General features: G+C 35.7%; 1 pseudogene; it reads right to left on the minus strand.

Moving 5' to 3' along the window:
- Window positions 1–19,982: 19,982 nt before the first annotated feature.
- Window positions 19,983–59,412, minus strand: LOC101552274 (glutaredoxin-3-like; annotated as a pseudogene).
- Window positions 59,413–72,089: the final 12,677 nt, after the last annotated feature.

The following is a 72,089-nucleotide window of genomic DNA, read 5'->3' on the forward strand; positions in this document are numbered from 1 at the left end:
CTCCAACCCTCCCCAATCCCATCTCCCCCCACCCCACCCTGCCACTGTGGCAGGGTATTCCCTTCTGTTCTCTCTCTCTCTAATTAGCTGATATGGTTTGCAATAAAGGAGTTGAGTGGCCACTATGCTCAGTCTCTAGCCCACATTCAGCCCGCAACACCCTTTCCCCGCATGGCCTTCAACCACATTATAGTTGGTTATCCCTTCTCTGTTTTTGACCCAGCAATACCACTGCGGGGAATATATCCCAGAGAGGCAAAAAAAGTATAGTCGAAACGACATCTGCACTTATATGTTCATCGCAGCACTGTTTACAATAGCCAGAATCTGGAAAAAACCTGAATGCCCTAGAATCGATGACTGGTTGAAGAAACTTTGGTACATCTATACAATGGAATACTATGCAGCTGTTAGAAAAAAGGAGATCATGAATTTTGCATATAAGTGGATCGGCATGGAAAGTTTCATGCTGAGTGAAATGAGTCAGAAAGAGAGAGAGACATAGAAAGATTGCACTCATCTGTGGTATATAGAATAACAGAGTGAGAGACTAACACCAACTATTTCCTCAATAGTTTTTATCAAAGGTCATTCAAAAGAATTAAAGAGTAAACATATGCAAAATACATAACAGCTGTTAAATTTATCATTAGAAAACAGAAACAAAAAAATCCTATAAGTAAGAAAAATACAATAAAACAATAAAATAACCAAAGAACCTAAGTAATCACTTCACCAAAGAAAATTCTCCCATGTAAATGGCTAAGGAGAATATAAAAATGAAACAGATGCCTGGACAAGCTGATTGACAGGCAACGGTCTGTAGTGCTTGCTTTGTAAGAAGGGAATACTTTCCTTGGACTCCTGAAAGCAAGGAAGTCAGCTGTAATCCACAGATCCACAACTATCCTAAGTCCTTTTGTTTCTGAGGTTGTTTAAATGAGAAGAGAATGCACATTCTGGAAATCGTTGGAAACACAAGAAGTGAATCTCTGGTTAAGCAAAGACTTTGAAGACCTTAAAGCCTCTGGCTGCCTTGATCATGATCATTTTTTTTTCCATATATGCCTCCAAAAAGCAATATTTTCCTTAGTGTTAGGCTTAGGTTCTGCTGGTTCTTGTTTTTTATATATGTATATAAAAGTAGCACATTGGAACTAGGAGGATTTGTGCTGGGTGAGTTTGTATTTAATATTTTCTGAACCACAGTTGTGACAGATTTTATTTCTTCCATAAAGCAACTCCTACAAAACAGAATGTGAAAGAATTATTGTGCTTTTGCCTAATGCAGTTTCTTAGTGTCAAGTTGCCCTATCCCTGTAGGAACATTGTTACAAAAAGATATTCAGCATCTCCATTGTTAAGAAAACACAGATCATGGGACTATACTTTTGATAGATGTCTTGTCCTTTAGGATAACTATTATTGAAGTTTGTTTTGTTTTGTTGTTTTGTTCTACCCCTGTCAGTACTGAGGGCTTACATCTGATCTCAGGAATCACTCTAGCAGCATCTGGGGAATATATGGAATGTCCGGGGTTGAACCCAGTTGGCAGAATGCAAGGTGACTGATCTACCTGCTGTATTAACAACCTTCCACAACTTTTTAAATGATTTAACAAGCTTTGTTAAGAGTAGAGAAAAAAAAAGTGCACTCATGCTTATGGAAATATGGACATGTGAAACATAATTACTTCAAAAATGGACATGTGAAACATAATTACTTCAAAAATTAAATAGTGTAGCCCGGCAAGCTACCGAGAGTATCTTGCCCGCACTGCAGAGCCTGGCAAGCTACCCGTGGTGTATTCGATATGCCAAAAAAAACCCAGCAACAACAAGTCTCAAAATGAAGACGTTACTGGTGCCCACTCGAGCAAGTTGATGAGCAATGGGATGACAGTGACAGTGACTGATTATTTACTACACAGTAACTTCTGGGCATATACCAAAATATTAAAAGCAGGAACCTTACTATTTCCTTAGATGAATTTGACAGTATCCAAATCAACAACACAAAAAAGGGCAAAAAGTGGGTAGAATGGGCAGATAAAATGTGATATGTACATACAATGAGATGTTATTGATTCTTTAAAATATTATAAATTTGAAGTTCATATTTGGCCTAAATGATAAAGTAACTGCCATGCATATGTAAATATCTGTGCTTAATCTCCAGCACTACATGATCCAAAGTGTTAACACTGAGTTTGATCTCCAAATCAGTTTTAAAATTGGAATTTTGATATTTACTGCAAACATCTATGAATCTTAAAGCTATGGTTAGTAAATTAGGCCAGATATTAAAGGTCCAATATTGTATACTTAAATATATATGAGACACATAGATGGGGAGAATTCTTAGAGACAAAAAGTTGAATAGTACAATAAATATCGAGGAAACAAGTCAGCTTTTTTGCTAAACATTATCATGTTTCAGTTTGAAGTTTCCTGGATTGAGAGTTGCAGCTGCTTCCCCAATCTCCTCTCTTCAACGCTAAGCCCAAGGTATATATGGTAAGACTGATATGAATCATTTATTATTAAAATTCAGATACATTTTTAATATACATAAACAAAATATTAATGACTGATTAAATCTTTGGGGAGGGAGAAGTGAACTAAGTTTTATTGTTGGATGGATGACATCAGAAATTTTTCTGACTAGAAAAGTGAAGGTTGTTTGAAAAGTTTTTATTCACAACATCATGGCAGGAAAAACAAACAAAAAAATAACAACAAAGAATCTGGGACAGATATAGAGACATGGTACAAATTCAAAACAAAGTTTATTGAAGAATTAGAGGGTTTTTTTTAGCAAAAAGAACATATAAGAAAAATATAATGCATAACATTACTTCAAAAACTACTTAAATTTTTAAGTAGTTTAAAGCTATTTAAACTGCTTAAAGTTTATTAAAATAAATACAACACTGGAAAGATCTTTGAGGAAACACAAAGTGAGAAAAAATGTTTCCCCGTGTGCTACTAGTATACACACATGCTAACAGTCCTGGAGTATGATACTGTTCCATGAGTTTGCTGATTGACTACACAATAGCAAAATAATAGAATACACTGAAGAGAATACCCTGGAGCCACTTTGTTCCACAATAAGTTTTCCTCCATTACAAAGGAAGGAAAACAAAATTGTTCTCACTAGTTTCTCTTTGTGTCAGCTCTGATGGAAAGGAGGAATAAAGGAGAAAAGCAAGGGATGTAACCAACCAGAGACTGGCGGCAGTACGAGCTGATTTTGCTCCAGAGAAGAATAAAAAATCAATTATAATAAAAATTAAATTGTTTCATAAAGTACTTCACTTAGAAACTGGAATACGTTGTTGAGAATAGTTTAAGATGTCCTTTTATTACTATGGAGTTGGAGCAATAAATAGTACAGTGGGAAAGGTGCTTATCTTGCTCACAGCAAAAGACAGCCCTGCTTCCATCTTCAAGACCCCATATGATCCCCAAAACCTGCCAGCAATGATCCCTGGGCATTGAACTAGATGTAAAATCCTGAGCATGGCCAGGTATGAATGAAATCATTATCCCCAAAATTAGTTTTATATTTGAAGTATAAAAGTTATCAACCGGAATAAATGACAGGGATTTAACATAGTCATGCTTATGATATGTTCTGATATTTCCTGATAGCTTAAAGTCTCTGAGAGTAATTTATAATTTATTACACAAAAGGACTAATAAAAACAACTTATAGTATATGTTACTTACTTAAGAGCTTCAACCACTTAACCTAAAAAAGGTGATTGGTATAAGACTATTAATAGCTTTTCTCAGAATATTAAAATAGTGTTTCAGAATTTATGTGTTAGATTTTGTTTCATTAGTATTTCACATTAATTATATAATTTGCATTTGGTGGGCAAATGTGCAATGATGATAATGTTGATCATTTGAAAATTTTACATTTGGACAATATATATATTCTCTTTTCTGAGTAGAGAAGCAGCTATATAAGGAAATTCCAGTGTGCTTATATACTTGGCCAGTTATCTAATTCAGATAGAATTGCCAAATGATATTGGATACTTGTATATAGTGTATGTTTATTTGGTGCATGTTATTATAAAATTATCACCATAGCATAATCAGCTCTTCTATTATGTCACATAATAGCCATTTCTTTATTGCGTTGAGATCATTTAAGATTTTGTCATTTAACTATTTGGAAATATGGAGTAAGTATTTTTTTAATATTCTCCATGTGCTATACGTTAGATCTCCAGAAATTATATATCACTTAATTGCATGTTTGTACCTTTAAAATGTTCCCGATGCTGCTATCTTATGTCTTTATTCATTTTTCACTATCTATTTTTTCATCTTGAAATGGAAATATTTGATTTGCTTATTTAAATTTTCGGTAAATCTAAACTCTTAGTATACATAACTATGAGGTATATGAAACATTTTGTTTGTTAACAGGATGAGAATTGCATGTGGCGTGTTTTGATTTGTTTGGGGGGCCAACCTGGTGGTGCTCAGGGCTTACTTCTGCCTCCATGGTGTCAGGATCCCTCCAGCTGGTGCTTGAGGGACCATATGCAGTGCAGAGAATTGAACTCCAGGTGACATCATGCCAGGTGTTTTCCCCACCTGCTTCAGTGCTTTCTCTCCAGCATCATTATGGATATTTTTTAAGTAAAGATTAACAGGATGCATCAAAAACCTGAATAATATCTTAAGACAAAGTCATGCAGGCAATAATTTCTTAGAACTGTTAACTTCTAGGAAGTTGACTGGCTCATAAATTTATTAGCCTGCTGATAATGTCGGAACAGTTTCTGATATTCACTTAGAGAAGAATCTATTTAGAGAAGATGTTTTCTGGGATTTGAACATTATGACTTTCCTAATGCACTCCCACTCGTTCACTCATATATTTCTCAGTACCATTGCATAGATTAAATTAGTGCTATTGTCAAGAGTTCATAATTGAAATGCCATTGCGATGCTGTATTTATATAACTCCCAAAACAATGATCAAAGATTAACTTAAGGTCATGCACATTGCACATTGATTAAAAAGAAAAGTACAATTGCATACTCTCTCTCTCTCTCTCTCTCACACACACACACACACACACACACATAAACATATACATAAATCAAGAAACTAGCAATTAAGTTTAGAAGCTCATAATAAACTACCTTCTTAGTGATGGAGTGTAGATTGCAACTGAATGTGAAATCAAAGGTCATAGTGACAGAAATTAATTTTGCTCTTATCATGAGCATTTAGGGAAGACACTTCACTAATAAGTTCATGGTGTCACAAAAGTTGAAAACACAAAAGACTTATTAAAGCCATCCAGTTCATTTCACAGAAATGAACTATAGAAAACTTGGTTTGTGCAGAATGATGGATGGTTCTTATTCTTAGTCTCCTCTAGTTAAACTATTTTGAGAAGCAGTTTTTATTTCCCCCATTTCATTTCTGTAGGTCCGAAACTAACTTTTATTACACATGCCTCTTTTGTGTGCCCAGAACTCTACTATTGCTATTTAGTTCAAGTTTGGTTACTTTTTGGTTGCTTGAAAAAAAAAATGTGTTACTGATCAAGGTTTTGAGTGCTTTTTCTCACTATCCCCACTTATTTTGAAAAGGTCTGTGCTTACTGTTTGATGACTCTCTTATAGTGCAGTAAATGTTAGGGAACACCATACTGGAAATTTAGCCCTCAGTATTCTTCAATTTAGATAGGTGGGACATGTGACTTACTTTGACCAATGATTTGTGAACAGAAATAGTACAAAATTGTGGGACAAAGAATCAGGATCACAGCCAATCTAATGCAACATATATTCTACCTCATCAACATGAGTAACCAAGTGTTCTAGACAGAGCAATTGCATTTTGTTTCTGGGAAGGAAATTTTGTTCCAGATATTTCTGGAGGGCTTAAGCTTTAAAATGACAGGAAAATCAGTGTAAATTTATTTTGAAACAAAAAAATTGTATTAGGATCACAAATAATGGTACACAGGGCTTACTCATGGCTCTGCACAGAGGGATCACTCAGTGATGGGCTCAAGATATCATAGAAGAAATCAACATGAGACATGGGTCAGTTGGGTTCAGGGCAAACACTTTACCTGCTGCTCAAACTCTCTACTGCTATTTGAAAGGAAGAAATTAGAAAATAAATAAACCACTAAGATTTTGGGTTGCCATTTCTTGGGCTATAATTTAGATAAATTTTAGTTTGATAGAAGGTATCAATTGGATAATTATGGGAATATCATTGTCACTGTACATCATTGTCACTGTCACTGTCATCCCATTGCTCATCCATTTGCTCTAGCGGGCACCAGTAGCATCTCCACTGTGAGACTTGTTGTTACTGTTTTTGGCACATCGAATATGCCACAGGGAGCTTGCCAGGCTCTGTCATGTGGGCGAGATACTCTCAGTAGCTTGCTGGGCTCTCTGAGAGGGCCAGAGGAATCGAACCAGGGTCGGCCGCGTGCAAGGTAATGCCCTACCCAATGCGCTATCATTCCAGCCCAAAGTGTCACTGTCACTGTCATCCTGTTGCTCATCTATTTGCTTGAACAGGCACTAGCAACATCTCCATGTGAGACTTGTTGTTACTGTTTTTGGCATATTGAATACGCTGCCACCAAGTCATCAAACACAAATTTTAGAGAGCTTAAAGAAAGCACAGGGAGGGCAGGGGAGACAGTACATCATAAGACTATTTAAGGCTTCTAATATTCATCTTGCTATTTTACCTTAAGGTTGTATATAGTACTCTGTTTCAAAGATCTTGTGTATTTCTTTAAAAAAAACTTTATTGCATGCATTAAATTGTTCCCTACAGTCCCATTTGTTTTTGCTAGCCCCTATCCTTCCAGGGTTTTATCCAGGTCAACCATTTTATGAACATAACCTGAAAATTCATAGATGAAGGATAAAGAAAATATAATTCACTCATTAATATATATATAAATAAAAAAAACTGTACCTCCTTCCTTCAAGTCCTATGCAGCTTGTGCATGTAAATAAAAGCTTTCCTAAAGCCAGACAACCCTTAGCTCCCCTTCTTTTGTCACCTAGACAAGTGTCTAACTTCCCTGACTTCATTGCTTCTTGAAATTCAAATATTCATAAAAAGATCAGCTCCAGTTTTCCTGTAATACCTGCAGGACTTTAATCTAGAAACATACTCAGGACTGTAACACTATTCCCATTTAGAGATAAGGCAACCTTCATTATCCTCTTGGATAAAAACAATTAACAATTAGACAAAGGCCTCCAGATAGATTTCTCAGTGTTTGAGAGGACGCTTAGGTGCTAAGTCCTGTTACAAAAAATACTTAGAAGACCCAGAAGGTTTCTCTCCACCTATCCAGATATTAAAGATAATGATCTGCTTTCAATTTTCTCTTATTGCCTTTCAATAAATCACCACTATTCAATTGAGGACCCAACTTGACCTTTTTACATAATCAAAGTTTACAAAGATCTATTTTTGTTTGTTTGACTTGATGTGCGTTTGTGAGTGTGTGTGGCAAGAGAGTTTTTACTGAAATGAGAGAGAAAGAAGAGAGTGTGAGTACAAGAAAGGACAGACAGAGATTCTCCAGAGTGGACAACACAAACTTGAGTGAAGCAAGTGAAATACATGTTCTAGGTATAACAAAAGCTACAATCTCATTTATTTATTTATTTATTTATTTATTTATTTATTTATTTATTCATTTATTCATTTTACTTATTAATTTTATAGAGATGGAATTCTATAAATGTATGCTGTAAACAATAACAAATACTTTTGGGGGACCAGCGGGACACATCTGGAGATGATCAATATGGTCAGTTACTATTTTGTTTCTTCTTTTTTTTCTAGGTTTACTCCTGGCTTTGTGCTCTGGGACAGGCCTATCAGGGCTGGGGACTACATAAGATGCTATATATCTAATGCAGGTTGGCAGCTTATAAATCAAAGTCCTATCCACTGTATTATCACTCTGGTCTACAAAACACTTTTTCAAAATTGTTATAACAATTTTCGAGGGGCCAGAGAGATAGTAGTGAGGAAAGTCCTTGCCTTACACACAGAAGAACTTAATTTGATTACTTATACCCCATATGATTCCCAAAGCTAGACCAAGAGTAAACCCTAAGCTCTATCAGATATGGTCCATGAACAATTTTTTTCCCCAATGAATTACTGCAGGGTTAAAAATGTCATGGGAATTCAGGGTCTTATTATGCAGTCAAGATTGATGACAAGGGTCTGGGGATCAAATGGCCAAATTCAGAAATTATTTTATGTATGGAAAAAGGAAAGAAGTCAGGGAATCTCATAGATTATGGCAGAGGTCTCCAGAAAAATGATTGCTCAAGAGGCAGAAACCTTTGTCCTTAATTTTTTAAGAAAGTGGTGAGGGAGGATGGATGGACATTACTTTGTATTCCAAGAATGTGGGTCATTAAAACAATAAGAGGATGCTGAAATCATTGTCTTCTTGTGCCCAATCATCCAGGTCATCCTGTTATCCAGGTTCCCAAGCTGGTTCTAGGTGACTCAGGTATTAGGAACCAGGTACTTAGGCTCTCCTCCCTGACATTCCACTCCAGTGGTTTCCTTTCATTAGGACAGATAACTAATCTTGCCCTGCATGTTACCTGTTTGTTACTATCAATCCACACTGTTTAAAAACTATCTTTGGTCAATTACTATTTTGAGTGTTACATCATGTCAACTCATTTATTCCCTATCAGGCATTAAGTTAAAAACTATTAGAAGCCTCACTTTTTTATGTATGGGAAACAAGAATCAGAAAAGTTAAGAAAATTGGGGTCTAAGAAATTATAGGCCACTTGCCTTACAAAAAAATCCTGGGTTCAATCTCCTGCAACCAGAAACTTCCCTGAGCCCCACCTGGAATAATCCCTGAGCACAGAGCCAACAGTAAGCTCTGAGCACAACTAGGTATATCCCCATTGAAAAATGAGGATGAGGAGGATAATAAGAAAGAGAAGGAAGAGGAGGAGGAGGAAGAGGAGGAGAAGAATAAGGAAGAAGAAGAAGAAGAAGAAGAAGAAGAAGAAGAAGAAGAAGAAGAAGAAGAAGAAGAAGAAGAAGAAGAAGAAGAAGAAGAAGAAGAAGAAGAAGAAGAAGAAGAAGAAGAAGGAGAAGAAGAAGGAGAAGAAGAAGAAGAGAAAGAAGAGAAAGAAGAAGAGGAAGAAGAAGAAGAGAAAGAAGAAGAGGAAGAAGAAGAAGAAGAGGAAGAAGAAGAAGAGGAGGAAGAAGAAGAGAAAGAAGAGGAAGAAGAAGAAGAGGAAGAAGAAGAGAAAGAAGAGGAAGAAGAAGAAGAGAAAGAAGAGGAAGAAGAAGAGAAAGAAGAAGAAGAAGAGGAAGAAGAGGAAGAAGAGAAAGAAGAGGAAGAAGAAGAGGAAGAAGAAGAAGAAGAGGAAGAAGAAGAAGAAGAAGAAGAAGAAGAAGAAGAAGAAGAAGAAGAAGAAGAAGAAGAAGAAGAAGAAGAAGAAGAAGAAGAAGAAGAAGAAGAAGAAGGAGAAGGAGGAGAAGGAGGAGGACGATAAAGAGGAGGAAGAGAAAGAGAAGGAAGAGGGAAGCAAATTTCCTGAAATAACACAGTAGTTGTACATTTATAATCTGATTATTGGTCTGAATTTAGGGCATATTTTTTGCACTATAAAACTCTGCTATTCTGTATATGGGTCTGTGATGTATACAGATTATTTCCTGTGCTCATCTGACTCAAGACATTTAATTGAAATAGGTTGAATGTTAATGGGCCCTTTGAATTAACAGTAATATTGAGAGTGACAAATAAATCAATTATTTTAATAGGTACAGCTTTTCAACAGTAAATTCAATGGAGAGGTCAAAAAGAGAAAATGAATACAGCTAAGTAATAAATCAGTGAAGATGTCTGGAAAGTCATTCAAAAGTATCAAGTGAAGGAAAATGAAGTATAAAAACATGTAATTTTGCATACATCTAAAAGAAGTTTCAGAAAAAATACTGTAAGATATATATATGCACATATATTGAAATTATAACAAGGATTTGCTGAAAAAATATTTCATATCAAAGGATTTAATGACAGACTTAAATTGTACAAATGAGGAAGACTTCACAACTAAAAACAAAGTTGTTAAATTAAATAAATATCAAAGAAAAATTTAAATTTTTAAACTTTCAATGAATGATAACTATAAATAATAAACAACTACATTGATGCACTCAGGAAAACACTGCGTATAAAAGAAGGATGAAGTAATTTGTTTTAAATAACGAGAATATTTCCTCTAAACTAGGATCTTAAATACAGTAAAAGTATAATTTAAATATGAGGACAAAATTAAAATATTAAATATTAAGAGCAACAGTAACTGTAGAAATCTTATCAAAATATATTTTTGAAAAAAATTTTGAATTTAAAAGTCATATGTAGAAAAATGTGTGAGATTATTGTCAGGTAAGGGTAGGGATGTTAATTAAGCAGATAAATAAAACATTCTATTGTATGAATAAGCAATAATCAACAAGTAATACACATATATTAGTAGGGGTTCTTTAGAGAAACAGATATTTCCATATATTGGAATATACATGTATATTCCCAATGTAAATTTATTTTTTACTCACAATTCTGCTTTTTTGGTTCACACCTGGTGATGCACGGGGGTTACTCCTGGATCTGCACTCAGAGCCCCCTGGTGATACTCAGGGGACCATATGGGATGCTAGAAATAGAACCTGGGTCGGCCACGTGCAAGGCAAATGCCCTACCCCCTGTGCTTTTTTTTCCAGCCTGGACAATTCTGAAAGCTTAGAATTTCTGTTCTTATTTGCTAGAGTCCAGTGAAAGTTTAGTGTTGCAGTTCAGTGAAAAGCAGATATAGGTTCTGGACTGAATCTGAATGTCTGAGAACTGCTAGATTTATTCAAGGACAAAAGCTCATACAATCAGACAAAACAACTGAACTCTTTCTCCCTCCACCTTTTTGTTCTGAAGAGATCCTCAAAGAAGGATGTGGAAGAAACCAACACCTGTTAGAAGTGATAACTAAAGTTTACTCATTCAAATGCTTTCATGCAAATACTCTCATTCATAGTAACATCCAAAAGTAAACACAAGTATGCCTTTGGGGCATCCCATAACACAGTCAAATTTACATGTAAAATTAGTTATCCCAATAGGTATATTTCATGATTGGCTCTGAGATAGCAATTCATTATCTGTTTGGATTGAGGTAAGAGATGGGTCTCATGGCTTCAACCATGATGATTTTGCAGCTCTGGAGACTGGAGAATACAAGATTTATGGATTGGCAGATTTGGAGCTGATAAGAAACTTCTTCCTGGTTGCAAACAGCCAATTCCTTCCTAAATGCCCACAAGGGTTGAGAGTTTCCTCTAGTCTCCTCCTTTTCTACTGACATTAAGCACTTTAAGAGGACTTAATCCTCATGATGTGCCTAGACTCTCCTGAAAGGAGTTAAAATCATCACATTAGGGATTAATACATCAAACTTTAACTTTAAGCCAAGTCTTAAATTATGAGTCTATAGCAAGATTACAGAAGCCACAAGGAAGCTGAAATGTGTGCAATTATGAATGTGCTTTTGAAACGAATATTAAAATATATATGTGTATATCTATATCTATATCACTCTATATATCTGTGTATATTATCTGTAAGATAATGAAAGGGAAATAAAAACTGAATGTATTTATATAAATAAGCCAATTTAATGGCTGATCACTACAATAAAATGTAAGTCTCTCAAAATAAGAGAAAATGAAGAATGGTATAAAAGGGAGATAATAGGAATAATGGTGAGAAAAAAATTACTCCAAATGTCTGAAGAATATCTGACAAAAGTACTCAATACAACACATGCATATTTTTCCTCATTTATTTATTTTCATTCATTTCCCCCTCCCACTTTTGATGTTGATGTTGCTGTTATTGTTTCTATTCCCCCCAAGAATCATGCACAGTTGTGTTTTCATACTTGGTGGGTTGCTCAAGAGCAGTTGTATACTTTAGTTGTGGTGCTCACAAACACTGGTTGCACTACTCCAAAGAGTAGCACCAGTTGTCAGGAACAACAAGGCAGTGTCATATAGGATATTGCTCACAAACGGTAATGCGAAGCATCTAATTCTACAGCCTCATTTTTGAAAGGCAGGCCCTATGACCTACGTCTTTAAAATTATTATGTGGATGTGGGTCTGGAGTGATAGCTTAGTGGGTAGGATGTTTGGCTTGCACATGGACAATCCCAGTTCTATTTCCAGCATCCCATATGGACCCCTGAACACTGCTAGGAGTAATTCCTGAGTGCAGAGCCAGGAGTAACCCCTGTGCATCACCGGGTGTGACCCAAAAAGCAAAATATACATATATATGTACATATATACATATATATATATAAATCATGTGGACAGAGCGATAGTATAGAGAGGATGTTTGCCTTGCATGCAGCTGACCACAGTTTAATCTCTGGCATCTCTATGGTCCCCCAAGAACTGCCAGAACTAATTCCTGATTGCAAAGCCAGGACTAATGCCTCAGAATCACCATTGTGACATAAAACAAATTAATAATTAAAATAAATAATTAAAAATTAGACCCCAGGCCAGGCTGATTTTCATCTGGGGCACACAGGAAGGGGCCAGGTGAGCCTACCACCCTTCCAAACAGAGCCATAGCACTCTAAAACCTCCAGTATTTAATCATTGCCATGCTCATGGTCAGGTTTCACAAGCTTGGGATAAGCCTCCTCTATGAATGAATCTGTTGAAAAACTCAGGTTTGCAGGTTTTGTGAATGAAATCTTCTGGCTTTCACAGAGTCAGAGATGGGCGACCTCCTCCCATCCCCCTGTTCGTCCAGGAACCTGGCAGTCACTCCTACAAAATGCCTCTTACGCCATATATTCTCATTAACCTGCCATCATCCAGAGACTCATAAGCAAATCTCAAAAGATATCAACAAGTTGTAGAGATGCCTCCAGACCCCAAAGTCACCATCTAGTTAAAAATTTAACTCCAGCTGTATCACCCTCTTTAAAATTTTAGAATTCCTCAAGCAAATGTGTCTGAGCAACATCTCATACTCTACACCACTGATGTACCAGGAGTAGCACACCACATTGGATGGGAAGTAAAGTAGAAGGCAACCAATCTCAATTAAGAAAATATTAACATACAAGGCATAACTAGTAACAACATGCTAGTATTCTCTTATACAAGGGCTTCATAGCTCCAGGATGAGATACAACATTCTTCACACACTTTCTTTTAAGGAAATATTTTTGATCATTTTTAGTGAATTATTCATAGCAAGCAATACAAAATAAGTTATTTAGAGCCTGCTATTGATCAGGTTTGGGTGGAGGTTGGAGAAATTGGAATTAATGGTGGTGGGAAGGTGTAATGTTGGTGGAATTGGGGTAGGGATATTGAATGTAATAAATCATTGTGAATAACATTTTATCAAAATAAAATTAAATTTAAATATTAAAAAGTGATAATTCAAAGCTTGATATGTATAAAACAAAGTCTGGTAAAGGATACAAAAGTGTTCAAATATGGTATATAGATATATGATATATCTTGCAAATATTAAGCAAGACAATGTAGAGGTAAAAAATTTAGTTAAAAATCCTAGAGTATATTAAAATGTATATTACATAATGAAGAAACACTTACAGAATCATCTGTAGGAAAAAATAAAAACATATAATAAGATTTTATCACCATGAAGATTTTCATCTACTAAATTTCAACATAATAATATCAGTAGAAAAGTGAGAAAACCAATAGGAAAACTTGCATAATAGTAAAAAGTACTTAATAGAAAGTTGTATTTGATTAGAATTTATGCATGTTTCTGATAGGGAGTAGTTACAACAGTTTTCTTTTCAAACATAAAAAATTACTGCTAAGAAATGTTCATCTAAAGTATGATCTTGCAACTATAGACTTACTCAAGATTTATGTGAGATCTTAAAAATACAATGATGGTCATTTACTTTAAAGTTGGTGTGATTAGATGAAATTCTATGTCATCTATGACATAGAATAAAGACTTTAGAATCCAGCCCACCCATGAGTGATTTTCCAATGGTGCTGGAATAATTATATACCAAGGAAAACCAAAATAAGAAAAACAAATGTTGGAATACTGAAAATGGTAAATATGTCTGAAAATACTTTTCCTAAGTGCCTATTAAATGATGTATTTTTACTTAATTTTATTGCAATTTTTAAAAATAACTCCAATTAAAATATAAAATAATATTATGTTTACTTATAGATTGTGATTTTATAAACTTCAATATAACAAATAGTTAAGGTATACTATGTTCCATGTCAAATAATAGGCTATAGTTTTGTCATTAAAATGTCACTTAGGTTCTTCAGTTTTAGAAACTAGTATTGTTTATATGCATGGCAATAAATAGGATTCATATATCTTCCTTATTTTGACTACTTTTCAACTTGACTCCAGTTAACCTTTGCAACTTGTTCAATGAGAAACTCCAGTGAACTGTATCACCATACACAATTAATGGTTGAGTGGTCTATAATAAATGAAAATGCCACCACTGCTTAGCAATTAGCTTATGGATCATATCCAACCACTTAGAATCTCTTCCGTCTGCAACATTTAAACATGCTGGGTTATTTAAATTATACTTAAAGTGAACGGCAATATATTCAATTACTGTTGGGTTCAATGTGAGGAATTGTCACTATTATGATTAACAGTCTTTATGAAAAACAATTAATTTAGTGTCTTGTTGCAGGTCAACTATAAAAGCTAATTCCCTTAAGGAAAGAATTATGTTTATCAGTATATAACCCTTTGATAATGCTTTGATCTAAATCATTAGCACAATCCCTTTAAGGGAAATTTACAGAAGTTAAATGTAAAAATATATCTTCCACATGAACCTAAGGAAAATTAGTCATTTATTTTTCTTGCTGAAAGAACATAACACTGGCTAAAAGGGAAATCAAAGCATTCATTTACACTGAAGACAGATATATTCTCTCATATTTCAAATCTATCTTAGGGAACTCAATTACTTACATCCAAGTAAGGAATGGCAGGTAGACAAAAGCATTCAAGTTCTTTAGAAGAGTTCAGGTACCAATGAGATAGATTTCATTTCAAACTCAGTAGCATAACATACAAATAACTATCTACCTGACCAAGTCTTTGAATGAGAGACAAAGAAGAAATAAGTACCACAAAATCTTTCCTTCAGAAATGTTTTTTATTGGAAATAGAACAAAGCCATTCCTGATGTATTCATAACCCCTAAAGTGATGTGTGAAACACCAGTGTTCATCAAAAATAACATGTCAGTCCTTATTTGTAGTATTTTCTATAGGAGATAAGATTTAATATAATTGGGTCAGGGAGATAGCTCAAAGGGCTGGCGCTTATGCCTTGCATCCATAACACCTGGGATTCTCTTGGTATCACAAGATCTCCTGAGCACTGATAAATATAGCCTCAAGTTAAATCTGGTGCCCCAGAATTGCTTGGAAGGTGAAACATGTTTTTAAATTATTTTGCACTTTTTAAATTTTAGGAATCAAGAAGTCAATGAGTTGGGTGGAAGTATTTTTATGATGATTGTATTTATGATGTACATGTTGTATTTTTTTGAATAAGTAGGCTTTTATACATCTTTTTAATCCTAGTATCTCTATTTAGACAATATCTTCAGTATCTACACCTATTGAATTTATTTACATTTATTTTTAAATTTAAATTTATTTTTCAATTTATTGGTAATTTATTTTCCAAGATTATTTCTAATATTTTTACTTAATCTTCCACAGTGCATCACTATGCTGACAGGTATTTATTTTTCTATTAATCAAATTCTTCATTTGGTTTCATATATCATATTGCAAGTCTCGTGCAACTTGTAAAATAAATAAATATTAAATATTAATAGACCTATTCAATTGAAAGAGAACATGATATATATTAAGTTTAATTACTTATTATTCACATTAAAACATTGTATATAACTACTGATTTTGTTTGGTTGAGAATACACCCCATGATGCTCAGGGGTTACTCTTTGCTTTGTACTTAGACTTTGTACTTAATACCTGCCAATGCTCAGGGGACCATCTGGGGTAAAGCGAGTACAACCAGGTTGACCTAATGCAATGCAAATTCTCTACCTGCTATAGTACCACTAGGCCTAAAACACTGCATACAACTACTGTTAAGAACTGATAAACTTGTTTTATGGAAGCAACTGTTGTATCTAGATATTATTAAAAAGTCTAATCTTGAGACTTTTAGTTTTATATTGGTGAAAGGAGGCATGTTGGACCATTGGATAATAAATTATAAATATTAAAAAATATTGCCTTCTGGGGCCGGAGAGATAGTACAGCGGGTAGGGCGTTTGCCTTGCACGCGGCCGACCCGGGTTCGATCCCCGGCATCTCATATGGTCCCCCAAGCACCGCCAGGAGTAATTCCTGAGTGCAAAGCCAGGAGTAGCTCCTGAGCATCGCTGGGTGTGACCCAAAAAGCAAAAAAAAAAAAAAAATATTGCCTTCTTTCTATATTGAAAGTAGATATGAAATAAAATACCCCAGTATTATTTTGGTCTCTTATAATATAGTATAGGTCAGGAAATATCTTATACTAAGTTTCTAGTAATGGTTAATTTATGAGACATGTATCCACTGTTTAAACAAAATATAATAGAGCTGAAGAAATAATATAAATATAATTTTAGACATTACCTGTTACTGAAATTATACATGGCAACTTAAGGCCAAAACAATAAATAGCATTGCGGAGATGAGTAGAGCATTATATATGGAAAAATATAAATACTACAGTTTGGAATATGGATGTTTCCAATCATAGTTTCACAACAACATGGATTTCTCCCATAGTATCTGAAATCTGAAATTCAGAACAAATATGAATTCCTTAACTTAAAATGGTACAGAATCTTGAACCAATATAAAACATAAACTCAATTTTTAAAAAAGAAAATACTAAAGACTAAATATAAGTACTATGATTTGCTATGTGATGAGCAAATAAGAAAGCTAACTCTCTTCCTAGACTTTAAAGCAAAAGTAAATGACAATTGTAAATAATGAAATCCTACAAAAATGATGCTTCAAATGCAAACTTGTCAGAAAAAATACTCTAGATATATATGCTTTCAAAATGATAAAGCTAAATAGAACATAAACTTAATTCACTAATTAGCTTACAAATTATTTAAGAAACATTGGATTTGCTAGAGTTATTGCAGAAACAAACTTGAAATTTCTATGTGGAGATAATTTCACAACACAGTAGAAGTGACTTAAACTATAAAAAATAATCCTTAAAGAGTTAATGAGTTAAAATTTTTAACTACAACCTATAAAAGGTAATAATTTACTACAAGGAAAATTATCAGTTAAGCAGAAAATGGAAAGAGTGAGGTTAACAGGAATTAGCTTCTCAATTAAAGAGGACATTTGAGCAATACAAAATTAATGTACTTATATTCATGAGATACAAGTGAGATTAGAATATAATTAGTGAAAATATTAGTGTACCAATAGTCTTACAAATTAAAAAAATAGTTCTTGAAATATTAGTTATTAAGGCAAAATCCATCAAAACAACTCAAAATAACATTATGCATGTCTAAAGAAGAATTAAAGAATGTGATAGACCTGTAATAAGGAATTCATCCTAAAAAAGGCAGAGGGACATAAAATATGAATGAAGGCTTAAGAGACATGAATATGTGCAATGAAATTTAGTCTTTGATAAATTAGTATTCAAAATGAAAAACAATTAGTAGATTTGGCAATATTCAAAAGGTTAACAATACAAATTTTTAAATTGAAAATGAAAATCAGTTCAAAGACATAAAATCTCAAACAGAAATGCTTGAAAACAATTTTATCACTAAGAAAATTAAGTACAGAGAAGAAATAAGATGAATTAATTTTAAACAATTGATTTTTTAAAAAAAAATTGGTTTTGGACTATACCTGGCAGTGCTCTGGAATTACCCCTTATGCTATACTCAGAAATCATTCCTGGAGAGTTTAGGGAACCCAATGGGATCCTTGGGATCAAACCTGGGTTGGCCTTGTGCAAGGCAAAAGCCCTACCTGCTGTGCTATCACTCTGATCCACAAAACAGATCTTTCATAAGTTTTTTAAAAAACTGGGAATTTAAGGTATAAAAATAACATTTTTGTGAAAAATTGAGAACAATTTTTAGGACTACCAGAGAAACATAACCAATTAAAGAATGTGTAGACATATAGAACATACATATGTCACATCTACACAAATATATATTATAAACATACATTTTGTGCATAGATACAATTTGTAATAGCTGTGCAGATAGATGGACATATTTGTTAGGTGATCTTATAGATATGCATCATGTTGTTATTATATATGCACGTGTATATTGAGAATAAAACTTTCTCTTACAGGGTGATTGAGTATACCCATTGTTGCTCAGGACTTACTCCTGGATCTCTGCTCAGGAATAATTTTTATGACTTGGCAGATTGATCCTAGGTTAACCTGGGTGCTCAGCAAAGTAAGTGCCTAAAATCTTATATACGTTCGCTGGCCTCAGAGAATGAAACTTTTAGGAATTAGCTCATAATCTAAAAAAAAGAGAGAGAGAGAAATTTTCAAACTGTGTGCAGTTCAATATGTTTGAGACTGAGAGGAAAGATAACTTAGAAGTTTAAGGTCAAAATTTGCCTGTAGGCACATCTCTCTGAGGGAATCACAATATTGTTTCAAGATGCCTTCAACTGATTAGACGAAGTTCATCCCTAATATTACTGCAGTTTTGTCTTATTGCAAGTCTTACTTGTTATATAAAGTTAAAAATTACTTTCAAACAACATATAGATTGGTGTTTGAACAAAAATTGGGTAACAGCTACCTATATATACTGCATGTGATTAAACATCACACTTCTCTTTGATTCTCTGAGACATACAAAGATTTTTTAAAGAATTTTCTTTGCAAAAAAAAAACAAGCTCTAAATTCATGCAAACTGGTTCTGTAATTGATATCCTCATACTAATTAAGATTATTTTTTAATAATCTTAATTATTATTAAGTCACAAAGTTACAGTTCTTCCTCTTACTACAAAAAAAGTTATAGTTATAGTCCTTCCTCTTATAAAAAAAAACTAAAAACGTACTATTTCAAGCTAACTATATGAAAAGGAAAAAACTTCCCCAATGTTCCGTATTTTTCATTTATTTTTCCAGACGAAGTAATATAAATATCTGATTTTCTTTACTCAGTCTGTGAGTTTTGTTTCTGGTTTTAGTTTACTGCTATTATGGAACCAACAGATTTGGGGTAGGTGCCAAGTATTCAGTGAATAATTTAATTCTTCATTTAAAACCTTGCCCTTTGAAAGGGTATCCAGTCAAAATAACTTATAGGATGGCTGGTGTGGGGAAAAGTAAGAAATAAAAGGGAACTGCCAGCCAGGTAACCCTTTTGACCACCCGCCAGGGCCCAAGTGACAGCAGAAAGGCCATGGTTTCTCACTCACTCACATGTGGCTGCAGAACCAAGAAGGCCAGAGGGGCACTGGGGCAGGCCAGGGCCATCGTGGGAGGGCGGTGGTGCTCCAGAGACAGAGTACAGAAGATCGCGCGGCGCAGGACACATGTGGACTTCGAGAGGCAAAGCCGGCAACAGAATAGCGATGAACTAGCATGAAGATAGGATGTAGAACATCAGGGGAGCCAAAGCCATCTTCTTTTTTATTTTTTTTTTCAGCGAGCTGCAGGTGTTTATTGCGTCCTAGAGCGGGTGGGGAGGCGAGACGGGCGGGCAGCAGCCCGGGGCGGGCGGAGCGGACGGCGAGCGGCGCTTCCCTCTCCAGTGCCCGGGCCTGTGCCGGCCCCCGGGCCTCACGCGCCGTCCCCCTTCAGGACGGGCAGCAGCTCTCCGTTCTCCTTCAGCTGCTTCACGATGTCCAGCCCCCCGACGAGCTCCCCCTTGACGTCGAGCTGGGGGTACATGGGCCAGCCCCTCCTCGTCCTCCAGGATGTCGAAGGTCTCCTAGTCGACGCCGGCGCCGTTGGGGATCCCCAGGATCTGTCTGCTGAACCCACACCTCCCTCCTGCTTGTCCCCCTTCACGAAGACCATCGCGGTGGCCTTATTCGTCAGCACCTGGAGCCTCTCCTCCAACTTGGGCACTTTGGGGCAGACGGTATCGAGTTCCGAGACGCTTCCAGCTCCTTGATGCTGTCCAGCCCCCCCGAGACGTAGAGCTGCGGGTAGGTGGGCCAGTTGGAGGAGGCCTTCAGGCCCGGCCGCACTGCCTCGTCCGAGATGCCGAAGCTGCTGAACTGGATGTTGTGCCTGTTGAGTGTCTCCACCATCTGCCAGCTGAGGCCGCGGCGGGGCTCCTGGGGCGTCCCCTTCGCGAACAGCATGCGGGGGGCTGCGTGCGTCAGGTCCTCAGGTCCTCCTGGGGGGGCTGCTCACTGCCCGGCCGGGAGGAGCCGCTGGCCGCGGGCCGCTCCACCTTTTTCGCCAACTCCGGGGCGTGGGCACCATCCAGCTGGTCGATTCTCTGCGAATATCTTAAAAAGCAGGAAGGTGGGGACAGAACTAATCCCGTATTTCTCAGAGACTTCAGGTACAGCTTCAGCCTCCAGCTTCACGAAGGACACCTGGGCGTGCTCCTTGGCCAGCTCGGCGATCACTGCGTTCATCTGGGCGCACTGCGGGGCCCGTGGTGCCCAGAAGTGGACAGCCAGGAGGGACCCCCGCCTCGAGGCTCAGCAGCTCCTCGAAGCGCCCCGCGGTCCCGGCCTCCAGCACGGCCGCCGCCGCCAGCCCCCCAAAGCTATCTTCTTTTTTTTTTTTTTGCTTTTTGGGTCACACCCAGCGATGCACAGGGGTTACTCCTGGCTCTGCACTCAGGAATTACTCCTGGCAGTGCTCAGGGGACCATATGGGATGCCGGGGATCGAACCCGGGTCGGCCGCGTGCAAGGCAGACGCCCTACCCGCTGTGCTATTGCTCCGGCCCCCCAAAGCTATCTTCTTAAAACTGAGAAATATATATAATTTCAAGGACAACCAAAGTTTTGCATGAAAGTCACATAGCGTTCAAGGACCCCGGGACTCAGGAATAAAAGCATATTTGCAGGACAGTCTCACCACAATTGTAAGCAATCATATAATTGAGGTTCTGCTATTTTCAAAATTTGATGTTTATATGTTTAGTTCTCATAAAATCTTATGAGGATGAGGATACTTAGAATAGATTTCCATGTTAAAATTTTGAATATGTAAGTATCAAGAATATATTGAAACAAGAGTCCTACTAATTCTTTAAATTTCAAGAATTGTTTTACCACATCGATAATGTTGCTTTATGTAGCATCAGAGCTCAGAATGATATATCTTTAGTAACCACACAACTATTAATTTTCAAAAAAGAAGAAAGCTAACAAGGAATTATCATAGTCAGAATCAGCTATAATTTGACCAGTTAAAAATTATGTCTTTTTTGGGGGGAGGAGGCTGGAGAAATAGTACAGGGTGTTTGCCTTGCACACAGCCGACCAGGGTTTGATTCTCAGCATCCCATATGGTTTCCTGAGCACCACCAGGGGATAATTCCTGAGTGCAGAGCCAGGAGTAACCCCTGAGCATTGCAGGGTGTGACACAAAAACCCAAAAATAAATAAATAAATAAATAATTATGTCTTTTTCTCACTTTGACAATTTTAATACGTTAAGGATTTGTGTATTTAAGTTTGGTTTCAGAGAACTTTTCTTTCTTGTTTATTTGTGTCTTTTGTTGTTGTTTTCTTTAAATATTTTCCTAATAATTTTTTGTTTTGTTTTGATTTACAAAAGTTTATATCTGATTGACATTAAAGAGCATGTGTGTATTTTTCCCCTGAAGTAAGTGTATATTTAAAAGAATTCTTAAAGAAAAAATGAAAGAAGATATTATCTAAGTGATATAAATTCATAACATTAAGGATAGAAAAATTTTAATATATTATTTCCTATCCTATTTTTACAGATTGTGAGAAAAAATTTTAAAAATTAATGATATGAAGAAGCACCATTTTCTTTTTACCTGTAATGAATATAAATGAATTAAGATGCTTGTGATTTGTAGTGAAAAGATAATTGTCTACAAATATATGTTCATTTATATTGTAATAAAAAGGCAAAACTACTATTCAAAATCTTATAATATGTCTAGATGCTAGATCTTAACTATAATAAAAAGGTAATAGAATTCCTTAGGAACAGGAATGTAATAAGTATATAAAATGTTGCTGTGGTGTTACAGAATCATAGTGGTCATAAAACCATTCTCATAAGTCTGAGCTTTTTATTGCTTAAGAACACAAATATTTGAGGGTTTGGAGAGGTAGTATATTGCAGTGTGACTTTAGAACAAAATAAAGACACATGTTTTTTACTTTTGTTTTTCTTAAAAGAAACTGAATCCAATAAGTCAGAATATTTTGTAAATTATATATCAAATACTAAAAAAATTCTGAAACATATACATGTACAAAAATAGACAAGATTTTTAATTAATTTTAAAGTAGAATGAAATCAGTTTCAGATTCTATTGCTAAAATTATATTCACTTCTATCACTTGTTATCCCATTACTCATAGATTTGCTTGAGCAGGCACCAGTAATGTTTCTATTTGTCCCTGTCACTTGCTAGTGTAACCCAATGGGTCTGCTCGCTCCAGTAACACGAAGACCCTAAAACCGTTTGTTCGGGGTCTTGTCAAAGAAGTCTGAGCATCTCATAGGTGGGCGTCCACGTGCTCTTTTGACATCCTGTGGAATCCAGTGGGGAACAACTCGAGTCCAGCGGTCATCTCCAAATCGCATTACTTGTCCGGCCTATCTGATTTTTGATGCCCTGGCGAACGAGACAGCATCCCTGATTCTTGATCATTGATGGAGGTCGGAACTTCGGATTCCTTCTCTCACTTGAGTGAAAAGTGATATTCCAAACGTAGCTCTTTCAATTCCTCTTTGGGATACCCAAATAGCATTCTTAGCCTGTTTTCGTAGGCCCAGGTCTCTGCGGCCTATGTTAGTGCAGGAAGAACAGTGGATTTGGAAAGATGTGACCAGAGCTGGAAGTTCTTTGTCCTCATAACTACTTCTTCGATGCTCTTGAAGGCATTCTACATTGCTCTCTTCCTCCTGCGAAGCTCAGGCGCCAGGCCATTGGTCATGTTGAGTTCTCGACCTAGGAACACATAACTGCTGCACTTGGAGATGTTCGTTCTATTGAGAGTAAATGGAATGTCAGAAACTAGTCCATTTCTCGTGAACATTGTTTTCATGAGATTCAGCTGTAATCCAACCTTTCCACATTTATAGTCAAAGTCGGCCAGGATTTGTGCCACTTAGCTAATGTTTGTTGTTATTAGAACAATGTCATCAGTGAAGTGGAGGTGGTGTAGTTGCTGACTGTCTATTCACTCCCATTCCTTCCCATTTCAGTAATTGTGACATTCTTGAAGGTGAAACTCTTCAGTGCCACTGAAAAAAATTATATTAATTATAAGAAATCTATGTAGTATATTTTATAGTACTATATTATACATATATTTATAAAGCCTACATTTTAGCATAAGAAAGATAACACTTTACTAAATTTCTTTACTGGGTAATTTACTAGCCATTTACTGTTAGCATATTATAGAAATATTCACTTATTTCTACAAAATAATTTATGGAAGTGATTAATAAATTTCTGAAAGGTCTCATTAATTCTTGACTCCTAACACCTTGCATATGAAGTTTAAGGAAAGTTACTCTAAAGTTCCCACTTGTGTTTTGTATAATAATCAACATTTTATATTTTTTATTCCATCCCACTATGCATTGATGCTTTTTCTATGCACAGGGAAATTTGTCTTTGTCTAGTAGCATCTAGGAAATATTTATGCTATGGGGTAGAATGTTAAGTGCAGGACAGTACTGCTATTTATTATAATCATAAATTTCCCAGCTAATCATAATTTAATTTTAACTAGAAATACTTTAAAGTCAACAAACACTATGTTTTTACTATGACTGCATTTGAGGCTCTATTTTGTATTCATTGGAAATTGTATATTTTCTTTTATAAAACATATCCCTTTTCTTCTTTCCTGTCTCAGAAGAATTTCCAGGTTGCTTCTGGACTCTAGGCTTGCTTATTCCGTCAGTTGTGTACAGAGAAGGGTCTGTGTTGTACGAGAAGGTTCTTGGTAAGTGTCTCTCAAACTCCAACTAACATGCTGTTTTCTAGAGTGCTCTTCAAAAACTATCTCTGCAGGCTCATCATAGGGATGGGAAGATGCAAGAAGATACCCACCCACTAGCCAGGCTGTGAAAAGTCCCCAAGATGGAGGTCACTGGAGACTATTACTCCTTTTCTTGTCCTATACTACTTTAATTCTGTTCCGTAGTTGTAAGTATAGAACTACCAGGTCTGGGAATATTGGATAGTAGGGGAAAAAAAAACATATGCAGCTCCCCAGTGCAAAATTCCCTACCTTAGAAATCTTTCCCTGATTGCAGCTTGTTATTCCTGGCTGGGGTTTTGCACAATTTGTCCTTTTATTCTTCCACCCTCTGGTTGTAGTCCTTCTATTCTATGCCCAGAGAATTTTGTTGTTGCCATTTTAGGTCTTCTTCTGAGGTTTATCTGTACATTAGTCCAAGATCAGAATTATGCAAATGTATATTCTCCCTGTTCTCTTTGAGCATCTCAACCCCACTTCCCTTAGGTCAAATTTTAAACACGGGGGGAAAATTCACTGAGTTTGCTATATTATCAACGAAACACACATTGCTACATTTATTTTTCACTAAAGTGTATTTCAAGAATATTTGGCATAATTTGACATACGTCATTAAATTTTAATTTATTTTGATGCAGGAGATTTGAAGAATTATGGCGTATTCTTGTGAAAAGGCCTGTCCATATAATTATTCAGTGATTTACAATTTATAATAAACCCTCATCAGTGAAACTAATATAATGGCAGATATTTAAAAAATAATCATCTTCAAAATTGTAAAATGTATAAAAATCATGGTGTAGCAGAAGTGCTTTCAATCTAAATTTCCATTCTAATGTTGCCTTTTGGCAATAATATACAAATATCTGTCTCCAAAAAAACCAATTTGAATCATGACAACCAAAATCCAATAAATGTTTTTGAAATGCTTTTATCTTAATTTGGTTCCATGAACATTAATATGTTTCCATCGAAGCTTTTGCTTTTCTGTTCTTTCTGATAATTAAGGTTTCAAGCTTTAGGAAGATGAAAATACAAACTAGTCAGGCTCCTAAGCATAAACAAATAGCACATTTTCATATGTCTAATTCTCATATTTAACACTAACAGCAAGTAGTGGGCGATGTCTAGTCTTTATGCTTGGTTATATTGATTCTGGGAAATATATATAATAATTATTGAGACTTTCCAGGCACATTTTGTTCTGTACTGTAGTTAATTAGAGGGCACAACTGCATCAGAATATAAAGAAAAATAGCAGCATCTACACTTGTTTGGTTAATCTGCTTTATTGTGTTTTTCTAAGAAGATCAAGAGTGTTTTTCTATTGCAAAATACATTTTGCATTAAAATAATGAAAGTCAAACACGTTTCACTAAGAATCTATCAAACATCTTGTATCACCTGTTGTTATTCACTATGTAATAAAAATCAATCATTTTATTACTCGATTTTAATGTCAAGGTTATATTCCTGATATATATGTATATATCTGTATATATGCCAAAGAGTACTATTTCATATACTTCATGGTTTTCATATACTTAATGGCTTAAATTAAGATTTCTTTTGCCTTGCACATCAGACTTCTTTGCCAACCCTTTAATTTAATTGTAAGCTTGCTTTGCTGTAATAGAGGATGCACTCACTCCCTTTCTGTCTGGTTGCTTGGGGAACATACCCAGCAGTACTCAGGGTTCACTCCTGGCTCTGCACTCAGGACTTTCCCCTGGTGGGTTTTTGTGGGGGTCGTGTGGGTGCCAGGGATCTAGTGTAGGTTGCAGAGTGCAAGGAGAGTGCACTACCCCTTCTGTACTATCACTCCGGCCACATTTTTTTTTAACAAACATGCACAACATACCGACATGTAGAGGGTAGAAATCGATGACTAATATAACATCATTAGAATGAATTCCTGGGGTTGGAGCGATAGCATAGCGGGTAGGGCATTTGCCTTGCACATGGCCGACCCTGGTTCCATTCCCAGCATCCTGTAGGGTCCCCCAAGCACCTTTGGGAGTTATTCCTGAGTGCAGAGCCAGGAATAACCCCTGTGCGTTGCTGGGTGTGACCCAAAAAATGCAACAAAAAAAAATAAAAAGAAAGAATTCCTGAATCAGTATAATAACAGAGATGGCAGCAAACATGTGCTTGATCTGACAGGACTTTTTATTTTTTAGGTCTGTTCTGTTACATATATATTCATTCATTTCATGCCTAATTCATTTTATGCTTATAAATTACACAGCATGGACTCTTGGGCCCGTTAAGTTTGAGTTTCTGTGTTTTACTTTCTAGGAAAAGAAGAAAGTTTCTGTTTGTTGTTTTTGGATTTTGTTTTGTTTTAGAAGCCTAGCCTGGCCATTTTCAAGGTTGATTCCTGGCTTTTGTTCCCAGAGATCACTCCTGGGTTGGGGACCACGTGTGGTGGCAGAAATTGAACTGCGATCGGCCGAGTGCAAGGCAAGCTCCCTACCCATTATCAGTCCACTCCAGGATGCAATTTTCCACAATGTTCTTCTAGAAAAACCTTTCTCATAATAAACTTTTCAATGTTTTCTGAATGATAACTAAGTGCCATAAAATTTGTCCATTCTTTAAAACATCATTCTAATTTTTATAATATTGTGAAGCACACACTTATTACATAAATATATTCATGTTATAGTATTATTACATAGTAGTTATTGTTTTAGTCAGGTGAGGAAGATAACCCGCAGAATCTATACAGTTTACGGTATTCAATATTGATTTTGCATTTCACTGTTGCTTTTTGAAGTAATACTAAATTACTATGTATTTACAAAAAAATTAAAATATGGTCCTGATTCTCAGTTGTCATACTCTGTGTTTATTTAAAGCACATGGGGAGTACATTCATACTCTCAAAATGGTAGAATTATTGAAAACAAAGCAATATATAAAAGTATTATATAATGTGATCAACATTAATATGAAGTACATGTGTCAAGTATTAGAGTAACCAGATACCCTTAAACAATGAAATAATATGACAAGCTAAAATTGAATTATATTCATATTGTGGTTTTTAATTATTTCCAACCACTAACTCTTCAAAATAAAAATATGCATTTTATACAATATCTTTTTGTCATCTTAAGTTCTCTTTAAACCCAAATATATACCAGGTATTTTATCTACTCTACATATCACTGTATCACTATCATCCCGTTGATCAATTATTTGCTTGAATGGGCCCAGAAACGTCTCCATTCATCCTAGCTCTGAGATTTTAGCAGCCTCTCTTTACTCATTCTTCCCAATGGTGCCGCATTAGAGGCTCTTCAGGGTCAGGGGAATGAGACCCATTATTGTTACTATAGTTGGCATATGAATATGCCATGGGGAGCTTGCCAGGCTCTTCCCCGTGTGGGCAGGAAACTCTCCATAGCTTGCCTGTTTCTCCAAGAGGGAAATGGCCGCATCACAACCCCGAGCTTCCGGAAACTTGGTTTTATAGTCTCTGGATGTTGGCCGTTGATGGGACTGCCTAGCTACTGGAAACTGGGGAAACTGGTGGAAGAGGCACAGTCCTGATCTGAGCATTCTTCGAGATCTCGGCCCCAGGTCCTGCACACCTGGGTTCCTCTGCCAGTTCCTTCATGCATGAGGCTTGTCCAAGGCTGTGGAGAGGGGCCTTGAGCACAGCTGTGGCTGGCTTCCAGAGGTCTTCAACTGCCGGATCTCTGCTGGTGTGGGGGGGAAGGAAACTCAACCCACCCCCTTCCAAGGGCCCCCGGTGAAGATAGCCAGGAGAAGGGGCAAAAGACTTTCTTCCAGGAGCTCTACATATAATAGTATTTATTTCACAACAGATCTTAAGAGAGAATATCTAATTTTTAAAACATGTTTAAATATGTTAAATTAGGATAAAATTTATAATATTTTCTGTATTTCACACATTTATTAATACACATTTAATCCTACAAGCTTTGCCTCATTTCGGAATTTCTATTGCTGGATATGCAAGTGAAGTTGGTATTTTCCACTTTACATAACTATCTAAAGCTCTTTGAACTCAGTTTCTGGTGAAATTAGATCTTGTCCCAGGGAGTAAAAATAGTCTTTGTTCTTCCTTGTCTCCTGACCTCATTCTGTTCTAGAGAAGGTAAAAAAATGCATCATCAGTGTTTTTTTCTTTTCTTTTTTTTTAAGTAAAATGATTATTAAACCTCTTGTCCAGGATCCAAGTCTGTAAGTCATACCTACAGTGATTTGGTTTATAAGGAAGGAAACAGTCATCATTTGAGCAAAGCTAAGTAATGACAAGTAATAGTCAACCCATATACACATGATGAGGGAGAGTTCCAGAAGAAAGAATTTCAACTTGCTGAGTTTAATCATGGATGCTTAGATATTTCAAAAGAAGCAGACATTGAAAAATTCATGTAAGTAAAAAAAATTAGTTTTAGCTGTGAAAATCCTCGGGCAAATGAATGCATATATTTTTGTCAATCATCTCAAATCTATCTACCTATACACACATAGAGAAAGAGAGACAGGTGGATTCAGAAATATGTGTTTATTGAGATTAAATATGACTTGGAGGTCCTCTTGTTTTACACTAATATTCACTCAGATGATTATAGTGTCATTTTTCTGGATATCAATATATAACTGTACAGCATATTGAAATTCTCATTTAAAATATTAGTTTGAAAATGGTGATAATATAAATATTCTAATGTCTTATATTAGACTCTTTCATTAATTCTATCACTGGAAATATTATCATTATATGTTTACCACATATCCCTAATGCTTTGTCATGAATATGTATGATTTTTTAATCAGTCAAAGCACATGCTACTGAAAAATAGCTACCATATATTTGTATATAAACCTGCTGGGGGAAAATGCTAAAAATGAAAGAATTAGAATGACTTTCTTATTCAAGTAATGTTAAAAAAATGTCTAACACAAAGTGAGCTTAATTTAATATTTTCTACCGTTTATGTCCAAAATATGTGTTGATATCTGTTATTCTAAATACATGTAAATGTACAAACTCTGAATTATTACTAAAACTTAAAAATTGTGCATTCTGTAAATTATTATTGGACTCATTTTTAAATTGCTAAGAATAAAATGATTAAATGAATTATAGAATGAACAAATGAGTAAATAATGTGCTCCTTTTGTGACTAACAGACTTATAAAGACATTATCATATGTGGGTTTGAATGGAAAGAAATATTACACATACTTGAATAAATTTAGGGTACATTGTATCTGCTCTCAATCATTATGAAATGAAAAATATCCCTTTCATACCCATGGATTTCATCTCTGTAAAGGCATCCTTCTTTTTACTCTCAAATTTGGGGAAACACTGAATCTTTGACATGTTATATAGATTTAAGTATATCTTATGACATGCAGACAGAACTTGATAATTTGATAATATAATTTGATAGCATCATTCACTTATCCTAATGAATACACAGAGCTTTTAGGCAAAAAGTGCTTATAAATAGAGCTTTATCAACTCCCTTATTTGTTGGATGTTAGAGTAAAATCACAAACACTAATGATATTTTCCAGTTTACATGATGCGTTAATATGTATTGATGCTATAAATATAATTCTCTGCTATTCCTGTACAGTATGCTGAAACTTTTTCTTTTACTCAGATCTAGGATAAAAATATAAACTTTCAATATTTCAGTTTAAAAATTGAAATTTAATCAATGCATTATTTACAAAAATATCAGTAAAATTTAAAGAATGTTCAAAATGTGCTATGTACGTATACTTTGTTAAATATTTACCTATTACCTTTTATATCAACATCGCCTTTTAGCATCTGGTAGTTTTAATCTTAAACTAAAATTGTGAACACTTAAATAAAATAGAATTAAAAGTCTAACACCTGTCAATATTATTAAAAACTTCAGACCATTAGCAAGTATTTATTACACTAAAATATGTGCACACTGATTAGGGACATATAGTATGGGTTTTTTAGTTACATTTAATGCACACCATTGGATGCAGGTTTGATCACTGGCACAGTGTATGATCCCTGGACATAGGTAGTTTGGTCCAACCCACAACTTTGGCAGAAAGAGAAAGGAAGGAAGGAGGGAAAGAAGGAAGGAAGGAAGGAAGGAAGGAAGGAAGGAAGGAAGGAAGGAAGGAAGGAAGGAAGGAAGGAAGGAAGGAAGGAAGGAAGGAAGGAAGGAAGGAAGGAAGGAAGGAAGGAAGGAAGGGAGGGAGGGAGGGAGGGAGGAAGGGAGGGAGGGAGGGAGGGAGGGAGGAAGGGGGTAGTTAAGTAAAGTATAGCATGGTTTTGAGTAGTTTGTGAACCTACCCTGCCCTCAGGTTTATTCCCCTTATGTTATGTCCCCTTAACATACAGGCACAAGACAGCATATTGATGTTAGCAACATTTACAGTTTTCCCCAAATTAGACTTCTGGGTCCTGTCTTAGAATCATTACTCTAGAAATTATGCGACTTACAATAATTTCTCTATCCTTTTAGAAATAAGTCTATCACACAAAAAAATATTTCCTCAGGCATCTTAATACTGCTCTTTGGAATGCAACCATTCCAGGAGATAATTTTCAGACTGACTCCTCCAGGACCTCAGGAGTAAAAACCCCTATTTCAATGGGCTTCTGACTTTCGCTTAAAAATCATTGACTCCTGTCTGAAAGTAGATAATCCAGAGTTAACAAAGCCCGAGGAAAGCTTCCACATCATACTTCAGTGACTCTCCCTTTATTTCACAGATCGAATCACTCTTATCCCTTCTCCCTATTGCGATACTAATGCCGAATAAAGTCTGTTCTTACCATTTTAACTAGTGTCCAGATTTGCCTCTCACTAGAATTACTTGGTAAGGAGTAGGTCAAGCCGGCATCTGAGCTCTGACCCAGCCAACTGAATCAAGTCTTTACATTATAAATAATTCAATATTAGGGTGGAGGGTGAAGGTCTTGCAACACTTTAAAGGCAAGCACTACAATATAAAACCATTCACAGGAACTCCATTGCACATATGTTGAGATAGTTTTCTTTCTTTTTCTTTTGATATTTTGAGTCATACCCAGTGGTGCTCAGGGGCACTCCAGGCACATCACATTGATCAGGGTTTGCTTCCATTTGTGCTTACGGCACTTCATGTGGTATTGAGGATTAAACGTGGGACTCTCACAGGCAAAGTGTATAAATTAACTCCTTTGAACTCTCTCCTTAAGACAAGATTAAATATTTTATGCATGAGTGTTCAGTTGCTGAATGGCTTCAGTGTAGGAAAAGAACTCCATGCTGTGGTTGAATATATAATGATTAAGTCCACATTTTGGTCCAAACCATTTTATTGGAAATGTAAAATCTTCTGATCTTAGAAGAACCCATGTAAATTAAGTGTGCCATACTTTTTATAAATCAAAAAGTTCCAGAAAACCTACAGACAGAACGTACATATATTCTAGGTATTTAAAATTTAAATTTAAAATAGTCAAGGGACTAGAGTGATAGCACAGAGGGTAGGGCATTTGCCTTGCATGCAGCCGACATGGGTTCGATTCCCAGCATCGCATATGGTCCCCTAGCACCGACAAGAATAATTCCTGAGTGCATGAGCCAGGAGTAACCCCTGTGCATCGCTTGGTGTGACCCAAAAAGCAAAATAAATATAAAACAAACAGACAAATAAATAAATAAATAAATAAAATAGTTAAAAATCACTTAAAGGGAGTGGGTAAACTGAGTAAAAGAGTAATGGATAAGACTAGATTTTTTGGTGGTGAATTATGTGTCTATTTAGGTGTCATATTTTAATGATACACAATTAAACCTTGATGTGACAGTGAAATTGTAACACAAGAATAAAGCAAAATGCTATTATTGGAGAAAGAAATTGATTTATAGTTGTAAGGAAAAGCATGACGAATATAGAAATTAATTTATGGCCTTAAATGGTGCCTTTTTATCCATTTTATAAGTTAATAATTTTATTATATACAGGGTCACTGTCACTGTCACTGTCATCCCATTGCTCATCAATTTGTTCAACTGGGCACCAGTAACGTCTCTCATTGAAAGACATTAGATCTAATTCCATGCCAACTCTGCTGTATAAATTATTCTAATGGTCATTATTAAGGATTGATTTGGCATTTTAAAATCTTGCTTTTTACCTAGTATATTTATAATTTTAACATCTAATGAATGCCGAATTTAAAGAACAAATGTTTATTTAATTTTAATACAATTAAATTGTAAGACTTTTATGTTATGATTTTACTAGAGTTTCAAAGGAATGTTGAAATTATGATGCATGCTGTACTGAAAATTAGAGTGATAAGTACAATCTGAGAATATTCAGTACATTGACTACAACATTCAGAAAAAAATAAAAAACAAGAAAAGTTTTATTCTAACACTTTTTTTCCAGAAGCTTAATATAGTTGACAGAAGAATGAAAGCATATTTTAGATCCTAATTCAGTTTTCAATTTTTTCACCTTTGGTGTGAATTCATTCATGCAGGTGTAGTTTTCAGCTGCTTGGAACTAGAAATTGTGAAGTTTATAAATATGTATTTTTTTCCGTTTGAAAAGAACAGGTGTTGAATATCAAAGTTCACCAGGAAACATAATGTCAAAAGAAAGACAGTTCTCAGATTTAAGAGAGGTCTCCTGAGCCAAACACAGGGAGGAGCCGGAAGCAAACAGTCCACTTGATCATTTCCGGAGGAAAAGTCCTAATATACAGGTGGCCATACTATCTACTGTAAATAGCATGAATAACAGCAGAACATCTAGAGATCAGTGAATGGATTCATTGTCTGCTGTGATAGCCAATGTCTTGTGCTTTGTACAAAGTTTAAACTGTTACTTTTAAAGCTTAACCATTTGTGCAAGTGGAATGAAGGACTGTATAAAGTTATATTTTAAAAATGATTAGTAAATTTTTCTATTTTCCATCTGCCATGTAGAATCTTTAAAAATATTCTATGAAAACCATTTTTTAGCGGTTTGGATTAAAGGTTTAGTTGTTCTCGATGCTTACTATTATGGAGGATTGGAAAGTTGTGCATTTTGAAAAAAATACTGTTCTTTGGTTTTTGGGGGGGGGGTTCTTCAACGAGTGATCTGGGTTTTTTTTCTTTGATACACCACCAACTTGGCCGGTGATTCATTGCTGACAGGGAGGGTGGAGCACTGCTGGACCTGCAGTGGTGAGGACCATAATCAGGTCATACCTCCTGATGCTCAGGATCTTTCAGAGCTACATTCCTAGACACTTATGAGGATGTGAGATACTTTGCACGGTGCTGGGTGCATAAAAGGTAATTAGGTACTTTTCCTTTGGATCCCATAACATTTTTTCTTCCACATTTTATTTTTAGACATCATAATTTACAATATTATTAATGTTACAGATTGTATGATGCTTTATAAAACTTTCTAGGATCACAATCTGTTCCAAAGTGTTATCTTCCTCCACACAGTACCAGTTTTCCCACGCTAGTCCCATCTGCACTGGCCTTGGTAAACTTCCCAGTGAACACTAATTTTCAGAGAGGGTTACGTTGTGGCAGTATCTATTTCTTTTCTGTTTTGTTATATTCTACACATGAACAAAATGATTCTATACCTGTCCCTCTCCTTCTGTTTCTCTTTACTCAGAGAAAAAGTATATTGCATTTCAAACCTTTATATAATGAAACAATAATTTAAAATAATATAATCATAAAATTAATTTACCATTCTGATTGTTTTATGCTATTATGCAAATACTTTTTAAATTATTGATTAATTTTATTTAGTTGATAATTTTTCAATTTTATGAAACTCATGGTTTACATTAGCACCAATTTAAGATTTAGTCTTTGGATAGAAATTGTTTTGGTACATACCTTTGAACTTGTTTTCTTATATTAACGTATAATATCTGTAATTATGTAAAAAAGTTGAACTGAGTCATATATAAATATTGATGAACTTAGTTGAATAAAAATTAATTTGAATTAAAGTTAAGAAAACTGAAGTAGTTTGATGTGCTCAAGCAATGATAAGAGTAGGAGAAAGGGCGTTTTAAAGAAGAAATAGATGAAATGCACATACAATATTTGGTTAGATACAGCTTACAATGTCCCTTATTTGGGAAAGTAACATTGACCAATTTTTATTAGATATACTTAGTTTTTTATATATTACACCTGAGACAATACAAGCCTAGGTTTGGATTTTTTTGTGGCCAAGATAATCATCCTAGTCTAGTGGTATTCTACGATTCCCAGAACTAAATGTAAAGATAATTTCCATATTGATAAAATAAAAATTATCAAAGTTTCTCAGTCGACTCATAGTTTAAATTGCCTTCATAATTAAACTTATGGTTTTCTCATTTCTGTTTGTTGCAACAAATTCAAAGAAGCATAACTTTAGTTATATTGAAGCTATCATTATTTGAAATGGGGTTTGAAAACAAATCATTTTAGAATAGAGGTTATAGTTTTACCTTACACAGTCTGGTGAGAATATATAAAAATAGTCACCCAGTAAATTCAGAAAGGTTTCTCACTAGACAGCATAAGTAAAGATGCTAGATCCCTTAAATTCAAATTAATGTGGTTTTCACTCACAATGTATTTTAGTAAGGGCTTTTATTAGTCAAGTATTTCCTTTTATAAGTTCCTAAATACTTTTCTTTAAGAACATGTGTTAAACTACCAAAGAAATTAGCATATTGTATAACTCAATGTAATTATACTAGTATTTAGAGGTTTTGCATTAACGTTAATAGGCTAAATGTTGAGGATAAAGAAACTCCCTCTCGTTGCTCTTGTTCTGTTCTCAATTAATTTATAACCATGATTTATGTCATAAACATACTTTCATTAAGCTTTGTTACTCCAAAAACTGATGCAAACTTGCTATGTGAAATGAAATTAAATGATCTAACTTAAATATTTGTAACAAAGGCTTTGCGCTCATTTCGGCATTGATTTTAATAGCATTCTAAGTTGGAATGGAGCAATTGGAAAGAAATTTTGAATGGGAAAGATCGATGCTTAAATAAGTTCCTGTCAGATTATTAGCAAGATTTCATTTTTATTCTGTACTGGTAAATATGAGAAAAGAACCTGGTCCAGACAAGACCAGACCCGAACACCTGAAGAATCTGCCACCAGTACTCATCAATAAACTTGCCCGACTCTTCACACACTACTGTCTGAATGCAAGGTTCCGTCCCAGTGGAAAAACAGTAGGACCGTTCTGTTGTACAAGAAGGGAGACATCCAGGACATTGGCAACTATCACCCAATCTGCCTGCTGTCTGTCATCTATAAGTTGTTCACTCATGTCATCCTGAATACAATAGGCACAACACTAGACAAAGGACAACCCTGCAAGCAAGCCGGGTTCCGAAGGGGATTCAGCACAATAGACCATATCCACACAGTGACCAAACTCACTGAAGTTTCGTCAGAGTTCAAGATGCTGCTTTGTATAACGTTCATCGACTTAAGACTTAAAGAAGGCCTTCGATTCTGTTGAGACTGAGGCGGTCATCGAAGCCCTGGCCAAATAGGACGTTCAAACTCAGTATATAAAAATCCTCCTTGAGCTGTATTGTGGATTCACCACCAGGATCTCACCATTCTACAAGGAAGTGATCATTGATGTAAAGAGAGGGGTGCGGCAGGGTGATACTCTGAAACTCTTCAGTGCCGCCCTTGAGAACATCATGCGACGACTGGAATGGGAAGGAATGGGAGTGAAGATAGACGGTCGGCAATTACACCACCTCCACTTTGCTGATGACATTGTTCTCATAATGCCAAACATTAGCCAAGCGGCACAAATGCAGCCGACTTCTACCACGAGTGTGGAAAGGTCGGATTGTAGCTGAATATCAAGACAATGTTCATGAAAAACAAACTGGTCCCTGAAGTTCCATTTGCTCTCAATGGAACGAACATCTCCAAATGCAGCAGCTATGTGTTCCTGGGTCGAGAAGTCAACATGAGGAATGACTTGGTGCCAGAACTGCACAGGAGGAAGAGAGTAGCGTGGAATGCCTTCAAGAGTGTCAAAGAGCTCGTTAGGAGAACGAAGAACTTCTGACTCCGGTCACATCATTTCGATTCCACCATTCTTCCTGCACTAACATATGCCTCAGAAACCTGGGCCCTATGCAAGCAGGATGAGAATGCTATTAGGGTATCCCAAAGAGGAATGGAAAGAGCTATGCTGGGAATATCATGTCTCACCAAGGTGAGAGAAGGAATCTGGAGTTTTGACCTCCGTCGATGGTCAAAAATCAGGGATGCTGTCTCATTTGCCAAGGCATCAAAAATCAGATGGGCCGGTCATGTAATGCGACTCAGAGACGACCACTGGACTAGAGCTTTTACCAACTGGATTCCACGGGACGTCAGAAGACCTAGTGGCCACCCACCATCTAAATGGTCAGTTGTCTTCATCAAATCTCTGAATGAACAATTTGAGGCTCTTCCTGTTCCTGGACCGAGCAGATATCATTGAGCTGTACTAGCTCACTACAGGGACAAATGGGGACGTTACTGGTGCCTGCTCGAGCAAATCAAAGATCAACGGGACTACAAGTGATTCAAGGTTGGCTATAAGAAACAGATATACAAATGCAATCACACTCACAACATGGTAGACATCATTTCGGTGTCTATATTTATTAAGTATTACCCACATCTATTGGACAGGAGCAATAGCACAGCGGGCAGTGTGTTTGCCTTGCACGCAGCTGACCTGGGTTCGACTCCTCCGTCCCTCTGGGAGATCCTGGGAAGCTATGGAGAGTATCCTGCTGGCAAGGCAGAACCTGGCAAGCTAGCTGTGGTGTACCCGATATGCCAAAAACACTAACAGCAAGTCTCACAATGGAGACATTACTGGTGCCCACTCGAGGAAATTGATGAACAACGGATGACAGTGCTACAGTGCTACATTTTAAATAGTAATGTGTGCATGTTATTAAGATTCTCAGGTCAACAGGGAGAATTTTACAGGGAGAACAGGATGAAGAAAAATATATGGTGACTGAGTAGAAAGGAGAGAGAATGAGGACAGAATAATAAGGATGATGCAAAAAGCATATCACTTCAAAATATAATCAAAAGCAACACTAACTACTCAGCATTTGGTAATTTGAGGAATGAGGTAAACAAAGTGAATGAGGGTGGTAGTTTAGATTTAGAAGAGAGAAAACGGTGCATTTGTCAAGGGATTCTTAGTAATTTCCTACTTTTCAAAGAATAGAAAATAAATCTATAAAAGCCAAAGAATTTTAAAAAGGTTTAAAAAACATCAGAAATTACATAATGCAAATTTCTTGTTTTGCAGCTAAAGAGGCCAACATGAAGAAGATTACTTGAAGTCAACATACTCCAGTGACTCAAGGATTGGCAAGTTTCCTTAGTTTTGGTCAAGATCTCTTCTTTTTATTTATTTTTATTTTTATTTTATTGAATCACCGTGAAAAAAAGTTACAAAGCTTTCAGGTTTAAGTCTCAGTCATATAATGATCAAACCCCCATTTCTTCACCAGTGCACATGTTCCACCATCAAGAACCCCAATGTACACCCCCACACCCACCCCCCCATCTTCACTTTATTCTCTCTATACTTTGAATACTTTCATTATTTCAACAGAGAACTCACTATTATTATTTGGAATTTTCCCCCAACAATCAAACCTGCTGAAAAGGCATCATTTGATAATGTGTTTTCCATTGCTTAGAATGAAAATTATATGAGCTGTCGCAGCCAAGTGGTTTTGGATTTCTGACATTTTAGCTCAGTTCACAGTCTAGATGCATTTCTATAAGAAGCCATTGGGTGCCAAAATGGGTTAGTAGACCTCCCAGATCATAGTTTTTAAGGAGCAGAGGGGCAGTTTTCACACTCGGCTGCTCTGTATCTCATCTGGCTTGGCCAAGACCTCTTGAGTGTCAGACACAGTGATACATATACAATATAGACATACAGCAAAACCTATAGAGACTAAAGTAGGACTGCTAAAACAAGTTGCAGTAAGACGCCTAAAAATAACCTGCAATTAAAAGCAAGAAAATGGTAAACTCTGCTTTTATAAATTTACCTTTAGTATTCTTACCAAATGGAATTTGTATGTACATATAGCACTACAGCACTGTCAGCCCATTGTTCATCAATTTGCTCAAGTGAGCACCAGTAACGTTTCCATTATGAGACTTGTTGTTACTGTTTTTGGCATATTGAATAAGCCATGGGTAGCTTGCCAGGCTCTGCTGTGCAGGTGGGTTGCTCTTGGTAGCTTGCAGCATTCTCCCAGAGGGATGGAAGAATTAGACCTGGGTCGGCCACATGCAAGGCAAATGCCCTACCCGCTGGGCTCTTACTCTAGCCCATGTACATATAAGTGTTTATATATATATATATATGTACACACATATATATGTGTATATATGTGCACACATATGCATGCATATATATGCATAATTATATATATATTCATCACAATTAATAGAATTATATTTAAAACTTATTTATCTGATTTTTAATGTTTTTATGTTTCTAATGATTTGTTTAAGACAATTTATTGAGTCGAGTCATATTATTATGCTTAACTTATAATCAAATAGTCATTATGTGGTACTAGCAGAATTACCACAATGTTTTTGGTAACCAATCTCTTTATGGCTGTGTTAATGACTTGCCATGCAGATACATCTCAAAGTTCTGAGAGCATTATCTTAACTCTTCCTTTAATGTGAATCTTAAATTATATTTGAAATAATATAGTACTAATTAGACAAATTATTTGATTTGTCCAGAGGTGTGATGAAATAATACATATTGAGGCAAATTTGAATCAAATTTACAAAATGAAAAATAGCTGGTCAGCCTTCCATTTCATTAAGCTCTCTGCATTCCTATTGAAGCGTATAGATATTGCTCATGACATTATTAAAGTTTACTCTTAAGAAGTCTAACCTGCCAGAGACAGATAGATTCAGTGACTATAGCTAGAAATTTTGAGAATTAAGAACAATAACAAAATAAAATTAAAATACAATCTGAAAGTCAGGATTATAGTCTGCCCTGTTAGTGTATTTTCAAGTCAAATTGTTAAATATTCTTTTTATTGAAATAATTTTCATGGCTATGTTACACTACCATAAAATGAACCAATATATCAGAGTGCCTCTGAATGTATTTGGTTTACACATAAATACAATATATAATTTTGCACAGATTATATGTATCCAAACCAAAGATTAGAAGGACCATATTAATAGAACTTGATGGCTCAATAGATTAAGATGTTGAAGGACAAAAGGAACATAATAAGTATATTAGTAAATTTTCCACAGATGAATAGATCTAAAATTAATAGAGCTTGAGGTCACTCATCCCTGACTTCTAATTGTAATACAATAGCAGTTCAAGATACATAACAAAGTCGACTGTCATTTCGATGAATATGATGAGGACATTACTATGGTTTCCCAGAATTGAAGAGGATTAAATAGTAGCTTCTTAGAATTCCCATTATTTGGGCTTTTGTGTCAAAAATTCAGGCTGGCTTGGGGGTGATATTGCATCCTGTGTTTTTTTCTACTTATTCTGATGCAAACTAGATTCTTCACCAGAGTTTCTGAATTAAAATTTCTGTCTAGTAATGTTGTTTTCATTAGAAATCATTACATTTTAAGAGATATTACTAAGAATAGGTTGATTTTTTTTCTTTTTGGGTCACACCTGGCTCTGCACAGGGGTTACTGCCGGTTCTGCACTCAGGAATCACTCCTGGCGATGCTCAAGGGACCCTATGGGATGCTGGGAATTGAACCCGGGTCAGCCGCATGCAAGGCAAATGCCCTACTTGCTGTGCTATTGCTCCAGCCCCATAGGTTGATTATTTTAAAACATAATTCAGCTGTGAAGAAGCTTCTCAAATTTGGAAAGTAACAAATCCATAACAGAAGATTGACTCTATAAGGAAGCCCAAAGGAAATTTTATCTTAAGCTTTCATTTTTTTCTTATAACAATGGTTATCTTTCATTATGTAACTATGAGACATATTGAAAATCTTTGGGAAGTTGGGAAAAATAAAGTGTAGGATATAGAAGTGAAGAATTGTAAAAGATAAAGTCTTAAACTGAATGTTTTCTGCAATTACTCTTACATCATTTCTAAACATTTTAAAAAAAATATATTGAATCACCGTGAGATAGTTACAAGGTTCCATGTTTCAGTTACAATCACAAAATGATCAAACACCCATCCCTCCACCAGTGCATGTTCCCCACCACCAAGATCCCTGGTATACCTTCCTTCCCCACCCTCCCCCTGCCTCCATGGCAGACAATATTCCCCATATTCTCTCTCTACTTTTGGGCATTATGTCTTGCAACACAGACACTGAGAGGTCATCATGTTTGGTCCATTATCTACTTTCAGCACACATCTGTCATCTCGACTGATTCCTCCAGCCATCACTTTCTTAGTGATCCCTTCTCTATTCCATCTGCCTTCTCCGCTCTACCCATTGGCAAGCTTCCAACTATGGGGCAATCCTCCTGGCCCTTGTATCTACTGTCTTTGGGTGTCAGCCTCATGTGATGTTACTCTATACTCCACAAATGAGTGCAGATTTGCTCGAGCAGGCACCAGTAACGTCTCTCATTGAGAGACTTATTGGTACTCTTTTTGGCATATCCGATACACACGGGTAGCTTGCCAGGCTCTGCCGTGCAGGGTCCATACTCTCGGTAGCTTGCTGGGCTCTCTGAGAGGGGCGGAAGAATCGAACTCGGGTCGGCCACGTGAAAGGCGAACACTGAACCGCTGTGCTATCGCTCTAGCCCCCAAGAAATGTTAAAAAAAAAAGTACAAGGGTAAAATTTATTCTTTTAAAGAACCAACAATTTACAAAAATCTGTGAATTTAGATTTTATTATTAAACTAAAATAGATAATCCAGAGTGATAATTTAAGATTAAGCTGCTTATCGTGTTATGTTGGTCCAGTTTGATTCCGAGCTCTACCTGAACTCTTTCAGAAAAAAATCTGGAGCTCGGAGCCCTCACCAAGTCCAGTGGTCCTAAAATAAACAAACAGCATTTAAAAAAATTAAATATGTGAATATTAAATTTTGAAAAATATAAGAACAAAAATATTAAAATACAATTTGGGCATGATTTTGTACTTGAAGCTACAGACAAAACAACCACTCATTGTATAATCAATAGCATCATTCCTTTAAATATAGGCTGGAGCAATAGCACAGCGGGTAGGAAGTTTGCCTTGCATGAGGCCGACCTGGGTTCAATTCCTCAGTTCCTCTTGGAAAGCCTTGCAAGATCTCAAGAGTATACCGCCCGTATGGCAGAACCTGGCAAGCTATCCATGGTGTATTAGATATGCCAAAAACAGTAACAAGAAGTCTCACAGTGGAGACCTTACTGGTGCTTGCTTGAGCAAATCAATGAATAACAGGACAAGAGTGCTACAGTGCATTCTGTAGAGATTATATATCTTGTCTTTCTATTTGGAATAAATAACAAATCAGAGAGATGCCTTGGTTTTAGTTCAATTTCTTTAGGCAACATATATGAAAATATAAAACCACTACTTAAAGCACAATTAAGTGTATTTCTATTTAAATGTTCTATAAATATTTAGTAGCAGATCGAATTCAAAACATTAACTTAAATGAAAAATATAGATTTTGTATAGATGGAATGCATGATAAATAAAATATAAAAGAATGCAAAAGAGTAAATATTCATCTCCAGAAATTTTCAAAAATTTCTGTTGATTTCTAGTTTACTATTTGTGGAAGATCTTTTATTGGCAGAAAAATTGGGCATATTTGGCATTTTTTTAAAAAATAAGAGTAACAGTGAAGAGGTGATCATTATTGTATCACCACATAGCCATTAGAACTACATTTCTTAATATTACTATATTATTCAATTTTGACAATGATTCTGTTGTATACATATCTGTGGAATGCAAGTTTATACTTAAGACCTCTCAGTGAGAATAATTTTCTTAACAATTTTTAAAATAGCAATATTTGACTATTTAAGAAAACGAAATGTATCTGTTAATATATACAGTGGATATAGTTTAGAAAACCACGTAGAAGATCATTCTTCACTGAATATTAGTGGTTTCCTTTCGGAACCAGAAGATGTTGAAAATATAAGCTTCCATTTCATAAGGATATGTTATATATGTTATTCTTGCTTATAAGAGGTTTCCTTATTGTTTGGCATGCACTCTTTTGACGGTACTGAATACATGTTGATGAATAAAGAATTCAAAGATGTTGGCGTAAGGGCAACTAAGATCAATCTCATTACACAATATTGTTAAGAAAGCAGTTAGTTTTACACAGGGCAACCATTATATGTGACTTACAGTACGAAAAAGGTTAAATGCATATTGTATATTTTGAAGAAATAAAATTGTTTCAAATTAAATAGATTCATGGGATAATACATGCTATCATGAAGAAAAAAAATAGATGGAAAATTTTATAGTCAATTTGTGAGTTAGACAAATTCATTTCACAATGTTGAAATTCCAAGATAGATAAATTATATTTTTAACAACTTTAAAGTAAAACATTAACTCTCTCACAGAATCTTTTACTAGAGACTAAACATCCATTTTATGGATTTAGTTCTAAATTATTCAAGTCATCATGTCTTTTGTTAGACACAATTACTATAGAAGTTATTTTTTAATCATAAAGTTTGAGAAAATCTTTAAAGTGTTTTTCTAAGAATTTTTGTTTCACTTAGTTTTAAGTTGTTGATTTTTAAGATGTATAAAAACATCTTAGTATTAAGCAATTATTCGTGTTAATAAAATATTTCACAGCGGGTAAGGCATATGCCTTACTTTCAAAAATGTACTCAGAAACACAAACTACATTGTATTATATAATATAGTATGCTAAAAGTTAATAATACAGTGCTAATGAATACAGATATAATATACATAAACAATTCTTTGGATAATTTATTATAACTATATATTCTATATAAATAAAGGCTTTATTTTAATACATATTTCAGTAAATAAATATAAGTTTTCTCAATTTTGAAATTCATGATCTGTTTGGTTGCTTTTAAACACCTGTTTTTAGCACCTGGCATGCATAACTTTGTACAATGCAGCTACCTATCAATTTTAAACAAACAAAAAGAAATGATTTATTTAGTATGCTGAAATTGTGTTCTGTACTATATTCATCATGAAATTATAGGTAAGTCAATACGAATTTGATGTTGTTAGTAGGAAGGTTTAAATGCCACAACTATTCCTTGGTGTTAAGGAAAAATAACTGTCCAGGTGTGGTGATATTTTCAGTTAATGTTTCTGTAGAGATAATTAAGGACTTATCAAATTATGGCAAAGATTTAATCATATGTTAAGTCACAAAGAACAAATCTAAATTTTTTTCTCCGAGGAAGTTTGATAAAATCAATTGAACATAAACTACCATGTAAGAGTAAGATTTACCATCTGGATTAGAGCTAGTAACAATTTTTTTAAGTTCAGGATCATTTCTATGCATGTTATATTTGACATTCATGCGTATTATATAAAATGCCCTGCAAAAATCAAGTATTTTGTGACAACCTATCAACAATTTTCTAGGACATAATTTTATTTCTTACTTAAATTTTAATTCATTTGGGTTCTTTTTGAATTTGCAAAGTAAAAACTAGAGTTTATTTTTTGGGTAAGTTTTCATTTTGGCTACATGTATCCAATGGAAATTCTTTTAGAAGGAAATATATTCCCAAAGTTTAAAATTTATTAGATTAATTTTAGATATATTTTCATATTTAAATTGTCACTGAGAGTCACTTTTGTTTCCCTTTTATGCCACATTTGGCTGTGGCCCGGTTTTCTTCCTGGTTCTGTGCTCAGAGGTCAGTCCTGGTGGGTTCACTGGTGCCAGAAATTGGGTCTAAGCCGACTCTGCAGTGAAAGTGCCTGGCCTCTGTACTATCTCTCAAGCTCCTAGGGACAATGTTGAGTGCTATTTTTATGTTTAACTGTAAGAGAGTATCAGACAGGTTAATTGTCTTTGATCCTATAAAGCCTTGCATCAGACAGGATCAGTCACATATTAGTAAAAAATGTTTCAAGAATTTGTGCTGAGTAGACACATTGAAATTTAATTCTATTAGAAAGATGTCTGTGCAATGAAAAATATCATAATCGTTTAAATAATTTTATAAAGCTTAGTAAAACATCAATCAGTACATTTTATTGGTTGGCATAGAAACACATATTTTTGGAAGTAGCAAATTATTTTACTGGTTTTCAATTTGTATTTAAATGTTTAATATCATAGTAAGATTAAAACATAAGAAGGTATTACAGTCTTCTAAATATAAGATATTGGAATTAAAGGGAAGATATAAAATGCAATGAACATTTCTGTTCTGGAGATTTAGTATGATAAGAAAATGTAGGTACTTTTTCTAGTCTAGAAAGCTTCTTTGTGGAATACAATTCCCTATCAGCAAAGCAAAAATTGGACACTCACCTTGGATTCTAATTATAGTCAGTTCTCCACGACAAACAATATGTCAGGAGTGGTAAGTGAATGAACTTTCTATGTCTTTATTTCGCTGGAAGAAAATAGTGCAAGTAAGATGCACTATTATCAAGGTTATCAAGTAAGATGACAGACAAGTATTTCCAAAAGCTTTATAATATTTATGAAATCCTGAAAGATAATCTATTAATAAGAAAATATCCTCAATGAGTTTGGGAGAAGCATTATGCTTATCTATTTTAATGTACATAGTATTGATTAATACATTAACTAATATTGAAGTCAATCATTAATTTGTTAAGGTGTACTTGAGAAATTTGGAAGTAAAACAAAGAACGAAGTCTAAGTCTTTTAAATCACATGTGTTTTACTTATTAGTAAATCATCAGCATTCTTATCTTTTAAAGAAGATGTTTCATAAAGTTTCCGATGTATAGTTATTCAGATTTCAAAGTTCATCTGGAATCTATATTTTATACAAAGCTGCCATCAGGGAGTAATACTTGACTTACTTGAATTATTCCTGAACAGCTTGGAGACCTCCCAGAGTTAAGCCACTATAACAGCTTGCAGACCTCCTGCAAAAATAAAATAAAATATCCAGAGTGCTGTAAAAAGGAAAATGTGTAAGTCTGTGAACTTCTTTCTATTTCCGTTTTATTTATGCTGTTTATAAAAGTAAATTACTTGTTTTGAAGTACTAGTCTTGAAGCTGCCTGGATCTCTATGGGGATGTACTCCTGTGAATTTTCTTTTATTGGCAGTGGTTGATCTTTAACTCCTGTGATAAGAGCTGCAAGGTTAAAAAGCTTTACTTTCTGAGGAGAGGTTCAATCTGATTTGCAAATAGAAGGAGACCTTCTAGTGAAAATCAAGCCTGGTGGAAATTACCACTTTTAAAAAAACAGCCCTGAATAGTATGTGGAAGGCAGTTGCTTTTCTGTTAATAGGATAACATCCTTTTATCCAGTTTTAAAGAACAAATACTAAATTCTAAAAAACAATTACAAAGCAAGGGGAGTTTGGAATCATTTGCCACCAGCTAATGTTTAAACTAAATTTGTCTGTCTCCCTCCTTCCCTCCCACCCTCCCTCTCTCCCTCCCTCCTCCTCCCTCTCTCCCTCCTCCCTCCCTCTCTCCCTCCTTCCTTCCTTCCTTCCTTCCTTCCTTCCTTCCTTCCTTCCTTCCTTCCTTCCTTCCTTCCTTCCTTCCTTCCTTCCTTCCTTCCTTCCTTTCTTCCTTCCTTCCTTCCTTCCTTCCTTCCTTCCTTCCTTCCTTCCTTCCTTCCTTCCTTCCTTCCTTCCTTCCTTCCTTCCTTCCTTCCTCTGTAACAAAATACATACTAAACATATACACATTTTCACTTCTTACTTCTTTACATATGTTTATGTTCTTTGTATTATCCTTTTATTTTCTTTCACTTTTCAAGCTTTTATCCTTACCTATTGAACACCCTTCATTACTTTTATTTCAATTTGGGATACTACAAAAATTTACTATACAAATCCCAAAACTAAGGTCAGTTTTAAAGCTCATTTTATGCTTCTATACAACAATTTAAATAATAATGATCCGTTGCTCCTTTAAATACATGTCAATATATTTAAAAAATAAAATTTAATTATTCAATGACATATCTTTTAATATAGACAATAAGAAAAACATGTTTTGTAGCTACGGTTCAGTAACAAAATAAGAGATTTAAGTCTGGTTCTGGGCTGGAGCGATAGCACAGCAGCGGGGCATTCGCCTTTCACTCGGCCAACCCATGTTCGATTCCTCCGCCCCTCTCTGAGAGCCCAGCAAGCTACCGAGAGAATCTCACCTGCATGGCAGAGCCTGGCAAGCTACCCGTGGCATATTCGATATGCGCAAAACAGTAACAAGTCTCACAATAAGAGACATTACTGGTGCCCACTCGAACAAATTGATGAGCAACAGGATGTCAGTGACAGTGAAGTCTGATTCTAGAGCACAGTCAGCACGATCAGCTATGAAGACTTATAAAATCTGAATGAAGTTAAATTAAATATGATCATGGTCCATTAATCTGTATATTTTTATTCTTATTATAGTTATTATATTCTCACCCAGAAAGTTTTATTGCAGTTTTATTGGAATTTTATTTATAATATACAGATATAGAGAGTATTTCAGGAATTATTTTATATATTTCTTTTCAATGTTGTGTAAAGTAAGTAAAGGAAGTAGTTAAAATGACATATAGTACCCTATGTAAGGCAGGAGAAACGGTCGCACTGTAGCACTGTAATCCCATTGTTCATGGATTTGCTTGAGCAGGCAGGCACCAGTAACGTCTCCATTGTGAAACTTGTTACTGTTTTTGGCATACCGAATATGCTACTGGAAGCTTGTCAGGCTCTGCTCTGCAGGCGGGATGGTAGCTTGCTGGGCTCTCCCAGAGAGATGAAGGAATTGAACTCGGGTCGGCAGCATACAAGGCAAATGCCCTACCCACTGTACTTTCGCTCTGGTCCCATGAAAAACTATAATTCAACAAATTTTAAAGCATTAAAGAATAATAGAAAACAAATATAGTTCTGAAAATTTGTTTATTATTGAGGTAACAGTGATTTGCCAGCATGTAAATATTTATGTGCTTTAGATACAATGTTGCTGCAATGTCTCCTACCAAATTACCAACAATGCCTTCATTACAATTAACTGAGTCTTTCAGCACAAGCTCCACCCTTTCAGGTCTCCTCAGTGCACTGGTCACAGTCAACGATTTGTTTTACCTTTTTACCTGGGGATGGCCACTCCCCTGACTTTCTTTATATGCCATATTTAAGTGACATCATTCAGAATTTATCTCTTTTCCTCCTGATACATTTTGCAATTCAATCTATCTTGTATGAAGTGACAAGATTTAATTGGTTTTGCTTTTTGTTTGCCTGTTTATTTTAATCTGACTAGTTTTCCACTGCGGAAGCATACTTCTGTTACCGGTAATCTGTTGTTGAGTCACTGGGTTGCTTTCAGATCTTGAATAAAGAAAATAGCCTTGCAATTAAGGTAGTATTGCATAACTGTTTTCAATGTTTGTTTTGGTATGCTTCACTTAGATACCTAGGGTGTTATTGCATAATCACATAATGGTTCTTTTTCTTAACTCTTTTGAGTAAATGCTCTTAGTTTTTACAGATCCTGGACCAGTTTACATCTCCACAACTGTGAATGAGGATATCTTTTTCTATACACACTTAATAGCACTTCTACTTCTTTCTGTCTTTTCTATATTGTCCCCAAAATGGCCATTCTTTGGAGGGAAGCTAACACAGTAATTTGTTAAAGTAATAGTGCATGGGCTGGAGTGATAGCACAGTGGGTAGGGCATTTGCCTTGAATGCAGCCAAGCCAGGTTTGATTCCTTCCTCACTCTCGGATAGCACAGCAAGCTACTGAGAGTATCCTGCCCACATGGCAAACTACCCTTGGCTTATTCGATATGCCAAAAACAATAACAACAAGTCTCACAATGGATACATTACTGGTGCCCACTTGAGCAAATCGATGAACAATGGGACTACAGTGGTACAGTGCTACAATAGTACATAGGAAAATTGAAAAGAGGGTAGAGTGTTTGTCTTGCACATGGCTGACCCAGGTTTTATTCCCCAAACTCCATATGTGCCTCCAACTTCTGCCAGTGGTAATTTTCACCAAAAACAGGAGTAAGTCCAAAATATAGTTGGTTGTGGATCAAATATCAAATAGTCAATCAATAAAATAAAACTAAAAGAAAATAACAATTAGTTAAAATAAATATACAATTCAGATTTGCAAATATCTATTCTAGTAACTTAAAGAGAGAGAAAGAGAAAGCGAGAGAGAGACAGAGGATATTGCAAGACTAAACAAACAAAAGTAAAGAGTAAGAGTAAGTTGACTTATGGATAAGACAACATAATTCAAATGACCCTATTTCAATCCAGTCTCATGCACACAGTGTATCCTTGGAACCTACCATTCAATACAAATCTGACTCTTATTTAGAAAAGAAAAAAAAGTTCATTTTAGTTATTTGATATTCTTCTTTCTGTTTTGCTTATATATTTTTGGGTGAGTGGCCAAACCCAATGATACTCCGGGGTTACTCTTGACTCTGCACTTAGGAATTACCCCAGGCAGTGATTGAGAAATTGTATGGAATGCCAGGCACCTAACCTGGTTGATTATGTGCAAGTCAAATACCCTGACTGCTGAACTATCTCTCCAGCCCTATGCTGTCATATTCTTAATAATTTTTACTATTAGTCTTCCAAGACATTTTTGGTTTAAATATGCAATTTATCTTAATTTTTTCCTTTCTTACTTGTCACCTGGAGTTAAGTCCATGAGAGATTTGTCCAGGCAGGTCTGTTATTCAGATTAGGGTACAAGGATGCTATCCTCATGGAGCTGGGTAGGGTCGGGTGTACCAGGGCCAACCCTGTGGTACCTTGGCCCTTCATGGCCACACCCAGTGATGCTCAGGGAGCCATGTGGTTTTGGGATGGAACTAGTGTTTGACATGCACCTGCCCTATTTTTCTGGCTTCAAAGTTTGTCTTCCAGGTTTTATTATTTTTATAATAATTTTTTTGTTTTTTTCTAATTTAATCAATTCAAGAGTAAAATAGAATTTAAATAACTGGGAATTTACTTAATTCAATTTGCTCTATATTATATATTCTTTACTATTTCAACAAGTGTTGTATTCATTGTGGCAATGTTTATTATATGATGTATTTTTAAAGTTAAATTTTTCAATTAAATTAAAAATTTTAAGAACCTTTCCAGGGTAGACACAAGAACGGATCTAGTTAGAGAGCTACTTGAATTTGTTTTTCCCCAATCTATATCATGTATGTTCCATAATATAGTTCTTTATTTCATTCCCTAAAATGAGTAACAACAAGGTTTTTCACCCTTAATAAAATGCCAAGAAGTGTATAACTGAAAGTATTACAAGAGGGAGAAAAGTGTCATTTCAAATTGGTACTTACTTTCTAAATGACTAACAGTAGGGAACTTCTAATTCTGAGTTAAACTGGAAAATATGTAAATTGTCTTTTAAACTATTTTTTTGTATAACAGATAGTAAATATCTGGATAACCTTGCATGTTCTGTGAATATTTGTTCAGTTGGAGGCGCTGAGACAAGGAATGTGAGAGAAATTATTTTCATGGAGGATCGCGGGTTCGCTAAGACCCTGTGACAAAAGGTAGAGGTCTTGAGATCTCCTTTCATTACTATCCTACCTTACATACCTTTAAAGGGCTCAATAGAGTGATATCATCAGGAAGCACACTGAGGCAGTAGGCATACATGTTTCCTTATGTCTGCAAATCAGTGACTTTCAGTGAGGTTTGGCCTCCAGAAAGAAATACAAAGCTGAAAACTTTCCTGGGCTACAAGCACCTGGAGTTTGCATACCAAAGACAAGCTGGGCAAACACCTGGGATCTGCTTGTCAAAGACAGTCTGGGCAAGCCCCTGGGATCTGTGAGAAGAAGAAGACTGACTCTTTTGGTATACTGAAATTTACGTTATTTACTGGAGGCAGCTTAAAGAAAGAGATGTTCAGCCTCATCCAAACCAGTCAGGACACACGAGTAATCTTGCCCATTTTCATGGGTTTCATGTTCCTGTCCGTTTGCGGGACAGTCTACACCGGCTCATCCTGACGGCCTAGTCTGGCCCCAACACTTGTGCTGGAGAAAAAATTATCCAGAGATATAGTGTTGATTCACAAAAAAATAATAATAACTTCTAAGCATTTCAGATAAAATATCGATGAATTGACTTAGAAATACCAAGTGGTACTTAGGATTTAGTGATATGGAATTTACATTAACATAGGAAAACCAAGTAGCTGACACGCCACTGGCCAAGCAAGTGAAAACAGAGATAAATAAATGGGACTATCTCAAACTAAGAAGCTTCTGCAACTCAAAAGAAACAGTGACCAAAATACAAAGACAATCTACAGAATGGGAAAGGATATTTACGCAGTACCCATCCGTTAAAGGGTTGATAACAAGGATATACAATGCACTGGTTGAACTCCACAAGAAGAAAACTGCCAACCCGATCAAAAAATGGGGTGATGAAATAAACAGAAACTTTTCCAAAGAAGAAATCCGAATAGCTGAGAGGGACATGAGAAAATGTTCAATATCACTAATCATCAGGGAGATGCAGATCAAAACAACAATGAGATATCATCTCACACCACAGAGACTGGCCCACATCCAAAAAACAAAAGCAACCGGTGTTAGCGTGGATATGGGGAAAAAGGGACTCTCCTTCACTGCTGGTGGGAATGCCGACTGGTTCAGCCCTTTTGGAAAACAATATGGACAATTCTCAAAAAGTTATAAACTGAGCTTCCATTTGACCCAGTAGTACCACTCCTGGGAATATATCCCGGAGAGGCAAAAAGGTATAGTAGAGATGACATCTGCATTTCTATGTTCATTGCAGCACTGTTTACAATAGCCACAATATGGAAAAAAACAGAGTGCCCAAAAACAGATGACTGGCTAAAGAAACTCTTGTATATCTACACAGTGGAATACTACATAGTTGTCAGAAATCATGAAGTCATGAAATTTGCATATAAGTGGATCAACATGGAAAGTATCATGCTGAGTGAAATGAGTCAGAAAGAAAGAGACAGACATAGAAAGATTGCACTCATATGTGGAATATAAAGTAGCTGAGAGGTACAAGCTTACAATGTTGCAATTTCTGTCAGATATTTCTCTGGACTTAGTTACTAAAATACAGAAATCCAAAACGGTGGGGCTGCTAGTGCACCTCTCGACCTCATATCTCTTCATTCTCAGCAATGGAAAACAAATTATCAAATGCTTCCTTTTCAGCAGGTCGACTTTATGGGGGAGAAACTAGAAATCAAGTATAGTGAGGTTTTTTTTGAAATATTGAATGTAATCAAAGTAAAGTGAAAGTAAAGTGAAATTTACCAGTTACACATGCGGGGTGGGGGGTTGGAGAGGTGGGGGGGGAGGGGGGAGGTATACTGTGATTCTTGGTGGTGGAATATGTGCACTGGTGAAGGGATGGGTATTTGAGCATTGTATAACTGAGACTTAAACCTGAAATCTTTGTAACTTTCCACATGATGATTCAATAAAAGAATAAATTGATTAAAAAATAATAAAATAAAATAGGAAAACCAAGTAATATATAAAAGTAAATGTGAGTATAAGTTTATTCTGTAAATTAAACTTAAAATGTTTAGCAGTAAAAATAATTTTGGGGTCAAATTATGGATGGTAAATCTGATTCTTCTATTCACTGTTTATATCATTATTAAAGAGTTTTATTCTGAGATATTAGTTTTATTAACTTGAAAATATGTTAATACAGAATATTAAAAATTGTCACTGTCACTGTCATTGTCACTGTCATCCCATTGCGCATGGATTCATTAGAGCAGTCATCAGTAACGTACCTCATTGAGAAACTTATTGTTGCTGTTTTTGGCACATCCAGTATGCACGGGTAGCTTACCAGGCTCTGTTCCGAGAGCTTGATACTCTTGGTAGCTTGCTGGGCTGTCCCAGAGGGGCAGAGAAATCTAACTTGGGTCGGCCGTGTGAAAGGTGAACGCCCAACCGCTGTGCTATCGCTCCCAATTAAAAATTGTAAAAACATTAAAAATTATGTATAAAATGTGCATTTTATATGATAGGTCACCAGTTATTTTCTACTAGTTAAATTATGTAATAGAAAATATTATTTGAAGATAGATGGGTATACATATATTTGGCAGTATGTGGTTATAATATCACTCTTCTGTTACGTTGTTAGAAAAAAAAATGCAGCCATGCAGTCACTGAACATATTTAACTAGGATTGTGTACTTCAAGATAACATTTTGTTTTAGAAAAAATGAGATGCTTATTCAACTTAAAATTAAATAAGGTTTTCAAAGTGAAAGTGTACTTTACTAAGAAACTGTACACTTTATTTTTGCAAAAATGAATTAAACCCTAAATTCAGAATGTGTGGCATGTTTAGGAAAATATACATCACTTTGTAGATTAACATAATGAGAAACATAATACAGTCATAAACTAGGTTAGCAAAATAATTTTGTCAAATGCCTTGTGTGGGACTTGTCTTTCTCCCTGACTCTTGTGTATCCCCTTGTGATTAGTAGATGGAAAAATCCAAATGCACAGAGGCACCTGGCGTGGTACCTAAACTGCCTATATCCACTGGCATTCTATGTAACAGACAATTGGGGGCAAAATATAACATGCAGAAGTCACAAGCTCTGGTGCAGAGGCCTGCAGTGCAGACATGGTTGCTCTGATTTTGAGTATTAAAGAAAACTACCAGCTTCTTTGTCTGGGTACTTTGCTATGAAAAATTAATATTAAGTATGTTAACAAAAAGAAAAGAGGCATGTTTCACACTCTCAGACTATGTCCCTTGGGATGTAGGATTCAGTATCTAAGAAATCTGATACTATTGCAAGATCAGAAAATAGGTAAGACTTGAGAAGCAATGCTTATACCTGCTAGGGGGTGGGCAATTGAGGAGGAAGGGACATTGGTTTCAAAGGGGGGCATATTTACACAAGGTCAAATATGCATTAGACGAATTGAAGGCAGTGGGAGCATAGAAACTAGATAATGCAAGGGGAAAGGGATACTAACTAAACTACTGAAGAATATGCATTACATGGCAAATTATCAACCAATCAAAGTGTGTGCTTAAAGAAATATTACTTTTATGCTTGCAACTACATAAAGTATAATTGGGTAAATAAAAATATTTTTGATGAATGAGGCCTAATTTATTGACATGTGAGTTTGAATTTACATTTTTTAAAGAATTAACTTGAAGAGGAAAAGAAAAGTATCTAAAGTTAATATTTTACTTTACCAATATGGAATTCCTAAATTAATTTTCTATCTAATGGGCCTAATCATTTTTTACTTGAAATAAAGTTGCAATATAGACATAGTGTAGCTTCAAGACAATAAGATTTAAGCTCTGGTGGTCTATTTTTGCTATGGCAATTATAACGATTTAATATAATAGTATAATAATTCAATGAAGTTATTAGTCAAAATTATATCATAAATTTAGTGTAAAATTAGAACAAATTTTAAAATATCTATGGATGCTCATTCTATATGAGAATAAAGTTTAAATTATTGGATTACTATGAACTGCCAAAGATCGAGAATAGTATAACCTGTTCTGAAATGGATTGCACTTTGTCAGAGCTTTATGTTGAGTCTGAGTGAAGTCGCTAAGGAAAGCAGAATTCCATTAAATAATATAAATTATATCATGTAAAATACATTTTGACTTTTCCATTCAAAAATAAATAGGCCTGGGCATTGCAATTTGTGTGTGTGGGGAGATGGGGCAGGGCCAGATGAGGCGAAGCTCAGGGTTTACTCCTGAGCATCTACTCAAAAATCATTCCTGGCAATACTTGGGGAACATACGAGATGGCAGGGAATGAACCTGGTCAGCTTTGTGCAAGCAAGCTTCTTACCTGCTATATTCTCTCTCTCTCGCCAGGGTATTGCAACGTTTATATGAAAAAATTCCATAGCTAATTATAACAATTGATTTGGACTATATTGTCACCACATAGTTTGTTACATAAGTAAAAGTTTGGAGCATGTTAACAATGGCCAAGTTAATGTTCTAAAACTGTAAATTGTGAAACTGTTTGGATCATTATGCTGTTGAAGAAATGGAATATAAATTTTGATATACCAAATATGAAAATTTCTCTTTGGGACATTGATTTGTACTTTATTTCCAATTAGAGAGTTGACACCATGAAAACAAAAAATATTTGAAAACAACTCTATTCTGGACTGCTTCTTGTATGTATTTTCGTTAGCTGAAATCCTGTTCTCCCGTCTGTTCAGTATACTTATTATATTGTTATTGAAACAATGATGGTAAAAGAATGTTGTGTCTGATTGTGTCATGTAGTCTGGAAGCGAGAGGAGGCTGGGAGTTAAGAAGACTGGGGAAAGTAAATAGAGGAAGATATTCCAGGATAATGTTATATAAGATAAGGAGGAAATCAAACTTTTGCTTAAGAAAAATGGCATAAATAATGATGGTACAAATAAATAGATCATCTTTGTTGATTTTGGTTTTTATCTATCTGGGTATAGAGTACATCAGATTCCTTTACCTTGAGTGGATGCTGTGCTTAAGAGAGCTTTGCCATTATTAGTATCCAGTCCAAGAAAGGGAAAGAAATGTAAAAAGGAATCACATCTGTTTCTTACGAAACTTGGCAACAAGATGTGTAATACTTTCCTCATTGCTATTATCAGAATCTAGTAATCTAGCAATTAGCAATGCTGTAATTGCAAAAGTTGTGGAAATGCAATCTCACAAGTACTCAGGAAGAAGATAGCTGGACTGTTAGTGAAAATCTAGCCCTGTAAGCCACAGAGACATAAAGGGACTTGTGTCCTTGAGATTTTGCATGCATTGAAGATGGTATGGACATAAATGGAAAACACATTTCATATATGAATTGAAAAACTTATGAAATAACATAGGGGTGAAAGAAGAATAAATAAATAGAAACAGGACTGATCTTGGTGTCTGATAATCTAAGTTTAAATTTGGACTGGTGAACTTTTTGCTTTTATAGGTTTCAGCCTTCAACAATCAACAAGTATTTCCAAAATGAAGAAGTATATGCATGTAGGGCTTATGGTTATTCGTATTTTTTTTAAAGGTGATATAGAAGGAGAAATTCTTTATGTAAAAAAGATTGATAAAAATGTTAATTATCAATAAATTGACCAATTTTCCACCTCAGTGGAAAGAAAAAATGGATATTTCCTAACAAATGGCTTTGAAGAGTCTCTGGTATAGACAAATTTGCTTCAGAGTAAAATTTGTCAAACATTATGATACTTTCTGTCAGGCACTAAACTGGTATTATCTGGAATTATTTATGTTTAAGACCTTCCCTTAGCCCACTTTCCCCTGTGCCCATAATTCAGTGCTTTATACTATTCCTCACTAAAGAAGCCCAGGGCCTTCTGTGGAGTAGCAAGTCCTGAGTTTGGGACAGGGAAGAGGGTGTGTCTGGGGCATCCTGTTGTTTCTGGAAGGCAGTGTTGCTGAAAATAAAAAGTTACAACTTAAATAACGAATAAATTCAATCTGAGGAGGAAAATGTAAAATATGATGGTGTTACTTCAGATCTGAATTGAATAGGAGGATATTTTTGTATACATCCATGAAATAAAAAGAATATTCAAAGCTAACTGAGAACTATGTTAGCCAGAATTTATGCTGAAGTTTTATGTAAGAGAAGATTTATCACAATAAAGAAGTTAAACGCATGAGCATGTATGTGAATTTGGTCATGGATAAGCATGTATCTTTGTTTATAATAAGTGAAGAAATGTTAGAACAAAGAAACTTTTAGCAGAAAAAAAGCAAGCTACAGAAAATATATTTTCTTACCATCTGACATAAGAGCTACAGGACTTATTTGTCCACTAAGGAAATAGTATGACTTTTTTCAAGAAATGTTTTTAAGGCTGCTGAGAGTTCATACGCATCTCCATCAGACTAAACAAGGAGTGGAAGAGCATGTGAGACCTTTTAACATCCTTTTCAATCAGTGTTGGAAGACTTTAAATCTATTTTCAATCATTGATGATATTCCTGAAAGAGACTGGGAAATATAAACTAACTCCAAGCCCAAGAAGAGATGGAAGGCATAAAGCTAACAATCTAGGTCACATAATAATGTGCATAACTGTACTTGACAATAAAACTATATTAATAATAGTACGTATTTGGTACATGCTAAATAAAAATTGAACATATGCATATGCTGATTCTTGGTATTATGAGAAAATAAATAATGTATGGTTATATGCAGGCATAGTAAATATATTCTATATGTGAGGAATACGAGATGTGAGAAAATATTTTTTAGAAAAACATAGTGCAAATATTAAACTAATATTCAATTAGTTATAGATAGATAATTTTTGATTGATCATTTATGGAGTAGATAAAATATCAAAGGGTGGGTAGGAAATGTTTGTCACATCAAATGAATATGACAAGAACATTAATTTAATGTAACATCATAAACTTATAAGACCAGTCTTTGTAAAAAAACCCCAAATCTAGTTTTATTTCATGATTCAGTGTGTTTTACAATTATTTTGTCTTATAAACATGAAATTTACAAGGAAAATGAGATTTGAATAAATATAAAAACAAAATTTGGACCATATCTGTTATCATTTCATGTTTCACTATATTTGATAGTATATTTAATGTCAATCAGAAACATTTAGCCATATGCACCTGAGAACTATGGAATCACTATATCACTGTCATCCCCTTGCTTGTTGACTTACTAGAGCGGGCACCAGTAAAGTCTCTATTCCTTTCAGCCCTGAGATTTTAGCAGCCTCTCCTTACTCATCTTTCCCAACTATTCCAGGGTAAGGGGAATGAGACCTATTGTTACTGTTTTTGGCATATTGAATACACCATGCATAGCTTGCCAGACTCTGCCCATGTGGGCAGGATACTCTCCATAGCTTGATGGGCTCTCTGAGAGGTATGTATATACTGTCATCCCGTTGATCAACGATTTGCTTGAGCGGGCCCAGTAACATTTCCATTCATCCTAGCCCTGAGATTTTGGCAGCCTCTCTTTTTTACTCGTCCTTCCTAATGTACCACATTAGAGGCTCTTCAGTGTCAGGGGAATGAGACCCATCATTGTTACTGTCCTTGGTATATGATTATATGCCACAGAGAGCTTGCCAGGCTCTCCCATGCGGGCAGTAAACTCTTGGTGGCTTGCCAGATTCTTTAAGAGGTAGAACTAAGCTATCAGATGCCGCCATCAGAGAACTATGGAATATTCCAGGTTATATAAATTTGCTTTTCACGTTTTCTGTTTCTTCTCCATTACAGAAGCATAATCCTTATATCTTTATCAAATTTGTCATATTTTTTTTTCTCTGAACATTCATTGTTCAGCACAAATTGCAAAGTTCTTTGAAGCCCTACTTAGACATCCCTTTCGGAAGGAAGATACTTTCATGTAAATAATTAGGAAACTATCTAGTAAAATTCTATGGGATCTTAATAATTATTATTTAATTTAACTTACCATTTTTTAGGTGTGACTGTTACACTTATTGACTCAGAGATTTGGTGGTAGGGGTCTCTCAATCAGTGCTCAAAAAAATTGAGGGGCACTTCCAGAGATACTCAGCTTACCAGACTTCATGGTTCAACATTAGAATCCGAGGACGCAGTACTGCTTGGGCCCTTCAATTCTAAGAACCACTAGCTCCTTACCCAGTGATACTCAAAGAGCTTACAGAGCTGTAACGTGTGATTTCAGGAGCCATGTGAAGCCAGGGATGGCACTGGGATTGGATACATGTGTGTTAGCTCCCTGATACTTGAATTCAATTCTTTGTGCTTTTTTTTTTGAGGATGTTTCATAATTTTATATACAATGAAAGGGTAAACAGAAACACATATCTTAATACTATTTACGTTTGTGAACTAGAAAATTAGTACATGGGTAAGGGCACTCTCTAGCTTTGTACTCAGCTGACCCAAGTTCGATCGCCAACACCATATATTATCCTCCAGGTCCTGCCAGGAGTGATCTATGAGCTCAGCATTAGAAGTAGAACAGCCTCAGACTTGTGTGGCTCAAATTTAGCAGCGATAAAATAATATATGTGCATACATATAATTATCTTCAATGAGATAATAAAATAATAAACACATAAGAAAAAATACAAATACATCATACCAAAAATAAATATTTTACTATAAACAAATATTTCCCCTTCCAATATGAAAACAAGACTACTTTAGTTGTTTCAAAATGTAAAACTTCAGGCCAGGAATGAGACTCAGTGGCACAGGATTTGCCATGTATATATGAGCCTTGGGTTCAATTCTCAACTCTATGTTCCCTGAATTGCATTGGAAGTGACCACTGAACACCAAACAAGGAGAAACAAACACCATAGCACCGCAGGGTATGACCCTAAGATAGATAAGAAAATACATTGGAAACTTAATAAAAAGGACTCTTCCTATACAAAAAGTAATCACCTATTAAAAATATTAATGAGGACTGGTAGTGATAGAACAAAAAGCAAAAGCAAGTAGCAGCTTCTGCCTAATAAACTCCTAAAAAAGCAAGAGTGAAATAACTGATAACCAGTAAATGGAGTGAATGAAACTCTGAGGTCAATTTAAGGTCAATGCCGCCCTAGAAAAATAGTAAAGTAGCAGCCATGGACACACTTACCAAAGGGTGTGCTCTGAGGATCCGTAATCAATGTTCCTCTGATTCCTGGGAAAAATGTATGAGAGGTAACAACGAAGTCATTGTGGAGCATTATGACGGGCACAGGAGCAGATAAGACCTGACTGCACAAAGCAGACCAGAAGGGAAGCCTCGAAAGAGGGAGTGTCTGGGCAAAGTTGGCAAGAACAGGGTGTCAGCACTGGGTGCGCAGACTTGAGCATCACTCAACCTCCAGCTTGATCCTCACTCAACCTCCTACTCAAATGTGCCCAAGACACAGAAATTGTCACATACACTTAGCAGGTCATCCTACCGCAACATCTAGCACTGATTGGAATTGGACCGGGGCAAGGCAAAGTAGGAGAGCTGATAGGCCAATAATGCTAAACTTTATGTGATTGGACCTTCTTGTAAGCCGAGACCTTCTATAAAATATGTGTATAGTTGGCAATAAAGGGAACAGTCATCAGCTGCTCCTGGAGGGTGTTTCTCTGTGTGCCCGTCATCCTTCACCTCGTGTCTGCCTGGACCCAGTGCACAACATGTCTGGGCACACTGCAGGAAAACTGTTCCCCAACAAGTCTTTTCACTAAGATCCTGGTGAAGAAATATCAATTACCAAACATCTTGCACATCCTTCAGCTGGCATAGGCTCCAAAAGCAAAAATACACAATCCATTAATTTGTTCTGGCCTCATTGGGCTCTAATGCCATCTGTTAACAATGCTAACATTACACAAGTAGGAGTAAGAGGAGTGTGCTTGCAGAAAAGATAAATCAATTTAAATTTGGCATCGAGGAGTCAGATCGATAGTATTGATAGCTATTGGTGAATAGTGCTGCAAAGAACATTGGAGTGCAGATGGCATTTCTGTTGTGTGTTTTGGGGCCCCCGGGATATATTACCAGAAGTGGTATTGCTGAGTCAAATAGAGTTAAATTCCTAACTTTTTGAGAAAGGTCTATGTCGTTTTCCAAAAACACTGGACAACTTGGCATTCCCACCAACAGTGAAGAGAGTTCCTTTTTCCCCATATCCACATTAGCCCTGGATGTTCTTATTCTATCGGGTCTGTGCCAGTCTCTATGGTATAAAATGGTATCTCATTGTTGTTTTGATTTGCATCACCATGATGAATAATGGTGTAGAGCACTTTTTAATGTGCCATTTAGCCATTAGAATTCCTTGTTTAAGGAATTTTCTGTCAATTCTTTTCCCCATTTTTTGATAGGTCGAATGTTTCTTTAAAAGTTCTACCAATGACCTACATAACTTTGAATTTAACCCTTTTATTCGCATCTCTTTAAGCTGGTACTCTTTGGGCTTCTTGGATCTGGATGCCTGAGTTTTCCAGCTTTGAACACTTTTCAGTGATGATTTTTTTAACTGTTACTACCTCATTGGCATTACCTCCTTGTCCCTCTGGAACTCCAATCATTCTTATGTTGTTCCTCTAGAATTAATCCTGTACATCTCTCACCCAACTTTGAGCTATTTTGAGGTCTTTTCCCATCTTCTGGTGTTGCCTGTATGTTTTCTGGAGAGTATCTTCAAACCGCTGATTCTATCTTTGGCTGCTGTCATTCTATTGTTGAAGGCACCCATTGAGATTTTCATTTCATCTGCCAAATCTGTTATTGATGACATTTCTGTTTATAGTATTTTATTTCTGCTTTCATTTCCTCCTGTATTTTACTGACTCTTTTTCACTGTTTCTTTGAGCTCATTGGACATCCTCACCATTTCGTCTCTGAATTCTTTTTGTTTGTTTGTTTTTAGTTTTAATACTTTTTTATTTTATAAATTTGTTCACAATATTTGATTACATTTAATATTCAAACAACAATCCCCTCACCATTACACCTTCTCCCCCACCATATTTCAGATGTTTCCATACCAAATCCCAACCCTTGCCCCAAAGCAGAACAGAAATAATATGATTTTATTGTTTGTTATGAAAAACCACTGAAAATGCTACAAAAAAGTTTTCTGAGAGGAAAGAGTGTAAAGATTATTGTATTTCACCAAAGGGCCATTAAGCCCTTCTATAAGAGATCACTAACATTGTTAAAGGTTGAGGTTTATGTGCTTATATAGTTGTATCTGTAAAAAAATAATTTCCCTTTAAGATTGGCTGCTTCCTACTTTGAACCCCAATAAGTGTGGTGTACTCTTGGTGTATGAGTAGGGTGTGTGGTATGAAGTGTGTGGCCATGAATACGTTCACTCGTGAGTGAGTCTTGGCCCAGGCATGTGGAGAGCATCTGTGAGCATGGTGGCAGTTGAGTTGTGGAGGGTTTTGGGTGCAGGGGCTGGGTCCCTTGGGATGGGGAGGAGTCTCACCCCCCAAGGGGGCCCCGAATAAAATGTCCTGGTGCGGGGTCCAGCAGCATTGAGTGGTGAGTATCATGTTTGCTCCCTTCCGGGAAGGACATTCAATCTCAGTGCTGGCTGATGACAAGATTATTGTCTCTGAATTCTTAATCGGAGAGATTTTGTTTTCGGGTATTCCATGTTGGGGCTTCAGGGTTCCTATATTCCTTCCATCCCTGTGGTGGGGATCTGCTCTGTCTTCCCATAGTGCCTGTGGTAATCTGGGGGTGAAGATTGGAAATGAAATCTTTCCATTTCCCTTCCAGGATATTTCCTTCTTTTTTGGTGTTCATTTGTAACTATGTTGAGCTACTTTGGAAATGGATCTTATGAGTTATACTGGGGAAATATAAGACAAACCCTTTGCCTCTCTATCCTGTGTGGGGGGTTTAGCAGAGCTCCGTAAATTCGAATCACCTGCAGCCTCCTAGAGACTTGTTCAGGGTCCATGCACCTGCTTTTGTGCAATAGCGGCTCCCCTGTCCTTTTTTTTTATTTTAATAACCAAATTTCCTTCTGTAATCATAGTCACTCACTGACTAGTAAACCTCCTTTGTCTATTCTTTGAGAAGTTTTAAAATTCCTAAATGTCTAGGTGGTAGTCTCATTTTTTAATTTAATGGAATTATTTTCAGAGCATAATACAAGATTTTCTCCATTGGAAACTATAGCATTTAAATCTACAGGATAGAATGCTCCCTGGACAGAAATTTAAAGGCAATTAAGAAATGGCATATCTTGGAATTTAATACTTATCTTATTTTTTATTTTTATTTGGATTTTTGGGTCACACCCAGTAATGTTCAGGGCTGACTCCTGGGTCTGCATTCAGGAATCACTCCTGGCAGTGCTCAGGGGACCATATGAAATGCTGGGAATTGAACCTGGGTCGGCCGCATGCAAGGCAAATGCCCTACCTGCTGTACTATTGCTCCAACCCCTTGGAATTTAATACTTAGAGACACTAATTCAACGATAATTTATTTCCTCATATATGTATAAGACAATAAATAGCCCCAGCCCTCCAATTAAAAACATGCAATGTAATCATATAACTTCCATTCTTTAAGATTTTACATTAAAAAATTGGCAAAACTTCATCTTTATTAAGCCAGAAAACCTTTAAATTTTATATACTTGAGCTCCTAAATTTCTACCTAGTACATTCTAAATTTTAGAATTTGAAGAAAATTTTATTTGATTGATGAATACTATTTCATGATGAAAAATAAGTGTTGATTATAAATACTGTTGTTCAAATGCTATGGTAGAAAGATGTTCTACGGTGTGTGAAACAGTTGCTGAAATAAGTACTATTACTCTAATGAAAAACTGTAATAAACTTAGTGAGTCAAACATTGAAGTTTTATAGTCTTTCTATTAAAAGACATTGCTCTCACAAAAAAAAGCTAGTGTTTATAGGAAAAAATAAAAGCTAAAAATTAAGGTGCTATAATATTGTGTTTTTTCTGGAAGGTGTAGGAAGAATCTATTTCTGTTTATTAAAATATTTGTTAATGGAATAATGAAATCCATACTGTTTAATTTCACATTACAAAGAAAATAAAAAGAAGACATTTTGCAAAATATATTCTACATAAAAATGCAGATAACAGGGTGACTATGACTGGACTGTTTTAGTAGATGTGGAGAGTGATACTACATGTAAGATTGCACATATTCATGAACATACTAAACAACAAATTGTATACTTTGAATTGTATGGCAGGCAAACTATATCTACATAAACACAAAAATTAAAAAAAATCTACTTTCCAAATTCTTTTTCTTTTATCACTCACATTTACGTTTTCCCAGACATTAACTATGATTCACTGTCACTGTCATCCCTGTTTCTCATCGATTTACTTGAGCGGGCACCGGTAACCTCTCCATTGTGAGACTTGTTATTACTGTTTTTGGCATATCAAACATGCCATGGGTAGCTTGCCAGGCTCTGCCATGCAGGCGAGATACTCTCGGTAGCTTGCCAGACTCTATAAGAGGGGTGGAGGAATCGAACCTGGGTTAGCTGCATGCAAGGCAAACACCCTACCTGCTGTGCTATCATTTCAGTCCAACTATGATTAATTCACTTTATTTTCTTCTTTATTCAAGGTCTAGTAAATGAGGCTACTCAGAGTAGTTTGCATTTTCAATTGATCCATGATTGTGTCTGACTCTGACTTCCTTCCTGTAAACATATTTCAAATCTTTGAATATCGGTTTTAGAATTATCAGGTTCTTTATTTGATAGATTTAGTTAACCCTTCAAAAACTAGGAAGCTCCTAATATGCCCAGAAATTGTTTCTATAGATATTTGCTTCTTGAAAAAATTTGACACTTCTACATTTTCCAAGTCAGTCACTGTCACTGTCACTGTCACGCCATTGCTCATCGATTTGCTCAAGCGGGCACCAGTAATGTCTCCATTGTGAGACTCCTCCTTACTGTTTTTGGCATATCGAATATGCCACGGGTAGCTTACCAGGCTCTGCCTTTCAGGCGAGATACTCAGTATTTTGCCGGGCTCTCTGAGAGGGGAGGAGGAATCGAACCCCTGTTGACTGTGTGCAAGGCAAATACCCTACCCACTGTGCTATCATCCCAGCCCTCCAAGTCAGGTAATGGCTATTAATTATCACTTGTTATAATCCTTACATTCTTTGTTTGTATAAATGACAAATAATCCATTGTATGTGGTGTAACTACTTCTAGGCTTTTAAGCAGAGAAATATTTTGTTTAAAATAAAGTACCAGCTTTATTTCCTCCTAAGAATTAGACATATGCTTATCATAATAAAAACAAGACAAGAACAAAGCAAAAGGTCTGTATAGGTCGAAAAACAAAATAGAAGAAAATCTCACTGGAGACTGACATTTCGTTAACAAGTCCCTTCAAGTCTGTAAATACCCCTGTCTGTTAACTTGCTGATTAAGAATCAGTACAACTGTGTTCAGTGACTGTGCCATCCCACACAATTATTTCCAGCAGGGTACCCAAAGGAGCCAAAGGAACAATAAGGTTATTCTCATTGCAAAATTGGCGATCAAACCTGAAATTGGAGTTAAAACTCTAACAGCACTACCAAGAATCTTCACAAGATCCCCATTTTCTACTTGCTTCCACTCCCTCACTCTTTTACTTCTGACAGCAGGATTGTTGCCATTGTCCTGTCAACCATGAAGGCCCTACCTTGAATTTTCTGTTTACTCCTATGAATTGTTCTCGAAGTAAATTGGAAAGATGCAAAAGCAAAAGCCCTCAGATATACATAGTTTAGTTCTGCAGTGTTTTCCATTATCACTGCTTAAAACGTCACTCGGATGATATCATATTTTTTTGTGAAAATCAAATCCTATGTTTAATGAGCCACTCACTCCTTAACAGTACTGTAGACTTTTAGAGGTATGAATGTACATCTCTCTATGTGTATAAGAATCATCTCATCCAAAATAAAGTTACAGTGCTATGTCAGTACCAAACTGAACATGTACTCATTTTCCCCAACTCATCCTTGTTTTCCTTCAGTAAGTAGAACTGTAGCACTGTCATCCCAATGTTAATTGATTTACTCGAGCAGGCACCAGTAACATCTCCATTGAGACTTATTTAATATCATAAATTTTAGACTTTAGAACTTATTTTGTGTTGTGTATTTTGACAGTTTTTGCAGTTTGTTCTAGTTATATATATTGCACTACGTGACCTACCAGTGATTGTCTTTCAGTACCTTATTTTAAATAACACAGTTAACTCAAGTTGCATACATTAGGTACATAGTATGCACACAAACATATTCACAACTACATCAATTATCATTTAGGCTGACTTCATTTTTTACTATAGTAAGTAGTATTGCTGTGAATGCAGGAGTACATAAGTATATCCTTTTTTTTTTTTTTTGGCTTTTTTGAGTCACACCCAAAGATGCTCAGGGACTATTTCTGGCTCTGCACTCAGGAATTACTCCTGGTGGTGCTCAGGGGACCATATCAAGGTTGGCTGCATGCAAGGCAAATGAGCTATCACTCCAACTCCCATACATATATTCTTCAAAAAAACTTTCCAATTTTTTAGATACATTATCATCTTTGGAGAGAATAATGATAGTATGGGGAACTTATTGTACTTCCACTACTTTTTAAGGACATTGCATAGGATCTTCTATAGAGTATGCCAAATACTCTACAAAAGAATGCCAAATTTTCTTTTTTTCCCCATGGACTTAAAACCATTTGTTGTTTAATCTTCTTAATTATTAAACATTCTTGCTGATTTAAAGTTGTATCCTATTGTGGTTATCATTTGAATTTTTCTAATAAAAAGTGCAACTGAACATATTATATTTTCTATGAATCATGTGATAATAGTTGAGGAACTGTCTTTAACCACTTTTTATTGGGTTATTTACTACTTTATTGAATTGTGTGGGTTATTCCTATAGTTTCAGTATCAGTTACTACCATTCTAGAAAGTGCAATTATGTTCTCCCAATAAGTAAGTAAACTTTTATTGTTTAAGGTAGCATTTTTAAGTATCACTGTATTACTGTCATCCCGTTGCTCATAGATTTGCTCGAGTGAGCACCAGTAATGTCTCCATTGTGAGACTTGTTACTGTTCTTTTTCATATTGAATACACCACAGCTTGCCAGGCTCTGCCCTGCAGGCAAGTTACTCTCGGTAGCTTGCCGGGCTTTCCGAGAGGGGCAGAGGAATAAAACCTGGATGGGCCACATGCAAGGCAAACACCCTGCCCTCTGTGCTATCACTCCACCCCATATTTTAAGTATAAAAGTTACAAATTTTGATATAGTTCAACAAATCTATGAATGTTATAGTTTCCCTTACTAATAGAATTGAATCTCCAAATCTATCACTTATGGAGGGTTCCTGTAGTTCGGCAACCATATTATATTTTATTAGTTTTTTGTTATGTTTTCGTGTTATACTTAGCAGTGCTCACAATTTACTCCTGGTTCTGCTTGGTGAAGTTTGGAAAACATTCCTGGGGGTACCAGGGATAAAACTCTAGTTGGTTATCCTCAAGGCAAACACCATTCTCTATACTATTGCTCTGATCCCCATATTATCTTTCATCTATTTTATAGTTCTATTATAATATCAAATTAGAGGCAAGTTTTGTGTATTGTGTTAAACACTGCATAGTTCTTTCCTTCCTCCCTCTCTTCTTTCCTCCCTCCCTCCCTTCCTTCCTTCCTTCCTTCCTTCCTTCCTTCCTTCCTTCCTTCCTTCCTTCCTTCCTTCCTTCCTTCCTTCCTTCCTTCCTTCCTTCCTTCCTTCATTCCTTCCTTTCTTCCTTCCTCTTTCATTCTTTACTTCATTCTTTCTTCCTCTTCTTTCTTTCCTCCCTCTATCCCTGCTTTTCTCTCTCCATCCCTTCTTTACTCCATCTCTCTCTTTCTTCCTTCCCTCCTTCCTCCCATCCTTTGTTCCTTTAGTGCTTCCTTCTTCCCTCAATCCCTTTCTTCCTCCCTCCCTCCCTCCTTTTCCTTCCTTATATCCTTCCTTGAATCCTTCCTTCCTTCTTCCTTCCTTCTTTACTCCCTCCCTTCCTTTTTCTCCCTCCCTTCCTCCCACGCTTCCTTTCTCCCCTCCTCCCTTTCTTCCTTCCTTCCTTAGTCCCTCCATTCTTCCCTCCCTCCATTTCTCCCTCCCTCTTCCTATTTCCCTCCTTCCCTCTCCCCCTCCTTCCCTCTCTACCTCTTCTCTCCCTTCCTTTTGTTCACAACTCTGCTTGTTGAAGACACTTTCCTTTATTTATTGCATAGCCTTAGTTTCTTTGTCATACATTATGCACTATTTATGAGTTGTATACTCTATTCATCTACGGCTGGGCCTTTTTTTTCAATATCACTTTGGTCTGTGTGCTGGAAATTTTTCAATATCTCTGTACCACAAACCAAGAACACTTTGGTCTAAACAAACAAACAAAAAATATTGTAATTTAAATGATTTCATATTTGTCTCCAAATATTTTTCTAAATGCTGATATTGCTAAGCACATAAAACATTGCAAATGTATTCAGAAACTATCTGTTCAATAACAATATCTAATTGTAAGAACATACGGTAGGGAGATAATTTAATTAATCTAATTATATTGAGTTAATAATCAATCAGTGGTTGAGTTTTTATATTCCCATGTTCCCAAAGTAAATTTCAATTTATTTTTAAGTATTAACATTTCTACTCTATGTTTTTAGGATGAAAACCCGGAAATATAAAAATCGATGCAATATTTTAGACAATGCCTAATAAATAGTCACTGTCACTGTCATCCCGTTGCTCATCAATTTTCTCCAGCGGGCACCAGTAACGTCTACATTGTGAGACGTGTTGTTACTGTTTTGGTCATATCAGATATGCCATGGGTAGCTTTACAGGCTCTGCCGTGGTGTGAGATACTCTCGGTAGCTTGCCAGGCTCTTCGAGAGGGGCGGAGGAATCAAAATTAATGTCTACTACAATATATCATGCAATACACAGATAATACATACAAAATACCTAATGTTATAATTGAAATTAGTTAAGAAATTTCCATGCCACACTTTTAGACTTTTGTTTTGTGCTCCCAAACTTAGATAAGGATTCAATTATGCAGCAATTAACTGCAGAAAATTTAGGAAAATGGTCAGTGAAACTCATACCATGGTATTAGCTACTAGAGAAGGTTACTTGGATTCCATTGTAGTAACCAAGATAGAAGAACATTCACAAGAATTATGACAATTAACAAGTGTAAACTTAAAGCTATATATCTTAAACCCCAAAGTCAACTGTGAAATAGAGCTTCTAACAGAAATGGAGAATAATTTTAATCCAGGTATTTTCTGAACTGATTGCTTCCTGATTGTGGTGTAGGGAAAGTCTTTAGACAAATGTACCATACACTGGCACTTAGATTATTATCTGGAATACTTGAAAATCATAGCAGTGAAGAAATAAGGGAAACTCACTGACTAACTCATTTACCTTTGGCATTCAAAATTGAGATAAAAAGCTAAAGATCAAGTCAAAATTATAACTTTTATTCTTGTGTATATTCAAGATTAGTAGGCAGAGTTGTGAAATGTATTGATACATTCTGCCGGTGGAATCTCACCAATTAATTATATTATGTTTGTGGTTGAAATTTTACTTTAAATATACACATTGTTATTAAAGATATCCTTTTTTCTTGAAAAAATAGCATGCATGGTATGGAAGGAAGAGAGAGAATGAGTACTTGTTGATTCACAGAAAAAGTAGCTAAATTGTTTTGTGAAATTTCTCAAGATATTTGTGAATAAATTCCTCTTAAATGGAATGTCTCTTTGACATCATATCTGACAAATATTCCTTTCAGCACCACGTAGGTATATTCATTTCAAATATCTAATAAATATATACCAAAATATAAAAAGCATTAAAAGCAATTTCAGTAACAGATTAGCATTGTGGATCAAAGGAAGAATACTCATTCTTTAGGCTATGATGAGGAATTTATCAGATCATATTTAAAAGATATTGTTGTGTTAAAATTGTATTTTTGCTCAAATATCCTTAATATTTTGTTTGTTTTATATGTACTCATACTTGTGCAAAGGTCAATAAGCTTTCCCTCCATCAGAATTCCTATTAAATTAACCCAAACTGTAAGGACCTACAGAAAGAATATGTGAACAGCAAATAATTGTTGATTGCTTTCTGGTAAAACCATTTTTTTTTTTTGCTTTAGCGATAGCACAGCGGTAGAGCGTTCACCTTTCAGGTAGCCGTCCAGTGTTCGATTCCTTTGCCCCTCTTGGAGAGCCTGGCAAGCTACTGAGAATATCGGGCCAGCACTGGCAAGCTGCCCGTGGCATATTGGATATGCCAAAAACAGTAACAATAAGTCACATAATGACAGATGTTACTGGTGCCTGCTCAAACAAATCGATGAGCAACGGGATGACAGTGACAGTGACAGTGAAGGGTCATACCCAGCGATGAACAAGGTTACTTCTGGCTCTACACTCAGGAATTATTCCTGGCGATGCTCAGGGGACCATATGGGATGCTGGGAATCGAACCCAGGTGAGCTGTGTACAAAGCAAACGCCCTATCTGCTATGCTATTGCTCCAGACCCTTAGAAAACCATTTTAAAAATAGTTGAGAGAAATACTAACACATCACAGTTTTTTGGCCTTAGATGAGTGTTTTAGAAGAAACTTTGGTAGAGGAAAAATATTTGAAGTTATGACTTTGCATTTACCATTTATATTAATAACTATCCAATTAGTTGAGCTTTGTTCCATAGATCATGAGTATAATCAGATATATAACCTGTGGTGGGTTACAAATGGTGAACTAGATTACTTAGATCTTATTATTTTCCAGCCTAAAGGAAACTCATTACAGCAATAAAAATGGATTCCTAAGTACTAGTATTATTAATGAAATTGAGTCTCCTCTCATAAGTTTTAAGACTAGGTTGTTTATAGATTTCTATTAAGTAGTCTCATAGGTTTCAAAATTAGGTATAAAGGAATATAGGAGATTGCTACGTGATATAAATTCAGAAATTTTGCCTTTGCAGCCCAGAGGTACAGTCCAGTGGGTAGAGCATGTGCCTTGCAAGTAGTCGACTCGGCTTCCATCCGTGGGACCCCGTATGCTTCCCCCAACCTTTCCTGGAGTGACTCAAGAGCACAGAGCCAGAAGCAAACCCTCAGCACCATCAGGTGTGAGTCACAAAATGAACAACAACAACAACAAAGGAAATAGAGAAAAAAATGTTTTTAATATATTAGTTCGGTTTTATATTGAAAAGATACTTTATAAAAAAAACATCTTGTTCCAAGATGCTCCTTTGACTAAATAATCAATTTAGTCCAATGCCATTCAGATCCTAAAAATTGACCATTTTTTTTTCTGTCACTGACACCATGATCAACATCCTGAATGAAACAATCCTGTTTGAACCTCTGTTCTTGTTCTCCAAAAAACGACAGCTCATTTGGCGACAACAAAACATCAATATATAAAACAATTTGAGTGGACCATGGGACTGCTTTTAATCAGTCTAACACAGTTGCTGGAAGCATCTACTGTATTAGTTTTGTTCAGCCACAAGTTCAATCCCAAACTTAACATCATTGCCCTTGCTGATGGGGCCCTGGGCCAGAGTAGGCAAGAGGCTAACAAAATTTATCCAATTTACTCTAAGCAATTTGATTTAACTGGCAGTTGTTACCTTTGTGCCCCATCTCCTGACAGGCAGATTTAGAACCCTGCAATCGCCATTCAGGCTTCATGCCAGAGTCTCAGAACCTAACTGTAACTATCCTGATTCTTCTACTGTAATTTCTATCAGGAGCAAATAAATTAATTAAACTTGAAGTGCTGTTTTGCGTCAGTTAAAGCTCTTTGCTCCTTTGGTCAATAAAATTAAAAAAACAAAAACAAAAAACCCTTGCTTATGTTCCAAACTTGGCATGAGCAAGTGATTAAAAGAGGATATATATAATTTATAAAGCTTAATTACTTGCCAATTTTAAAGAGGTGTTTTGCTGGCATAAATACAAAAGTTTAAATATCAATTCAACAATGAGGATGGTTCTAACATGGATTATATTTAGTCACAAGGGTATTGACTACTAATGAAAAGCATTAAATTTTTTAAATGATGTGAAGTGTATTTGCTTTTTTTTTTGCCTATATATGTAGTGCTAATTTATGTTTGGCTGTGTTTGCAATACGTGGGAATAATTTTTGTGTTGAGGAAGGCATGCATCTTTTTAATGGATTTTTCTCCAGATACATAACTCACAGATAAAATGATGATAAACCAATAAATGCTCTATGAAACCATTCTTCTTTCCCAAAATTAGAATTGGCTTTTTCACTTCATCTGACTGTCATTTGAATTTAGGTCATAAAGATATGTGGTCTGGAAACATTGCAACTTGAAATATAATTGTTGAGTAAATCATTAAATAAAGATCCTTGCTAGTGCATTTTCAATGGGTTTTTATATTATGATCTATAATCCTCCAATTCCCTTTATTCTTTCCAAATTTTTGATATTTTTTTCTGGTCCACTTTTGTTCAGTAAATAGACACATTTATCTTCTTATTGATACAACTATTAAAGTTGAATGTTAATGTACAAAAGCTATTTCAGAAAGACTATTTGTCAGAGATCATGGTCTAAATCAGGGTCATCATTTTTATTATATTCTTAAAATATTTATTAAAAATATTTGTCTGATCACAATATTCCAAGTATCACCATACTGAGTAGAGTTTCTTAGTGCCTGCTGTAACATTGCCACAAATTTTGTGGTATAAAAAATAGAATTTCTATTTTTTTTAACCATCATAAAGGAGGCCAGAAACCTGAAA

This window comes from Sorex araneus, chromosome 5, assembly GCF_027595985.1.
Source record: "Sorex araneus isolate mSorAra2 chromosome 5, mSorAra2.pri, whole genome shotgun sequence".
Classification (NCBI taxonomy): Eukaryota; Metazoa; Chordata; class Mammalia; order Eulipotyphla; family Soricidae; genus Sorex; species Sorex araneus.